Source organism: Momordica charantia, assembly GCF_013281855.1.
Source record: "Momordica charantia cultivar OHB3-1 chromosome 10 unlocalized genomic scaffold, Mcharantia_2.0 BLBB01000010.1, whole genome shotgun sequence".
In the NCBI taxonomy this organism is placed as follows: Eukaryota; Viridiplantae; Streptophyta; class Magnoliopsida; order Cucurbitales; family Cucurbitaceae; genus Momordica; species Momordica charantia.
The window spans coordinates 8,751,170-8,812,117 of record NW_028275158.1 but is presented as its reverse complement, the minus strand read 5'-3'; the positions used below and the strand labels follow the sequence as shown (position 1 = coordinate 8,812,117).

At 33.5% G+C, this 60,948-nt stretch overlaps 3 protein-coding genes across 3 annotated transcripts; all 3 read right to left on the bottom strand.

The window, feature by feature from the left end:
- Positions 1-16,566: 16,566 nt before the first annotated feature.
- Positions 16,567-17,116, bottom strand: LOC148208493 (uncharacterized). Its single transcript, XM_088118777.1, has 2 exons — positions 16,647-17,116; positions 16,567-16,594 (listed from the first exon to the last, which is right to left on the bottom strand). The coding sequence occupies exons 1-2, from the start codon at positions 17,114-17,116 to the stop codon at positions 16,567-16,569; spliced, it is 498 nt and encodes a 165-aa protein (XP_087974903.1).
- Positions 17,117-21,692: 4,576 nt separating this feature from the next.
- LOC148208492 (uncharacterized) lies at positions 21,693-22,727 on the bottom strand. Its single transcript, XM_088118980.1, has one exon. It carries the CDS (start codon positions 22,264-22,266, stop codon positions 21,898-21,900), a length of 369 nt encoding a protein of 122 aa, XP_087975106.1. The 5' UTR covers positions 22,267-22,727; the 3' UTR covers positions 21,693-21,897.
- A 1,097-nt stretch (positions 22,728-23,824) lies between these two features.
- On the bottom strand, positions 23,825-29,360 carry LOC111012795 (organic cation/carnitine transporter 4). Its single transcript, XM_088119041.1, has 2 exons — positions 28,852-29,360; positions 23,825-25,144 (listed from the first exon to the last, which is right to left on the bottom strand). The coding sequence occupies exons 1-2, from the start codon at positions 29,243-29,245 to the stop codon at positions 23,985-23,987; spliced, it is 1,554 nt and encodes a 517-aa protein (XP_087975167.1). The 5' UTR covers positions 29,246-29,360; the 3' UTR covers positions 23,825-23,984.
- Between the last annotated feature and the right edge of the window lie 31,588 nt (positions 29,361-60,948).

Sequence of the window (60,948 nt, the reverse complement as noted above, 5' to 3'; positions counted from 1 at the left end):
TATGAAAAGAGATTGAAAAGCAAAGTTGAAAAGGGGATAGAAACACCAAGTGGAATTGAAATGGATAGAATAGTTTTATTAAAAAAAAATGAAATAAAAAGTAATAAATATCACATAAAGAAGAAAAAGGAAGCATGAGGTTTTGGAAATCAATTGGGAAATTGATGTATTTGGTTAAAAGTCCCATCATTCACAAGTTTCCCTTTCTTTGGTTCAAGTTGGGCTCCAATTGACATTTTGCCTTTTAAAAGGGTTTGATTTCTACAATCTTTCTTCAACTTTTGGCCTATAAATTTATTTATTATCAATTTTTTATGTGGAATTATTTTAATATTTCTAATCAGGAAAAGTGTTGGTCCAATAATCACTGGTTTATTACTTTTGTAATGATTAATGTATTATGTTAAATTCGGCCTAAATTTTTTTCTTGAAGTTGGATATATTGCCATAGTTGAGACACAATAGGGTTGATTTAATCAAGTTCAGAAACAATTTTAAATGTAAAAACACTGTTTGGAAAAATAATTGGTAGTACAAGTTTCGAAAAAAGAAAAAGAAAATAGAAATAGACTGCTAGCATATGTCTTAGTCTTTAATATTTAATGTTATGCAATGGGAATCGGTAGTCCACTCGGCCGCGAGGGGCTCGGTCCCGACCCGATGCTCGGTCTCGACCCGGTGCTCGGCCCACGGCCCTCCAGCGATCCTCCGTCTTCGATCCACGATTTCGCCCAGGCCCTCCAACGGAATTAGGGTTAGCTACGGAAAGTTCTGGAACAACCTCACAGCTATAAGTAGCGATCCAGCCTTAGAGGTAAGGGCATCTAGAAAAAGTTGACTACATTTACGTTATTCTCTTGCTAACTTAAGCATCGGAGCCCGTGTGACTAGAGTCATATTGGTTTAGCTCGATTTGGTTTTGCAGGTACTAGTCCCGGATCAACAAGTTTGGTGGGTGCGAGGAGGAGAACTGGAGGACCGAAATCCACGCATCAACAATTGGCGCCGTCTGTGGGGACGATTTAAAGCATCCAGTTGAGCAACATGACACCAGAAAGGAGTCCACGACGCTCTGATGATAACTGCTCTGCCAAGAGGAGGCTGAACTTGGACGACCCCTAGGTTGGAGGACCCGAGGATGGGACCATCCAGCCAAACCTAGAACGTTAGGAGGGGTTGCCCGAGGCGCATGCACTAACGACCCCTGAGCCACTCCAAAAGCAGTTCACGGTCTTGGAAGACAGGGTAGAGGGCATGCTTCAACGCATGACCCAAGTCCTTCGACAATTCGAGCGACAAGAGTCCGACGAGGTGCCCCTTGTCAGAGACCCTAGAAAGGGGAAGGGCCCAGCGCAAAGCGAGACCGAGGAGTCAACGAACAGTGCAGGGAGCAAGTTGCGGATAGGTGGAAATACCAGGCGACGAACCCGGATTTTCGACTCCCAAAAGATGAAAAAGCAACATAAATCCCCGGCACCAAATGGGGGCAAGAGCGACCATGAAGACAGAAGCTCTGAGCCGATAAGTCTCGACAAAGGCAAACCGGCAGATCGGCCAGAGTCCTCGGAGAAGCGACATAACCAAAAGAAGAAGGGATTCGACCTCGAAGAACTACTGGATCAAGCCGACTCACCATTCACGGAGGAGATCATGAGAGAGAAGGTCCCTCCATAAAATTCAAGCTACCCACGGTGAAACAATTCGACGGTGTCGGAGCATTCGTGACGCAGTTTGTAAGGGGACGGTGTCGGAGCCGGCCCGTGGCCTATCTTTTAACCATTAAACAGAGGACGACAGAGAGTCTGCACGACTATGTAACTCGGTTCAACAAGGAGAAGCTGCAGGTAGAAGGCCTTACAGACGCTGTATCTCTGCTGGCCTTCATATTCGGCGTCAGGGATGAACATTTGTCATTTTCGTTCGGAAAGAGAACACCGAGTACCTTCTCGGAGGCACTGAGCCGAGCTCAAAGGTACATGAGCGCTGGTGAGTTCTTTTACTCAAAAAGGGAGTCAAACGGAAAGCGAACTGACCAAAAGAGGGAGAGGTCGGGAGATAAACCGCAGGGGTCGAGATGGGAGAAGAGGGATCGGAGTTGCCAGAAAGATCCACCCCAAAAATTTGAAAAGTATACCTCGACCACCGTTCCACTCGAGCAAGTGCTGATGGAGATCAAAAACCAAAGGTTGCTTAAGTGGCCGGAAAGGATGAACGCCTCGTCAACTAAGCGAAGTAAAGGCCGATATTGCCTTTTCCACTGGGATCATGGCCATGCAACTCAGGATTGTTTTGATCTTAAGGAAGAGGTGGAAGGACTAATCCTAAGGGGCTACCTTAAAGAGTATGTAGAGGAACCTAAAGCGACACAAAACGGCGAAAGCGACAAGTCTCCCGCTCGAGAGATTCGAACTATAATGGGAGGCCCCATAGAAAGAGAATCTGGGAGAAAAAGAAAACCAGATGTGCGAGAAGCTAGGGCGAGTCGCGAGCAAAATGAGGTCTACCACGTGTATACTACAAACCGACCGGTGACGATTGAGTTTTCAGAGGACGAGGCGACTCACCTCCTTCACCCTCATAACGATGCACTGGTTATCACTTTGAAGATAGCAAATGTGAGAGTACATCGAATCTTGGTGGATGGGGGCAGCTCGGCGGATATCATCTCCTGAACAGCCTATAAAGCTATAGATCTAGGAGAAAAGGTGCTTAAGAGCAGTCCAGCACCACTAGTAGGATTTGGAGGGGAACGGGTCATTTCATTCCCGAAGGGAGGATAAAGTTGCCTGTAACGTTCGGAAGTGGGCCGAAGAGCGTCACCAAGATGGTAGACTTTTTGGTTGTTAACTACACATCCTCCTACAACGCAATATTGGGAAGACCGACAATGCATATGCTCAAAGAAATACCATCCACATATCACCAATCCATGAAGTTCCCAACACCGGGTGGGGTAGGAGAGATTAAAGGAGAATAACGAGTGTCGTGGGAATGCTACTATACCTCAATGAGGGACAACGACAGGACTTCTACTAAGGGGGCTGTTGACTTTTCCTTTCTTCCTTCAAATGTGGTTGTTTTTTGTTTCTCTACTTTTAGCAAGATTTCTAATTATTATTTCTTTTGTTCAATAAAGTATCCATTTGTTTGGTTCTCTGTCAACTATATCTCTTAAATCCAAAACGAGATACCGAGCGACTTTGATAAAACACTTCGCCTCGTCTACAAGCGTACTCTAAAAAGATATCGACAATACACTTGAAAGTAGGGGCAATAGGTACCGACTATGGCTACTCAGCGACGTAAGCTTGGTGAATCCAACTCTACACGGCGACGGTAAAACCAGCTATAGCCAAGCAGGCCGAGTAGGGCTCGGGACCGACCACTGCTCGGGTCCGACCGCTGTCAGCGTCGACCAAGTGCGAACGGGCACAAATCTACACTAATCGGTGGTTTTATGAGATAACCTATTTTTGTCAATAGGTCTTATTTTCGACTGAGCACGGCTCGGGTCCGACCACCACTCGACGCCGATCACGTGCGACGAAGCATGAATCTACTTTAATCGACACGTTTAGAAAGAACAATTAAACAATCTCAACACGGCCAAACCAGAAGCGCGTCGATTGACCTAGCACGGTTAAAACATGAGATGGAGTAAAAGGCAAAAACAACAGCGGGTGTAAAACCATTGGCTATGACCAACGGGTTAAAAACCTACGGAAATGAAAGCAACAAAACTCCATCAGAGTTAGAGCCGTAAGCCAGTAAGTGACTAGTAAGAGGGTTAATTGATGATTCCAAAGAAAAGAAATACAAGCAACGTAGTGACAAAGCACATAAAAGTCAACTGTAAAAAGACTCGCTCAAGCTACCCTATTACTCGTCGTCGTCGTCATCCATGTCGTCAAGAGCGTCACGCTCGGCCCCTCCCGACCCGATGCTCGGCCCACGGCCTTCCAGCGATCCTCCGTCTTCAATCCACGATTTCGCCCAGGCCCTCCAACGGAATTAGGGTTAGCTACGGAAAGTTCTTGAACAACCTCATGGCTATAAGTAGCGATCCAGCCTTAGAGGTAAGGGCATCTAGAAAAAGTTGACTACATTTACGTTATTCTCTTGCTAACTTAAGCATCGGAGCCCGTGTGACTAGAGTCACACCGGTTTAGCTCGATTTGGTTTTGCAGGTACTAGTCCCGGATCAACAAGTTTGGTGGGTGCGAGGAGGAGAACCGGAGGACCAAAATCCACGCATCAACATTTAACATCTTTCTTCAATTTACTCTTTATTGTTATGTTTTAATAGAGAACTTATGTGACGCAATAGTTATGAGTTTGGTATAGCTTTTCTTTCTTTCTTGAAGTTAAGATATATATTGTCATGGTTGAGACACAAGAGGGTTGATTTAATCAAGTTTGAAAACAATTTTAAATGAAAAACATTGTTTGGAAAAATAATTTTTAGTACAAGATTTAAAAAAAAAAACAGAAAATGGAAATAAATTGTTAACATATGTTTTAGTCGCTAATATTTGAGATCTTTTTTTGATTTACTCTTTTTCTTTTTCTTTTTTCACTAAAAAGATACTGCATTAAAAAAAAAAGAAAAATAGACCACTAAGGGATACATCTGGGGACCATGCACCACTATTACAAATCCACGAAGGCAAACAATGGCCATAAAGGATGGAGAAACGATCAGAAATGGCAAACTTGGCCAATAAAAACATATTGTTTGTTCAAAAAACTAGGAATATAAACAATTTTTAGCCCACTGAACACCTTCAAAATCAAAACATCCTCAACCCCATTAAATGGTATCAGAGGAGACTTCCCAATGAATGGAGACATCTTGTCAATTATGACACCCTTATTCAAAATAAGAAGGAAAATAATTGTCTCCAAAGTCGCCTTATTCTCCACCATGAGAGGTAAGGAATGATTAGTAAAATTCTATATATAAAGCACCTTGGTCACAGATTTCAATACAATTAAAATTGATATCCTCCCCAGATTCTAAAACAGCGTTCTACCCGATAGTCGTTGTAACTACACCATCGCCCACCTTCTGCTCCGACACCCTTGCCCCTAGGCCACGAAAGTTCTTTGAACCAAGATACAACAAAGATTTAGAGTCATCCCAAGAAATTGTGGTCGGTGTCCTCTCCAATTATGTGCCTTATAACTCTTAAAAATTTCCAGATGCCAAAGCCACGAACCATACATAACAATGTTGTCTATGATTTGCCACAACAACACTATCAACATCCAACAGGGAGACCCCCAACACCCGACCAACATCTGCCATCACAGAAACCAATATAGAAAAAGGATCCTCTTCGAAAATCACATCCATCATAGCAAGGGAGGTCCCTGTTATATTTCGATCCACGACACTTACTTGTTGAAAATGACCATGAAAGAACCGAAACAAAGCATAGTAATACACCCTCTGAAAAAACTCAATCACACACACCCTTCGTGGGGTGGAGAAGGAAAGGAGGGGAGTAGGACACCCCTCCCCATTTTAGCTCAAACAATAATCAGTCCCCTCTTGATTGCACATTGTTTCGATTTACTATTTATTGTAAAAGATTTTAATTATATGTTTCAACATTTTAGGTATACACTTTATTGTTAAATTTAATTGATGGAAACTTACCTGACATAATACTCCTGGTGAGTTTGATATAACTTTTTTATTTTTATTTTTATTTTTAACTTTTTTATTTTTATTTTTAGCACTCTTTTTAATAATATTTTTCCAAATGTTTAAATTATAAAAGTGTCAATCACTTTAAATATACTTTTGGGTAATCATCTTTCATATGTTTTTTCAAAAACGAGTTTTTAAACCATCTCATTTTTAAAATATTTTTTATTTATTAACAAAATATTGTAGATTTAAAAAAAAACTAATTATTTAAAAATCACTAAGAAAATATTTTACACACTCTAAATTAATATTTTGGAATTCCAAAATGGTAGAAAATATGTTTTTATTAAAAACAATATATTTATTAAAAAAATCATTTCAAACACTTTATCAATGAGTTGACAAATTTTTGGAAAAATAAGTAGCCGACCAAGAGAGAAAAAGATCGAGTTTTTTTTTTCTTTTTTTATCAACTTCTTTATTAGAAATTTGAAGTATGATGTAGAAAATTCTCTCTCTCCGAGATGACCTCAGGATGCGTTTGGTTGGTGATCTGAAAACATGAATCTGGAAACCATCGATTCAATGAAAACAAAGGTTGTATTCTATGAATCTAGTATTTTCAAGAATGTGTTTGGTAGCAGATTCAAAAATTGAATTTTGATTTAAGGATTTATTGAAACTGTGTTTGGTATTGTATTCACTATTTTCAAATATGTGTTTGATAGCAGATTCAGAAATTGAATATGGTAATGTACTCAAAAAATAAAATACGTCACACGATAATCTTTTGGTTGGATTTGACCAATTTTTGGAAAAATAAGTAGCCGACTAAGAGAGAAAAAGATCGAGGTTTTTTTTTTTATCAACTTCTTAATTAGAAATTTGAAGTATGAGGTAGAAAATTCTCTCTCTCCTAGATGACCTTAGGATGCGTTTGGTTGGTGATCTGAATACATGAATTTGGAAACGGGCGATTCAATGAAAACAAGGGTTCTATTCTATGAATCCAGTGTTTTCAAGAATGTGTGTTTGATAGCAAATTCAGAAATTGAATCTCGATTTAAGGATTTATTGAAACTATGTTTGGTATTGTATTCACTATTTTCAAATATGTGTTTGATAGCAGATTCAAAAATTGAATATGGATATAAGTTATTGAAATGGTATTTGGTAATATACTCAAAAAATAAAATAGGTCACACGATAATCATTTGGTTGCATTTGAAAATTTATTGATAAATATATATCGAATTGTAATAATTTATTCAATTAAATAATTAAAATTATTATTAAAAAATTATAATTTATACAAATAAAATGAATGCATAACCCCTACATGTCGGAAGAAAAAAAAGCATAATATAACATTGTACATTCAATGGAGTTTTTACCACAACAATAATAACTATAGTCATAATGTAGTCTTCTACATAAAATTGATATAATAGATTAAATATGACATAAAATTTTAAAGTCTGTTCTATATAAACTAATAGAAAGGAGAAAAATATTAATACATACTACATGAAAATCTTAATCTCTTATGTGTTACAATAATCCAACACATGGTACCCAATGTCATCCCTCACGCCATTCATTATTTGACTTATATAAGCTTGACTTAAGTTTATATCAAGAAATTCTTGTGTCCTATCCAAACTTTTTTCTTCAGGCACTTATAAATCAGAAACCTCATACTCCTCAAATAAAGTATCTCTTGTTAATCAATTTTAAGATGGGCAATCGAGCCTTTAGTACATCAAAGCAATGTTCAATCACATTACGTAATGAGGAGTATCTATGATGAAAAAATTCTTGTGGCCTCGTGGACGTCTTCATCTTCCTCTATAATCTCTTAAATGATATCTCTAACTACGATATGGAGCTAAGAAATCAGGCATGTTTGTATATCAGAATCTACTAATATTTTCCTGTCCATTTGAAATAAATTTATTATTATATGATATTAAAAGAAAAAAATTGATATGCAGTATATTAAAAAAAAAAAAAAGAGTTCTAAGCTTCAAGAGGCATAGGAAAAGTATTTCCTTCCTTACCAATAGCATCGAACAATACTCTAGAGTCATTGGCAGTACCTTCCCAACCAGTGTAGATGGACGTGAAGAGCATCTTGAATGAACATGCACGCATAATATTTTGAATCACAATAAATCTTATCCAACAGAAATTAAAAAAAATAATAATAACATTAGCATTAACTGTTGTAGTATGCACAAACTACAGCTATGCATTGGGAAAACTAGCAAGGCCAGTTATCCAATGCGATGTGATGTGATTTTTTTTAATAAATGATTACAGCAATATTTTTTTACTGTCTCACATCATACTCGTACTTTCCTTAACCCTATCTCCCATTTTCTTTTCTTTCCTTCTTTTTCTCTCTATCTCTTCCACTTCCCCCTCTTTTATCTTCTCCCCTTTGTTATATTTTCTCTCTGTTTTTTTCTTTTATTTTGTTTATTTAAATAAAGTTTCATCTTTTTCTTCTTCTCCATTTTCTCTTTTCCTTTCTTCTTCTGTTTCTGTTCTCTTTTTTTTTTCCTCTTTTTTCTTCTCCTCCTCTTCCTCTTCACCAAACCGATCAAAATCGACCAACTGTTGGTGTACTTGGTCGGTTGGAGTCGTGAAACTTTCTAAAATCGATCGTAGTCGTGGAACTTTCTAAAATCGATCAAAGTCGTGGAACCTTCTAGACCCGACCAAAATTGATCGAAGTTGTGAAACCTTCTAAAACCGACGAGCTACATAGGACAAAAGAAAACTGAACTTGTCGGTGGTTGGCGACAGTTTGAGTCTAAAAATCGGCTCCGACCAACCGATGATCACACTTGTTGGGAGAAAATACCCTGACATTATACGTACAACAAAATCGCAAACAATCCTAATCGTTTAACTAAGAACACTTTTCCCCCTTCAACAGTTGTTCAATGAATCCCAAGTCTAAATAATGCAATAGAGGAATAGAGAAAGCACAGTAAACGACATAAAAATTTATACTCGTTCACTCAACTGGCTACGTTCAGTCTTCCGTGATGTGTGGATTCTACTATGATTGGAATAATATAATGGACCTCATAAATGCTCTACAAATCTTTTACTAGATACCACAACAATTACTACCTAACTTCTAAACACTACACAATAAATACTTTGGAGTACAAGATGAAAAAACTCGCAAGAATCACGAAAATGGATTGCATTTCACCGACGCCCTCCACAATGCCAAGATCTCGTTTTCTACTTGCACTATGCTGAAAACACACACGATGCCGCCACACTTTCCTTATACCACACGCACAAAAATTGAGGCAGCGATGGAACTAAATAATATGCTAAAGATGAGTGTCAGGTCTTAGGCCCATCTAACCTCTAGACCCATTAGCTTGCACATTTTAATTTCTACTTGGCTCCTTAATTTCCTGGTGAATGCCTTTCCTTGGATCGAAATATCCTGAACATGAATGAAGTAGAAATTTTAAAGGGATCGAATTTCCTGGGAAGAATTATTTTCAGTTTACTATTTTTATTGTTTTAAATAAATTTTTGGAAAGAAATTTCTCATTGAAAGTTTAATTCCCAATTATAAACCTCCATATACATCGTCAAATCCTTCCTTATTTAATCATATATAAATGTATAGTGGAACAGAAGACAGGACATGGCCTGTGGAGACAGGGATGAAGACGGGAACAAGGGGCGTATTCCCAGTTGGAGGCGATGAAAGAAAGTAGGAGAAGGATTTAGAATGGAGACACAAGTTTAGAGAGGAACTTCTAATATTGCATTGGGGCACTTTTCTTAATTTAAGTTTTTGGTTTTTCTTGATTACATACAAGAAGAGATAACACCTCTATTTATAGCTCTTTGAGAGAACTCTATGGAGAATTCTAGAGAGTGAGGGGATCTCTAGATACGTACATATCAACCTATTCTTATCCAAAGGAATTCTAGAGTATTTTATTTACATATTTATTTACAAACTTCTAGATAAATCTATAGATGTCTATTTTGTGTGGATAATTCTAGAAGCTTCTAGCATATTTGAAAATTACACATTACTATTTTTCAACACCCCCTCTTAATTTGTAATTTTCAAAAACTTCTCGAACTTCTCAATCGTAACAGCTTTGGTGAATATATCTGCAGATTGATCATTGGTGTTGATGAACTTCAAAAATATTTCTTCTTTGTTTACCAAATCTCTGATATAGTGATGAGGTAACTCAATATGCTTGGACAGAGCATGAAAGACAGGATTTTTTGTCATTGCAACTGCTGACATATTATCGCACAAGATTTTTGTCAGCATCACCTACTCCATTTGAATATCTTTGAGGATTCTCCTTAACCAAACGGCTTCACAAGCGTCTTCAGTTGCGACTGTATATTCTGCTTCAGCGGAAGACAAAGCTACAGTCTGTTACCTTTTCGAACTCCAAGATATTGCATTAGATCCTAAACAAAACAAATATCCTAAAGTGCTCTTTCGATCATCAAGAGAACCTGCCCAATCACTGTTAGTGTAGCCAACGAGCTTGCAACCTTTCTCCCTAACATACTTGAGCCCATGACTTTTGGTACCATGTAAATATCTTAAAATTCTTTTTGCAGAAGCATAATGAGATTTGCTTGGATCATTTATGTACCTTGAAATAATGCTGACAAAATGCATAATATCTGACATGATATTAGTAAGATAGATTAATGAACCAACCAGACTTCGAAAAGTCTGTGGATCTGCTTTACCAGATTTATCTTCATAACATAACTTCTCATTGGGTGCCATGAGAGTCACAGCAGGCTTGCAATTGCTCATACGAAATTTCTTGAGTAAACCATCAATATATTTTTCTTGAGAATGAAAAATCTCACCTTGATGCTGCTCCCTTCTTCACATAGAGAGATGGTTCGCTGGGGCTTTTTTGAAATCCATTATGGCAGAAGTATCCGTCAATTTTTTTGTTCCATGCACGAGGTGCTTGCTTTAATCCGTACAAGGCCTTTTCGAGTTGATAAACTGTCTCCTCCTTTCCATGAATAATATATCCTTGAGGTCGCTCTACGTATACTTCTTCTTCCAACTCGCCATTTAAGAAAGCAAATTTGACATCCAGTTGAAACACATTCAATTGTAATTGAGCTGGTAAAGCAAGAACAATTCTTATTGTCTCCATGCAAGCTACTGGTGCAAAAGTCTCGTTAAAGTCGACACTAGGCTGTTGGGAATAGCCTTTTGCCACTAGACGAGCTTTGTGCTTCTGAATGGAACCATCTTCTTTAAATTTGGTCTTAAAGACCCATTTTAAGCCAACCGGTTCTTTTCCTGGTGGCAAGTCTTGAAGCTCCCATGTCTTATTTCTTTCGATGCTAGCCATTTCTTCATCCATAGCTTTGATCCAAACTTCTTCTTTTGCTGCCTCATCAAAATTTTGTGGCTCACAAGCAAACATTGCAAAGAATGCATAAATATCTTGCAAAGAATGCATTCTTCTTGGGGGAGATTTCGAGCTTTGTTGATTTGAAGTAGCTTCAACTGACGATCTCGTAGGAGTTGAAGGAGAACTTCTTGGTGAGCTCAAATTCTGAGAGTCTTGTTGGCTATCAGGCTTTTGAATATCTTCGTACTGTTGGGAAGGTTGAGAACCATTATTCTCAAAATACCATGTGGCCATTTCATCAAATATTACGTCTCTTGATATCAACAATTTCTTCGTCTCTGGATCTAGCAATCGATATCCCTTTGATTCATCACTATAGCCGATGAATAAGTATTTAGCTCCTTTTTTATCGAACTTTTCTCTTTCCCAGGAAGGAATTAGAGAATAAGCTGGGCAGCCAAAAACTTTGAAGTGATGAAGGACACCGATTGAGGATATAGACAGCTGTATTGACAGCTTTTGCCCACAAATTATTTGGAAGTCCTTTAGCTTTCAACATTCTCCATGCCATTTCCACAATGGTTTGATTCTTTCTTTCAGCAACGCATTTTGTTGTGGACTGTGTTGAATTGTTAATTGTCTCATTATATCATTCTCCTTCCAATAATCCATGAATGGCTTATAGATGAACTCGCCTCCTCGATCTGTTCTCAAAGTTTTGATCTTTTTGCCACTTTGGTTTTCTACAAGTGCTTTAAATTGAAAAAAACCAGCAAAAACCTCTGATTTTTCATTAAGGAAATAAATCTAGGTTATTATGAGATGTTGTTCTATGTTAAAATCAACGATGGAGAAAAAGTTCAGGAGCTTTGTAAGCATGCTGCAACTAATGATGGAGTGGACAAATACAATTTACAAGGTACGGCCTACAATTTTCAGATGAATAAATTTATCTGCTGCAACTTTTGTATTCTTGCATTGAAATAAACAATTGGGAATTGTAAAATCGTCAACAAATCAAATGAAATATCTTTTGTTAGTGAGAGTTGTAGTTCTTGGAGGACCACATATATGTACATGCACCAATTCTAGTGGAGATTTAGCGCTCCACGAAGTTTTAGGGAAAGGAAGTCTATGGATTTTCCCATAAATGAGACATTCACATACCTTTCCATTATCTTCAATTTTAGGGAGGTCAATCACCATATTTTTTTGTTTTAGTGTAAGAAGACCTTTGCAATAAAGATGACCATACCTCAAATGCCATAAGTAGAAAATATCTGGACTTTCGCTCTTGAGAGAAAAGAGCTCTTCCAGCGACATTATTAGGATGGCTCTGATACCAAATTTGTTAGAGGCAATGAAAAAAGTAGGAGAAGGATTTAGAATGGAGAGACAAGTTTGGAGAAAAACTTCTAATATTGTGCTTGGGAACTTTTCTTAATTTAAGTTCTTGGTTTTTCTTGATTACATACAAGAAGAGATAACACCTTCATGTGTTTGAGAGAACTCTATGGAGAATTCTAGAGAGTTAGGGGGATCTAGATACACATTAATCTATTCTTATCCAAAAGAATTCTCTAGAATTCCTTGGAACATATGAAAAAAGCTAGATGATTCTAGAGTATTTTATTTACATATTTATTTACAAACTTCTAGATAAATCTGTAGTATTTTGTGTGGATAACTCTACAAGCTTATAGCATGTTTGAAAATTACAAATTACTATTTTTCCCCCTCCCGTCCCTATTTGAATGACAGGGGATAAAATGTCTCACATCCTACCATGATTCAGGAAGGTGAGGGGAACGACAAGGAGCTAGTGGTATAAGGTGGTGTCGATGGACGTTTTGGAGGAGAATTTTCCGTGGTCAGATCGATGGACTACAACTACACCATACAAAGGCGTCCTGCATTTTCTCACTCTCAAACAACAAACTAGGATAACCAGATATTTCTTAAAACTAGTGTTTTACCACGTGAAATGCACGTGTATTTCTTTTAATTATTTAAAGAGAATAATCTGAATGAAATATTATTAAGTAAAATTAATTTTTTTAAATTAAGATTAATTTTATTATAGTATAATTATATTTAGTTGTTAAATAATTTTATTTTATATATTATTTTTTTAATATTTAACTTTGATGTAATTAACATCCATTTTATTTTAAATTATATAAAATTTTAAATAGCTTAGGGTTGTTTTGTGAGAGTGAGATTCAAGTTTTTTAACCAATGTCATAACCTAACTTTTTAATTTATATTTATATATAAATATATTAAGTAGTTTTCATATAATGAATTAACACTTCTTATACTAACACGCCTGGTATTAATGTACTACTTTTAATTTAAATATGAACCTGAAAATAATATTTCCAAGAGGATTATTTATTTAGAAATAGAGTCTAGTTTTTTTCCTTATCTTACTGTTGATGCGTGGATTTCGGTCCTCCGGTTCTCCTCCTCGCACCCACCAAACTTGTTGATTCGGGACTAGTACCTGCAAAACCAAATCGAGCTAAACTGATGTGACTCTAGTCACACGGGCTCCGATGCTTAAGTTAGCAAGAGAATAAGGTAAATGTAGTCAACTTTTAGATCCCCTACCTCTAAGGCTGGATCGTTACTTATAGCGTGAAGTTGTTCCAGAACTTTCCATAGCTAACCCTAATTCACCGTTGCAAGGCCTGGGCGAAATCGTCGATCGAAGATGGGGGATCATTGGCTGGGTCGTGGGTCGAGCACGGCTCGGGATCGAGCCCCGGGTTGGGACCGAGCCCCTCGTGGCCCAGTGGGCTTTCCTCCGGTCGTAACCTGTAGCTCAACTATCGATTCCCGTTGTATAACAGTTGCAGGAGATTCATGGGCTGGGCCGTGGGTCGAGCAGGGGTCGGGACCGAGAAGTGGTCGGGACCAAGAAGGGGTCGGGACCGAGCCCTCTCGGCCCGGTTAGTTCTCCACCAGTCGCTTTCCTCGTTCTTTGCCCCGGCATTAGGTCGTTCTTTGGGCCGGCCCGTTACGTCACGGTCTGGTCTCCCCCAATCAATGATCTCAGACTTCAACTCCTTGTCCCGTTTCAGGTCGTTTTTGTTCTCCATAACAATGGCCTCCACTCTCAAAACAGAAGACGAATAATTGTGTAAAGATCTTTGTTTTGAGAGTACTTGTCGCTTGTCGTTACCACAAGATCATTGTATATCAGTGGCTAAAAATGAGAAGGTTGCTAACGCACAGGGCTTCTACCAAAAGCTTTTGATCTAATTTTGGATTTTAGTGCTTGGTTCCTGCCACTGGTTTTGTGCCTTGAACTTGTTGATACTATTCATGAATTGGAAGTTTTTTCCAATTTTCGTTGACCATAATCAAGTCTCCTGAGCCTGGTTTTATTCTCATATGTGTTTAAACCATTTACTTTTGGCGTTGGGATCTAACTTTAACAGAACTAATGTCGATACCTTTGGGTTTCTAACCTATTTGGCTTTTGCCCATGTTTTATACCTCAGGGTTTACTCTCGAGTTTCTAACCCACTTGGCTTTTGCCAATGGCTTTTATACCCTGAGTTTAGTCGGTACCCTTAGGTTTCTAACATATTTGGCTTCTGCCGGTTTTTTACCCCAAGTTAAATCAACACCCTCGAGTTTTTAACCTATTTTGGCTTTTGCCATATGATTTTCTACTCGTGGGTTTCGTTGATCGGTTAGGCTTGCCTGTTTTCTGTTTTAACCTTGCTGAGCCTGTACGCATGCCTTTTTCAGCACCTCGGGATTCTTTTCCCTGGTTTCACTGATTGGCTTTTAGCTTATCGACCTGCTTCTAGGTCCGTCCCAATTTTGAGTTTCTTGATTGGTTGTAGATATGTAGATATTCAAGTCGTAAATATGTAGATATGCATATGAACATAAAAACTCAAGTATCACGTCGAATGTCGAATACTTAATTAGTAGGAAGATCGTCCTGTCGAAGATTTAGTTACAATAAGCTTAGTTGGTCCAAATAATAGAGAAAAAATGTCCAGAGATATGTCGAACTAGTGGTAGTATCTTTTGAGGTGTCAGGCGTGCCACGGGTGTAGTAAGGCCTTCCCCCGTTGGTCTTCTAAAGCATAAGTGCATATTCACACCACTTTAGTGACTTTGTATGGGCCCTCCCATGTTGGCCCGAACGCACCGCTAGTTGAATCTTTAGTATTGGGCATAATCTTTCTTAACACCAGATCACCTTCTTTAAAGTCACGTTTCTTGACCTTCGAGTTGTAGTATCGAGCTATTCGATTTTTGTATTCAGTCGTTCGTAGCCATGCTGTTTATCGATGTTCTTCTAATAGGTCAAGGTTGAGCTTTACGGATTCGTTGTTGTCAAGTAGAGTGAACTGCTCTACCCTTGGGGAGGGGAGTCCAATTTCGTCTGGCACTACCGCTTCAGATCTAAATGATAATGAAAATGGCGTTTCTCCTGTCGAAGTACAAGGTGTTGTTCTGTATGCCCATAATGCGTTGGGAAGTTTCTCTGCCCACAACCCTTTGAGCTTTTCTAATCTGGTCTTCAGAGTTCTTTTGTGATTTTGTTGACTGCTTCAACCTGCGCATTAGCCTGCGGATGTGCTAGCGAGGAACAGATGTGCTTAATGCCCAACTCCCTGCAAAATTCTAGAAAGGCAACATTGTCGAACTGCTTCCCATTATCACTGATAATGGTGTAGGGTATTCCGAAGCGGCAAATTATGTTCTTCCAGATGAAAGTCGGTGACCTTTTTCTCAATAATTGTCGCTAGGGCTTTGACTTCAGCCCATTTAGTAAAATAGTCGACTGTCACTACTGCAAATTTGTTCTGGCCCTTTCCTAGTGGGAGAGGCCCTATAAGGTCTATTCCCCACCGAGCAAAGGGCCAAGGACTCATTATGCTTGTTAGAGGCTCTGGCGGTTGTCTAGATACTGTTGCAAACCGTTGGCATTTGTCGCATTTTTTGGTGAATTGCTTCGTGTCATTCAGCATGGTCGGCCAGTAGTACCCTTATTGAACTATTTTGTGACTTAGGGATCGTGCTCCAGCATGGCTCCCACAAACACCCTCATGTACCTCTCTCATGACGTAGTCGGCTTCATCGGGCGTTAGACATTTTAAAAGCGGCAACGAGTAGCCTCTTTTGTACAGATTGTCGTCTTTAAGCACATATCTGGCCGCTCGTCGTTGTAGCTACTGGGCCTCTATCTTTTCAGTAGGCAGGATCTCGTCTCTCAAATATTTAATCAAAGGGCTCTTCCAGTTTTCTTCTGGTTGCCTTTGATCGTCGATATCCATGGCCTACTAAGCTTCTATGCTTGGCCCAGGTAGAATCTCGACCGGTACAATTCTGCCTAGGTCGGTTTCATAAGCTGCAGCTAGTCGAGCTGACGCATCGACGTTGACGTTTTGAGCACGTGGAATTTGTCGAATCTCATATTTTGAGAACTGGTCGAGCTGGTTTCTTAGCTGTGAAAGGTATCTCGCCATTCGCGGTTCTCTAGCCTGGAACTCCTCTTTCACCTGACCTACAATCAGTTGTGAATCACTAAGTATCAGTATGTTCCTGCCCCAACGTACCTGGCCACTTTTAGTCCTGCTAGTAGAGCTTCATACTCGGCTTCGTTGTTGGATGCATGAAAGCTGAATCGCACCGCATATTCGAATCTTTCTTTATCCGGAGAGATTAGTAGGAGTCCTGTCCCGCATCCTCGAAAATTTGAGGACCCATCTACGTAGAGCGTCCAGAGTTGCTCTTTCTCAACCACTTGTGTGTCGATACTATATACTTGAGGTTGTATGAAGTCTGCCACAGCTTGCCCTTTCATGACAGTTCTTGGCTTATAGTGAATGTCGTATTCGCTGAGCTCTACAGCCCACTTTACCAGTCGTCCAGAAGTGTCTGGCTTTTGCAAGATCTGTCGTAAGTGAAAGTTGGTGAGGACAATTATTTTGTGAGCTTGGAAATACGGGCGTAGTCTCCGAGCTGAAGTGACCAGTGCCAATGCCAGCTTCTCCATTTGTGGGTATCTAAGCTCTGCATCTACCATTGTTTTGCTTGTGTAGTAGATTGGAGACTGTCGTCCATCTTCTTCCTTTAGTAACGCGGAACTCACTGCAGTGTTGGATATAGCTAAGTATAAGTAGAGTTCATCACCTACGATCGGCTTTGAGAGGAGTGGAGCTGCCCCCAGGTATTGTTTTAGCTCCTTTGCCGTTTGGCTTCTTTACCAGCACTACGTTGGATATCCACTGGGGATAATGTACTTCCCGAATGAAGCCTGTTTTCAGTAGCTCATTCACCTGTTCAGCTACAATCTCGTTCCTTTCTTGGTTGAATGCGCGACGCTTCTGTTTCACTGGCTTACAGCTCTCGTCGACGTTGAGTCGATGTACCATAACTCCTCGATCGATTCCCGTCATGTCCTCCGGTGACCATGCGAACACATCGACGTTGCTTCTGAGGAAGTTTATAAGGCTTTCTCTTTCCTCATTCCCCAACTTGGTTCCGATGTTGACTCGTCGTTCTTCGGCTGTCAGAGGGACAGATTCTACCTCTTCAGCCGGTTCTCCCCTATCAAGGGTGGTCGAATTAAGTCGATGACCAAGGCTCGGCCTTGCCTCTCCCGAGAGGTCTGTCGCTTTATTCAGGCCCGTCACTGGTTCTCCCCTATCAAGGGTGGTCAGATTAAGTCGATAACCAGGGCTCGGCCTTACCTTTCCCGAGAGGTCTGTCACTTTATTCAGGCCCGACGCTGGTTCTCCCCCGTCAAGGGTGGTCGGATTAAGTTGACGATCAGGGCTCGGTCTTGCCTCATCTAAATGACCGGCCGCTTCTTTCAGGCTCTTCTTTTCGAAGCACCGATGGCTCTCATCAGGATTCATGTCGCTTTCGGACCAAGTCGACGATCAGGGCTCCGTCCTACCTCGCCTGAATGGTCGGCCGCTGCACTCCACATGCTCTAGATCGAAATTTTACCTCAGATCGGGATTTCGCTTCGACGAAGCTCGCTTTATTGTATCGTCCCCACAGACGGCGCCAATTGTTGATGCGTGGATTTCGGTCCTCTGGTTCTCCTCCTTGCACCCACCAAACTTGTTGATTCGGGACTAGTACCTGCAAAACCAAATCGAGCTAAACCGGTGTGACTCTAGTTACACGGGCTCCGATGCTTAAGTTAGCAAGAGAATAAGGTAAATGTAGTCAACTTTTAGATCCCCTACCTCTATGGCTGGATCGTTACTTATAGCGTGAAGTTGTTCTAGAACTTTCCATAGCCAACCCTAATTCACCGTTGCAGGGCCTGGACGAAATCGTCGATCGAAGATGGGGGATCGTTGGCTGGGCCGTGGGCCGAGCACGGCTCGGGATCGAGCCCCGGGTCGGGACCGAGCACCGGGTTGGGACCGAGCCCCAGGTCGGGACCGAGCACCGGGTCGAGACCGAGCCCCTCGTGGCCCAGTGGGCTTCCCTCCGATCGTAACTTGTAGCTCAACTATCGATTCCCGTTGTATAACAGTTGCGGGAGATTCATGGGCTGGGCCGTGGGTCGAGCAGGGGTCGGGACCGAGAAGTGGTCGGGACCAAGAAGGGGTCGGGACCAAGAAGGGGTCGGGACCGAGTCCTCTCGGCCCGGTTAGTTATCCACCAGTCGCTTTCCTCGTTCTTTGCCCCGGCATTAGGTCGTTCTTTGGGCCGACCCGTTACGTCACGGTCCGGTCTCCCCCAATCAATGATCTCAGACTTCAACTCCTTGTCCCGTTTCGGGTCGTTTTTGTTCTCCATAACACTTACCATGCAGGTTTTTTTTAATGGAAATAACTCAGTTTTCAAATTAATTTGGGTGAAATGTTATTAAATATAATTATGTACTTTATTTTATTTATATAGTAATTGTAGTACATTTTTAGTTGGTCAACTGTTTTTATTTTATATAATACTTTTTTTAATATTCATATTATTATTTCGTTTTTTCGAATCTCACTAATTTTAATATATATAATAAATTTGTTATTTACTTTGCATATAATTTATTTTGTAAAGACATAATTTTAAATTGATGCAATATAAATAAAAAATAAAGATTGTTATTTATTTATTAATGATATTTGACAACGGTTCTTTTATTTAAAATTGACATACAACAGTTCTTCTGGGTTAGAAGCTAGAATTTCCATCTCATCAAATGGTTGATGTACTAAAAAACATTTGATAGAGAATAATTTGATAATAAAAATAATGAGTCACATTTTATAGAAAATATACTACTAATTAATAATTATGCTGAATAATGTCAATTAAATAAATGGATTTACAAAGTCAAAACTTGCTTATATAGTACCATGTTTTTGGTCAATTTCAATGATATCTTTCATTATTTGCATTAGTTATTGGGATACATAAAAGAAAGAAAAACTATATGTTGTGATTTTTGCCCTAAATGATACTTTTGTGAAATTCATGATAAATATTCTAATATGATTAAATTTATGAGTAGAAGTAAATTTAATTTTTGAATATTTTACTTAATTTATTGACTTACTATTTAACATAATTTATATATCGTGAAAAGAGAATTTAATTTAGTTTTAGGACAAATTCATTGATTTTATTTCCCTATGAAGGAGTATTTATCTAACATGGGGTGGGTATATATATATATATATATTTTTTTAAACTAAAGAATTAAGAAAATATACTACTTAAATATTCTAAAAAAAAAAAGAAAAAAAGATACAGATTAAAAATAAATAAAGAACTACTACATTCAATGATATATTAAACAAAATATTTTTGTAAATTTAATGTTACATGTGTGCAAAATCTTAATTATTCTTACTTTCTCGAAAATCTACTTTCTCATTTTCTCATTTTCACCATTTCTAACGTCATTGTTAAGAAACAAGTTGCATTGTTTGATCTTTTGCCGCATACTATAATTTTAAAGGATGGAGATCAATTTGACATAAATTGCCATCTCTACTTCTTATTGAATCTAACCAATATGCCCATGCTAGATAAATACTTCTTACACTAAATGGAAAATAAAAACAAAACAGAGAGTGCCAAACTTAATTTGGGGAAGTCAAAACGAGAAGAAAAGGGATTAAAACATAAAATAATTACAAATTAAATACACCAGGGAGGATTTGAGCACAATTGTCATATTTTTCTTTCCCATCAATATTTGGGAAATTTAATGACAACTCTTTGGGGAAGGAAACAGCTTACATATGAAAGGAAAGAAGGATTTTGCCATCTTATAGAAGATAGTCCAGTCATTGTACACCTCCATGCCTTTCATCCCCCTCTTATTGGTGTATCCTCACACATACACTGGTACGTTTAATCCTTTACTAACCTTCCTCTCTTCCTCTCCTCATTTCCATTATGAACTCAGAATCAGTTTTCGAAGGATTGGAGAATTTGAATTTCATTAACAACTTTAAATGGTTTTCTGTTACATTTTAGTAATCAAATGTAACATAATAATAATTTCTACCTTTTTGTAACAAACTTTTTAACTAAAAACATTGGCAAGTGATTTCATAATCATGATGACATAAATACATTGACAAGAAATACATGAACAAGTAATTTCATTATTATGATTCTGATAAATGAAACGGTTCTAACAAATTGTTGTGAAATAATATTGTTATAAAATAATTAATTAATAATTTTAATTGTATTCGATTGTGGATTATTAAAAAATGACATTTATGTAATTTAGATATTTTGATCTAAAAATGTTTTTCAAAAATCGCTCTATAGTAGAGATAAGTAAAAATAAATACAAAAATTATACTCTGTATTTATAAAAATGATAAATGTCATCAAAGTAATTATATATACAAGTTTGTAATTTATACTATTTTAATTTCAATTTTAATTTTAAACATAATGCTATATATGACCAACCATACATTTATATTTATATTCTTTTCGCATCATGAGAATGTTCTAAAAAGAGAAATAAAAAACAAAGTTAGTTGAAAAATACTTGGATTTCTTAAAAAAATTAAAAACGATAAACGAGAATGTTACCCTACGAGACCTTGAATTCCTTTTAATTCCTTTTATTCTATGTTCCCTTTAATTCTATGTTTTACCAAGGTGGAAGTTAAGATCAAAACTGTATTGAACAATTTGTGAACAATGCATGAAAGATAAGATTGAAACTGTTGGGAGCATTGATAAACCTTTGCTGAAATTCAATCTAAATCTTCAAAACTATCCATAGAAGAAATTTGTTCTCATATGAGACTAAATACAGGAAAGAGTATATTGTTCTCTTTTCTTTCCCATCAGAATTGCGTTGAGCGCTATGTGGAAGATAAGATTGAAACTATTGGAAGCATTAATAAACCATCACTAAGATTCTCACTAAAATTCCCTCTAAATCTCGCAAAACTATCCCGAGATGCTCTCCTGAAACACTAAATACCATAAAAGCATATTAAATACCATAAAAGAATATTGTTCTCTTTTCTTTCTAATTGCTTCAATTTTCTTGGGTATGATACCCAAGTGACACCTACAAAAAACAAAAATTAAATTTGAATATATATACACACACTATTCATATATCTCAATACATTTACTTACACCCAACTAACAATTCATTTATCTAAAAATTGATGTATGTGTCTAAGGAATGGAACTACAACAGTCAACACTAAGGTATAATTACATCTAAAGTCTCAAGATTCGATGTTTGAATTCAGCAATGGTAAGAAAAAGCATATAATAAAGTAACCCAAAAAAAAAAAAAAGATCTACCAGATATATTAGGAAAGTCTATGATTTATTTACTTTTGTTCCGATGCTTCAGCTACAGGGCCGGTAACCAGGCCCTCGGTCTAAGTCGTCGTTAGGGAGGCGGCTCTTTCCGAGGGCTTCTTCATCAGAGACGCTCCCGCCTCCACCCTCCGCCGCCGCCTCCGTTTCCTTCAGCTTCTCATCCGCCACCCGCTCGAACTCCTCCGCCGTCGACGGCGCTCTCTCACTTCCCTTTTCGCCGCCGTCCTCCTCCTCCTCCTTATCTTTACTTGCTTTGCCATTACAACAGTGCTGCAGGAACAGAGATGGGAAACCACCGGCGGCAGAGCTATAAACAATCGCTGGAAATGGATTATTTGCGTTGGCCTTCGTCTTGGAGATGATGGAAGCACATGCGAACATATGGCGGCTACCCATCTTCTCCTTCAACTCTAAATTTGTTCACAGTAATGAGTTTTGCAGAGAGGTGATAAAGATGCATGGTGGGTAATAGTAAGTGCGTACGTGTCTTTGTAACATTTCACAGCCTCCCACGTGGGCCTTCCTTTATTTGCCATTTCATCTCACAAGTTTTGATTTCTTTCAGATATTCAGAGCTTTATACTCCCGACCGCATTCATACTAGTATGTTGGGTTGATTAAATTAAAAGTTTGATCACACAAAAATGTAATACTTGCATCCTACGAACCAATCTTATGTTAAATGTTTGATTTTATCCCAAAAAAAAACATAAATAAATAAATAAAAGATTAAATGTTTAATAACTAAAAGAAAGAAATATAAAAATTGAGATTTTTTTTGAAAAATTAATGAGTCTGTTAATTTTTTTAAATAGTAAAGACTAAATTGAAAATTTGAGGTCAAACTAATCGGTATAATCTTCCACCAATAGGTTATGAATTTGATGTCCTTCAAGATGTATTAAACACTTTAATTAATGAGTCTATTTAAAATATATAAGAAACATAATAGAACTTGAAATGATAAGAGTTATTGCGATTATATTTAATGTCAATAGAAAGCAATTTTAAAAAGAAACTTTTAATATCAAAGAGTGGTTATTATTTCATATTTGTAAATATTTTGTAGATATATTTAATTTATTTTTGAAAATTATAATTATAATATATTCAAGTGATAACAAACAACTTGTGTACATATATCAAGTCTCGAACAGTACTCAAAAAATAAAAAATAAAAAGTCTCGAACCAAATTATTTAAAATAATAATACTAATAATAATATTTAATCTTTTTTTCTTTTTTCAAAAATATAATATACTGAAGTCATAACAAACAATTATTTTACCACTTTGATTTAGGCGGGATTCGAATACCATGAGTTTAAACACTTTTTATTAAAATACTTTTAATAATAAAGCTTTTAATTAAGACAAATATGCTATTTTTTCTTTTTTCCTAATAGAGACATTTTTAACATTTTCTATCCATCAGTTTTTCAACAACCATCTCTCTAAATAATTTCGTAAGAAAACAGTTTTCTATCAACATGTTTCTTTTAAAAATTTTTGTTTTAAGCTTTTATGTACGATCAAACATGTTAATAATAATTTGAATCCTCTAAAATAACAAAACAAGCTATACTAAACACACTACAATAACAAAGACTTCAACCTATCTTTTGGTTTAGGTACTTTTTTTTAAGTGATAATCTATCAGTCTTTTTTTTTTCTTTTTATAATCATCTTTCAAATATTTCTTAATTTTAAATTATACATATATTTTTTTTGTTGCTTTTTAATTTTCCTAATTTAAAATTATTGTCCAGAAGTCGTTCCACGTTATGTCATTTTTTTCTCTTCTATTATTTCATTCAGTGTCTTATTGTCTTCTAATTTCCAGTAGCTTTTGCAGTTTTGTGTCCAATAGTTATTTTTGTAAATTTGGAATTTGAAGGTATACTAAACACACTATAACTACTTTTTGTTTATAAGTATTCTTAAAGCAACCCGACTTCCAAAACTTTTTTTTTTCTTATTTATAAGCAAATCTTTCAGACACCATGGAGTATCAACAAAATTGTTTTTCAAACACCTGAAAAACAAGAAGCATATAAAACCCACAAAGATTCCCCAATTCCGAAAACTCTCACAATTTCAATTCCAAAGTTCTGATCAGACACTCAATAAGCAATCCCGTTGCTCCCCATCTTCCAAGCCGCCCATCGTATCGTACAACGGCTTATTCAGCGTCTCCGGCAAGTAAAATGCCAGCGCCCCGCCCACAATCCCGCACCCGGCGAACACCGCGAACGGCAGCCCGCCGCCGAGCACTACCACGAACGGCGCCAATATCGCCCCCATCTGCGACGCCTGCGTCGCGCTCCCCAGCGCCGCGTTCCTCACCACCGTCGGAAACAGCTCCGCCGTGTAGATATACAGCAGATTGTAAGTCCCCGCCATCCCAAATATCCCCAACACCCCACACCCCATCCTCACTATTTTCCAATTCCCGGCCCCCTTCATCAGACTTCCGGCGAGGCAGAACCCGCCGCTGAACCACATCGTCCCGATCGCCAGCGGCTTCCGGCCGCAGAGGTCCAGCAGCACCGCTGTGAACAGAAACGCCGGCATCTCCGCCACCGCGTTCACCGCCACGGTCAGGTAGATGTTGGTGTCGAGATTCACCACGTTCAGGCTCAACCCGTAGTACACGACGGCGCACATGAAATTGATCGCCACGGCCAGAATCAGCCGAATTCGCGTGATGGGTGAGCGGATTACGTCGATTAAAGAGCCGGATTGGGCGGTTTCCTCGATTTGGGTGCTCTGTTTTGAGATGTCGTCGTCGAGGGCGAGAATGGCGGCGTCGGGGAGGTGGCGGCCGTTGGATTTGGCGATGGCGGACATCAAATTGGTGGCATGGGTGACTCTGCCGCGGACGAGGAACCATCTGGGGGACTCGGAGATGAAGGGGAGGACGAGGAAGAGGAAGAGGAAGGAGGGAACAGAGGAGGCGATGTAGAGATGGCGCCATGATTTGAAGGCGTAGGCTATGGCGGAGAGGAGGGCGATGCCGGCGGAGAAGAAGTAGAAGGTGGACATTCCGGCGATGCCGCGCTTGGTGGGGCCGATGGGCTCGGTGGCGAGGACGAAGGCGCAGAGGCCGACGCCGCCGGTGCTGAATCCGGTGAGGAAGCGGAGGAGTGTGTAGATCCAGTAGTTGGGGGAAAATGCTGTGGAGATTCCGAATATGGCGTTCAGAATGCAGACCACTGTGAGGGACCCTTTTCTTCCTAGTTTTGAATCCGAGAGATGACCGAAAATTCCAGCACCTGCAGAATTAAATCAACGCCATTTTTTCTCTCAGTTTTCCTTTGATTTTCTCTCTGTCCAAACACCGTCTACATGGAAGAGATTAATTCAACTCCTCCACTGTCATTGTCAGAAGATTATGTTTGCTTATCTTCACTACTCTTATTTTGAGAAAAATATAGTTTGTTTTTAATTTATAAGGGTTTATTTGGTCTATCAAATTCTAAAATGAACACTTTTACGTTTTGTGAAATAATTCCAAAGAGTTTGGATGGTTAGTTGACTAACTTGATGTGACTATTAGTTGACTAACTTGACGTGTGATCGTCGATTGACAATATATTATTTAAATAATATTTTATAGTAATTGGATTATCTTCCTCCCCTGCTTCCTCTCTCCTTCCTATCTTCTTCCTCCTCCCTTACTTTGGGACTTTGCAATCAACCATGAACCACCTTTTCGCTGCCAACCACCTTTACGTTGCTGTTCACTGCCGCCAGCCTCCTCGTTGCTGCTCGTCGTCCCTCAATCTAGAATATTCATCCAGAATTGAACTGGAGGAGGGACAGCGGGTGAGCGATGAGGATGAGGCTAATGGTAGACAACAGACGACGACAACAGCAAAGTTCAGTGGAGAAAGGGAGGAGAGGAAGAAGATAGTAAGGAGAAGAGGAAAGAAGATAATTCAATCACTATAAAAAAAAAAATTTAATTTAAATAATATAGGTTGGGTAGCACACAAAATAATTTAAGAGTCAAAGCTAGAACCATTTAAAATCCTTTCACAAACTGTTCATTTTAGACTAAATAGACACTCATCGTACCAAAAATATGTTTTGCCCAAATTTTAATCATAATCAGTATTGATTATCTAGGTAGGATTCTTAAACTTAGTGGTGTCACTTACTCCATGAGACCTATCTGGAATGGGGTGGAGATTTTCTTATTTTGTGCAAGGTCATATTTATATATAGCCAAATTAAAACTACAATTTCAGTGCAGCCTAATAATTTCGTGGGGAAGGAGTAGACATCTCTATTCCCTCCCTCACTGGTGACACCCATAATTGAACTAAAAAACATATCTATATAGTTTGATATCACTGTCATGTTGGACCAAATTATTATAAAGAAAAGAAAAAGAAAAAAGAAAAAAGAATCATAGTGACGTGGACCACAAATCCACGTGTTAAGACAGCTCCTAAAGCATGAAATCAGACGCATCTGCCAAGCTTCCATCTTTTTGCAGTTCAGTCCATGTACTTTTCAGAATATTTTACTCACCCCCCAAAATAAAAAAATTCACAAAAATCCAACACCTTTTTTACCCTCTGGCGCTTATTCTCTTTTCGATTTGGAATATACTTAACAATTCTCTTACACCATTTTGATATGTTATTAAGGCTTCAAATCCTAAAAGCGGGTTTCCGAACCTTTCTGTTTCTAATTTGACTATGAAATTTCATAGCTTGATAATCATTTATGTTTGAAACATTTTTAAAATTATATAGAAATTTTAAAAACAATAAAAACAAAAGTATTTTGTTTCTTGTTCCAACGTAAATAAAAATCTTATTTTAGCATTATAAGAATATATTTTTATTTATTAAGAAAGAGGAAATAGAAATAAAAAAAAAAGAGAATATTATCAAACGGGTCTAAATATTCTAAACACATACATTTTAAAACCAGAGATTTAATAAAATAAAATAAAATAAAAAACAAATTTCATTTTTCAATATTTAGGAAATATATTTAGTAGTATATTTGAAAATGGTTAGAATTGAACTACTAGTTACCAATTAAATATTTACTTCAACTTACCTAAAATATATATGTTATAAATTTTGTATAATGATTGTTTTACAATATTATATAATCTATAATATATTAAGTTTATATTTTAAAATAAAATAAGGGTTTATAACTTGAAATAATATATTTATAAAAAAAAATTATGAAAAAGTAAAAATAAATAATGTTGTTTTAAAAAAAATAAACCTGGTGGAGATTCAATATCGAAAAACACAGAGAAAACCTAAAGTACATGCTAAAACAATGCTGACCCTTTTTTTTTTTTTTTTAATTTGATTTCATTTGTGTAGTTTCTTTAAACTTTGCAAATCTTAAAGATGACATGTTATCTAGTTATAGAATAAGTATAAACATGTTCTTTTATTAAGCAATTTGATTAAATGTGATAACTTAGGTAAAAGTAATCCAAAAAAAAAGGAGAAAAAAAAAACAGTGAGTTTTCAAGAGAGTAGAAAGCAATTTAAGAATAATTTGTGAAATTTAACAGAGAATTAAACTTAATACTTCTAAAACTATAGAAACACAGTGTTGAAACCAAAATCAAATAATAGAGAATAAATTAATAATATAAAAAAGATTGAAAGTAGAAGACAGTCAAGTTTATCTTTCCCATTTAAAAAACTTTATAAATAAGAAAATTTTGGACGCTAATTCGACAGACATTTTGGACCATTGGAACAACTTTAGTCTTCTCTGTTTCAGATAACTTTGGAAAGTATGTTTCAAAATTTTTCTTATTTTGTTTTTTTTTTTTTTTTTTTGCAAGTTGCAAAGTTTCAGAAGAAGAAAGTCACAAGTTTTCTACTCATATAAAACCAAAAGTAAATTAATTAAATTTTGAAACACATTTATAAATGGGAATACAAAATTAGGTTTGCTTGCTAAACCTACATATTTTCATTAATCTAAAAATTTCAATTAAAACAAATGAACAATAATATTTAGAAAGAAAGAAAAAAAACAAAAACAAAAACAAATTTCCGGCTGTATATGGTTTTAATTTTACTTCTGGTGAGTTCTCTTTTTATCCCATTTAAGATGAGGGTGTGCTCACATAGGTTTTTGTCCTTATATTAATTTCACCACATATTTAAAGGGAATACACAGATTTTGTTTTTTTGTTTTTTTTTTTTTTTAAGTACAAACACAGAGATAGTTATTACATAAAAGAAAATATTAAATTTTAGATTATGTAAAAAAGAAATTCAATTTTGTGAATTAACATAGGGTTAAATCATAAATTTAGTCCTGAAGACCACGTGAAATATGTGTTTAATAAATACTAAATAAAATCTTGATCAATAAATTAGTAACTAACAAATTATTAAAAAATTTTAAAACTTAGTTTGATAATGTCTTAGTTTCTTGTTTTTTATTTACAAAAAATAATTACATTTAGTAACTATTTTTGAAATTTGATTGGTTGGAAAATTAAGGATCCATTTCGAGAAATGATAAAACAATATTTTTATTTATGTTTTAGAATAAATTTAAAATATAAAAGAAATTAATTTTAATGTCATTTTAAAAAATAGAAAATAAGAAGTTAAAAAAGAATGATATATTTGTTAATAAAATTGGAACAATAAACAAGGAAAGAAACAAACGACCCCTAATATCTCCAAAACTTTTATACATACAAAGGTTTATCTATAAAGAGTTGTCAAATAATTCACTCCATATCACCGATTATGTTACGAAGCCCAAGTGATAATTAAAAATTTTTGAGGAATAAAACGACAAAAAATTCAGTTCCAATTTCGAAAGTTGTGTGTCCAGATTCAAATTACGAAAATAAAAGTATTTTCCTCTGTCCCAATATTATTTTCCTAATCAGAATTAACCAACATTTTGGAAAAAAAAAAAAAAAAAGTAAAAATTTAGAGAGAGAGGAGGGAGAAAGAAAACTGACCAATCATACAGCCCGCAAAAAACAAGGCCTGCACCAATCCAACCTTATACTTATCACCACAAATCAATCCCCACTCGGACACCGTGGACGCCCCCGCCGCGTCGCTCCACCGCCACGTGTCCGGGCCGAGCCCGCAAAACCCGGTGGGCGCAGAATCGCAGCCCGACCCGGGGACGCAGGCCCAGTCGGGTTCCCGGTCGGCGAAGATCATGACCATGGTGTGGAAGGCCTCGAGCGCCCAGGCCAGACTCGTCAGAACGAAGTGCCGCAGCTGCCACCGCCCGAACTCGCCGCAGTACTTCTGCAGCATCTCGTCCACCGTCATCCTCTCCGTCTCCGGCCCCTTTCCGGCCAGCAGCGGCGCTCGCATATCGTCGGGATCTGCAGCCGACATGTCGGACACAACCCCCGAGACTCCCCGGATTTCTCCCTTTGTCTTTTTCTTTTTCTCTTTTTTTGAGAGCGATGAAACTGAGATTGTGTCGACTCCGCATGGAGATTTATTTTATCTATTTATATATAGATCTTCCGGGGGATTCTCCAGCGACGTGATGCTATGGACTGGAGACGTGGCTGAGATCTGGCCGTTGATCTCTTTCTCTTTTGAGACAACGGCCCCACCATCGCCACCCATGAGAATCTCGCTTCTTCAATTTGTTTCCCTGTTAATAAAATGAGTTGTTTGAAATCTAATCAGAGAGTTTGAAAATTTTCAGACTCGTGCTGTTTTATAATATTATCAGTTGTTTTGTTAGATACATTGTTTGCATGATTATCATCATTTATTTATTATAAAAAAAAAATTGAAGTTCTCCGTGAACTTTTTCTATTTTATTTTATCTTGGTATTTAACTTTTTAAAAGGGTTATTTTAATATTTCAAACTTTTTAAAAATAGATTTAAATACAATTTTGGTCACATGTTTTGATTTATGTGCTTTTAAAATGTTAAATTTGATTGGTGTATTATTATTTTAAAATGGATTGTTTTATCTATTTTTATTATCTTAATTCTCTATCTCATTTTATTAATCATGACACTAAACTTAATAATTTTTTGTCTAAAAAAGAAAAAACTTAATAAATTTTTAGAAATGTACCAATACTTTTATATTAAATTTTTTACCCTGTATGGATCTGAGTTATCCTAAAATTTTGTAAATATGGATCAAATGGTCAACATATCAAAATGAACCAGTTGAGAGTAAATTAATCAAAATAATATACTTAAAAATAATTAGGATTACAAATGTTTTATGGTAATTAATTAGCAACTAAAACATCAAAGCGAACATAGTCCAGAGGTAATTGACATATATTTCCAAATAAGAGATTGTGAGATGGATCCGCGCTCCCACATGTTGTACTAAAAAAAATAGCAACTAAAGACAAATCTTTTTAAGCGTGGAGATTATATTGTATATTTTTACATTTTGGGCATTTCAAGATAAAATTTATAAATTATTGATATTCAAAACTTTTTAAATAATAATGTATAAGAATTTTATATTAAATTCAAATAACAATTTAAAAACTAAATAAATAAATTTTTATTTATTTACAAGAATGATAAAATTATGATTTTTTTTTCTCAAAGAAAAGAATGAGATAAAAGCAAAAGAAAAAGAAGTAGATAAAGGGGAAAAACAGAAATTAACAAATTAAAGGAAGAAACCCTATCTATGTATCTAGCTGTATGATGTCAAAAAAAAGAAAAAAAAATCTAGCTGTATATCTCCAATATTGGGTTGGAGATATCTGGCCGTCAATTTCAATAAATAGAAGATGGAAATCGAATTTGAGTAAAATTGATCCTTCCCATCTCTCTATATTCTCTCACATTATCAGATGAACTTCATCATCTTTTCTCTTCCAACGTTCAAAAAATTATTCTAGGTTCATCTAGGAAATAATTAGTAATTCTGAATCGCTTATAGATTATAATTAAGTGGCTCGGAAACATCTTAGGCCTATATTTGGATGTTTTTTCTTTTTTTTCGGAGATACTACGTTTAGCGTGTTCGATTTAATTTTAATTTTAATTATAATTTTAATTTACATTTTGGAGAGGTCCACATATCCTTTGGACGAGCTTATTCGTCAAGGAGCAAATGAGCCTGCAATCAGAAAACTCGACTTCTGTGCGGTGTCTCGTCTAATACACTTCGACACTTAAGTCAGAAATCAGAGTAAAGAAAATATAAGTAAATGTTGGATTTAAATGTGTGAAAGAACGTGTAATTTAAAGAAACTTATTCACATATAAGTTGTGAATATGTTTGTGGTTAATTCTTTTAATTTTGGAGTTATTTATTTAAATGCAAAAGTTGTTTCTTTATTTTCTTAATGTGTAACTTTATACATGTTAAAGTTACCTATGTAACATATGCAAAAAGATTACATATGAGTTTAATTTTGTGTAATAAGTTACATGTTTGGACAACTATATATAGTTGTGGTTTTGTTCATTTTGAGATATCCAAGCATACCTCAATTGAGTATTCTCCTCCTCTCACAAGAATTCTCTCTTCTTTTTGAGTTCTTGTTCTTGTTTATATTGAGAGCAAGTGTCAAGAGTTCTGCCAAATCCGAGTAGTTCGAAGTTGCAATTCTACCGGAGTTAGTCGTTGTATCCTACTGAGACGATCGTTGTAGTCTGCTAGCAACTTGTGCAGGGCGAATAATTGTCTTCAGGTCAGCGCTATTGAAGCGTGCCTCGACTATTTTGATCAAGTTTTGGTGTTTATCATGTTGTCAAGATCTATAATTGTTTGTAGCCAGTTACGTTGTAAATTGTTGCTATTATTATCCAGTTTACATATACAACGTATATTTACCCAACAGTAAAACCTTTAGGGGTGTTTGGTTCCCCGTTTTCAAAATGGGGAGTAGGATTTGTTAAGATAAACTCACATTTGCTTCACAGTTTTATAAACCCGGGTTTGCTATAGTAAATACTATTCCACTCTTCACATTGCTAGAGTACTTATCTCTACTCCCAAAGTTTTTTTAGTGTATATTTTGTCTTATTCTCCATTATAAAATGCCTAATTTTTTTTAATTAAATCTATTAAATAAATGAAGAAATTAATTAATTATAAATAAGTAAATCAATTTAATTAAAATTACATGTATTAAATAATTAATTCATATATTGACAAATTTTTCTCTAGTGTTTTTGTTTTCCAAATGATTCAAGAAAAACCTAATTTATTTTGTTATTGATATCTATTTTTAATTTTTTTGTTCATTTTATTTTTACCATTTTTATTTACTTTTTGTTATCACCGTCACATTTGTAAAAGACGTTATAATTTTGTATAATTACTTATTTTAATTTTATATATTCTTTTTAACTTATGAAGTTAATAGTTTTTAAACAAGTATTATTTGAAAGGTATCCACTTTCTAATAAAATGTAATTGTCAAATAAAAATAAGTGAAATTTAACAGTAATGTTGATGAGAATTAAGTAATCAATTTTTTTTAGAATAACCAAATAATCAAATTTACTTAAGATAGTAAATAGTGAAAAATTAAATAAATTGTTGATAACATTTTCTCTACGGTAAAATTTATGTCGAATGAATTTGTATACTATTGTTTAGACTTTGATAAATACATGAAAAATATTTTTATAGATAATTGAATATTTATTTAAAAAATTAATCATTGGATGGACAAATGTATTAAAAATATTTATATATCCTTAAAATAGTATTTCCTAATTTTATAAGAAAATTGACTTTTGTAAAATAATTTAAATGTAATTTAAATTATTTTAATTTAAATAATTAGTTTATAAATTATATTTTTTTTAAAAGAAAATTAAAACTCAATCAACCGAACGTAAGTTTAATAAAGCAAGTTTAACAAAATACAAAACACATACTTTACAAATCTAGACTTAACACTAATCAAACACAAACTTAACAAATCCAGACTTAATTATAAGTAGTGGCAGATCCAGAACTTTTGTTAAGGGAGGGCTTGAAGAAAAAAATGTACTTTAGACAATTAACCTTCAAATTGTTGACTTGTTTAAAATTCAAATTAAAAATTATATAAAATAAAAACAATCGAGTATTGGAAAATTTGATTATTTACAAAGAAGAAAAAATATATATCGATACAATAATTTATTAGAAAAATATCTACCATGATATTGTATAAATTGAAAATAAAAATAAGTTTTAAAATTATCGGTAATAATTAAACTAAAAAGACAATAAATACATACACATAAATCGAAAATAATTTCTTTTAGGTTAAAAAATCAGGATGGTAATTTTTAGAAAATTATTATTGGAATATCTCACTAATAGTGCAGTAGAGGGATTTGTTGGGAGGGGGCCAGACCCACGTTGGATCCGCCCCCGTTAATAGGCACTAATCAAACACAGACTTAACAAACTCATACTTAATAAATCATGCAAAAAAGCGAATTAAACACCCCTTAGGGTTTGGTTTTTCACTTACTTGGCCAAGGTGTGAGTCCTTCCCTTTCATGTGCGTGGGTGGCCGACCAAGGAAGGATCATAGTTGAGGTGGCAAGGGCACGCCTTGCTCTACAAGGCCCTGATAGTAGGGTATGCCCTCGACAATCAGTGGGTGGCACCTCCACTTGCGACCTGCAGTCTGCGAGCACTAGGTCGCAGTGCTTGGCGTCCTTGTCATACAGTAGAGGTGCGACGCACTCACCTGCCCGTGTAATGTACGGTGTATAATCGTCTGTGGTCCCACGTCTCGTTGCCATTCCCGTAGTCCGACACATATCCGAGCTACAAGGCCCTGATAGTAGGGTATGCCCTCGACAATCAGTGGGTGGCACCTCCACTTGCGACCTGCAGTTTGCGAGCACTAGGTCGCAGTGCTTGGCGTCCTTGTCATACAGTAGAGGTGCGACGCACTCACCTGCCCGCGTAATGTACGGTGTATAATCGTCTGTGGTCCCACGTCTCGTTGCCATTCCCGTAGTCCGACACATATCCTGCTTGGATTTACCCTCAACAAATGTTATATTCTTGATTTTTGTTTATAACCATGTTACATAGTTCATAGTGCAACGTCCATTATTTTTTATAATGGTTATATATAGTATAAGGATATTTTTTTAAATATCACTAATTTTAAAACTTATTTTAAAAATATTTTAACTTTCAAACTTATTAAGAAAAAGATGTCTCAATCAATTTCGCCTATCGTGAGATCTAACTATACCTATGCACCAACCACACTAATTTAAAAGAAAGAAAAGAGAAAAAATCTTATGTCATGTTTTCAAAAGACAACCTACCCTTGAACTCAAAGGATTAAACCCGAACGCTCCTTGGGACCCGGACGATTCCACACCAACTTTAAACAAAATATTCAATTTGATAGGGTGGCTATAGATATTCAACTTTTTAACTATGACTATTGCAATTTTTTCATTTTTAGCAAATATAATGTTATATTGCAATTTTCTTTTTCTTTTTAAGTAAGTTTCAATATTAATAAAGGCTACTTATTAATTTAACTCCTTTCTTAAAATAAAATTATAATTACAATTAAAAAAAACTATTTAATAGCAAAATACTATAACTAATGTAATAAGTCATTGTATTGTGAATTTTTTCCGTATGATATATTGCAATATTTTCCCTTTTCAACAAATATATAAATAATCACTCTTTTCCCATAAAATAAAATAATTTACAATAAAAACATATAGTTTTTAAAACACAAAACTATATCAATAATAGTTTTTATAGTTTGAATTAAATAAATATTACTTATTACTCTAAAAAAAATTACTTATTGAAATCTCTTCTCTCCTAAAAAATCTATTAGTGTAATTTTTTTCTCTTTAAACAAATTAAAATAAAAAAAATATTTTTTTCAATAATAAGTATTTTATTTTAGGAGAAAAGATCAGATAATTTATTTTTATAGTAATTATTTTGTTAAGGAGAGAATATAAATTTAATAAGGAAAAAAAATTGAAATACAATATTCTATTGGCTAGAAAAGAAAAAAATATGAGAGTGTTGGGAATTAAGTATTTTATTCCAAATTGTTACAGGCCATCTATTGAAGAGATGATATATAGGAGTCTTTTTTCTTTTTCAGCAACGTGTGGCTGGCCACGTGGGCAGGTGATAGTCTCTTCACTATACAGATTGGAACATTAGAACTCCGTAAGTCTGAAAGTTACACTATTTTAAAAAATACGTTTTAAAATCAGTAACATTTAAAAAAAAAAGTCCAAAAATTGAGAATTTAAATATATGTGAACTGGACATAACTCAAAACTCAATTAGTTAATGAATATGTCCGTTATAGGTTCAAATCTCCGTAAAATTTGAATATTTTTAAATTAACTACAAGAATCTCTTTTTAATTAAGATTAATGATGTCTAAAATTAAATAATTAACTTAGAAGATTTAGTACAAAAATTAATTAAAATATATATTCAATGTTTCCTAAAGAAAAACAAAAACAAAAGCAAAATATATAAGAAATACTAAAAATTTGAATTTGAAGAGAATTCAAATTGGGCTTGGCCTTCGTCTAAACCATCCGATTCTCAATTACAAAGAAACTAAAATTTTCTCCCAAATTTTCCTTCCTTGTTGCTCTTCCCTATTGATTAGAATCCTATGCCAATATCATTAGCTTCTAATATTTTTGGGTTAGCTATATCAATGTAAGTGGCTCGGCTATAGGAATTTCTTTCGGTTAGCTATCAACGTGTGTTTGATAATTGAGGTATGTTTTCAATGTTTTTAAAAGTTCGTTTGTGTGAACTCGTGCATGTGTACCATCATGAATATATGTTTTATAAAAAAATAATGTGAATTACTATCTCTTATCATCATTACAACAAAATAGGTCTTTAATGACGAGCGTGACCGTTATTCAAGGGAAATGATGTCGGACATCATTTCGAGTGTTATTGTAAGATTTTATGTCAGCAATTAAATATTTGTCATTAAATATCCGTCATTAAATGTTCGTTTTCAATAATAGGCAATGTCTCTCATCGTTCGGTTAATAATTTAATAAAATAAAAATTGTTGGTTAACTATTGTGCAAAGACTATTGAGATTTGTGCTGAGAAAAGCCAAAAGATTGTTGGTTGCTCACGGTCCATGATCTTTCCTCCAACCTATGCACAAATCTCAATAGTCTTTACACAACAGTTAAATAATCAAATTCAAGATTTATAGCTAATTCACACCCCAGAAATTCCATTGACCGACATTAAAATCTAGAGACAATATCGGTCATTGACAGAAATTGTAATTTTAACTTTTAGTCTTATGTAATTTTTGAGTTTTTTTTTGTCCGTCATGATTTCTATTTGTGATTCTTTTAGTCCATAATTAATGTCAAATTTGTTGTAGTGTACCTTAATGTACATGAAATAATGACTGTTGTTGGTGGGTGTGAGACCATGCACTATAGGCTAGGTACAAACTATCAATTGATGGGGTTTCGAGTTTCGGAAAAAGGCCACCAAGTGCAAATGAAGTTGGCAACCATGTTTGTGTATATCTTATCAAAAGAGGGTGCTTTATTGTGTGGGGCTTGGAGAATGATCTGCTGATTGGGTACCAAACTATCATCAAATTATTGGAATTTGGGTGTTGCATGAAACCTATCGAGCATCCCAGGAAGTTAATTTTCAACAAATTTGGCTAAGTTATGAACTTTTGGGTCCTACATATTTTATGACATCATGAATTATACTAATGTATGTGCATGCATCATGGACTCGGTTAGTGGAGTTACTTATCGAATATTTTTAATACTCACCACTCTCATTTACTTTTTTTTCTAGAAAGAGAAAAGACGTACAAAGTGAGTGACAAAAGGGTCTACTGGCTGTGTACGTTTTGCTTCTAAATTAGTCTTCATTTTTTTAATTATTCAAATGTTTATTTAAAGTTATTTATTATTTATGTAAATTTTCAATGGGATCTCAAATAAAAATGTTTAATTATTTCATAAAATTATATTATGAAAGCTTATTAGGTTCTATAACATTTTCTCATGGGCTTAAAATGTAATTAGCATGCATACAGTGATAGTGCACACTATGAGCTATATTTGCATGAGATTTGCATTGCAATTATTTATTAGTTTTCGTTTTTTATTGATAGATTTACACATATAAGACATGTTTTGCAGAAATGAATAATCTAGAGGAAACAAGATAAATGGATCAAATTGAGAGAAAATAAAAGCCCAAGTGAAAAGGAAAACCTCACAGCACTTAATTGAGCCCAAAAATTCGAGGAGACAACATCACAGCGCTGCCATAGAGGCACACTGCAGGACTACAAAGTTGTTCTTTCGCTTTTTTTTAATAGCATAGTGCCATGACTTTGTTTATAGCGCCATGACACTGTCGAGACATTTTTATAAGAATAAGGTTTTTTAGCCACCCAAAAGGGGGGAAATTTAGAGGGTTTTTTTTGGTAGTTTGCCTCTCTGGCAAATTTAGAGGGCAAGGAGACCATTGGATCTGAAAAAAGATTTTAAAGGCTCGGGATCATGGAGGTCGCTTTGGAAACGGACAATTGACATGTCAACTTAGTTTCTTTTCCTTTCCCTTGATTATATGGTTTTGTTATGGAACTTTCATTGGGATTTTGTTGTTTTACATTGAATATGAGTAGGTAAACCTCTGGTCTCAGGGATTGACGTGGCCATTAAACTTTGTAGATTGATTGTTTAAATCTCTTGATTGAATGATTATGAATGTTCTTATTTATGTTTCTTTATGCTTAATGCCTTTAATTTACTGGGCATAGATTGATCGATATTAGACTTGAATCATCTTATGCTTAAGGAGGGGTGGTTTAGAGTTAGAACTAGGATGCATAATTATAAGGATTTTAAGATCTAGAGATTTAGAAGTTCTTTAGAGATCACAAAAATACTTTATTCATTAAATCCTTTACTTGTTATTGAAACTAGATAGTTGGTTTCTTAATTAGTAATGTAGACACCGTATTTGGTCCGGCTTATTTTATTTTTTTGTTATTATTATTATTTAAAAAAGTTTGATTTTAATTAAAAATAACATCATTTTACTTAGTTTTAACATAAAATTTAAATTAACTTAAACTAAAAAAATGTTAGATTTTGATTTTATTAATAAGAAAATAAAAAACGGTTTTGTTTAGATTTTGTTTATTATTAAAATAAAAATTGATTTGTTTTTAAGTAAATAATTCTATTTCAAAAAGATTTTGTTTTAATTAGAAAGAGATTTTGTTTTCACTAAAACTAATTTGTTAAAATTAGTTTTTATTTCCTCCTTTCCCTCGTCAAACCCAAGGTACGTGTCCCCTCCCCTTCTTCTTCTCCCTCCTTTTTTCTATCTTCTTTTGACTCTTCTTCTTTTACTGTTATTTTTTTTATGTATTTAAGAGACAGTGCTAGGGGAGAGTGGGGGGACTCATCATCGTATCTTCTTCTCTCCATATCTCTTATCCCACCATCACCACTTTTCTCCTTCATACCCACGACATCCGACGATGCAAGGAAACAGCACGAACAGCAGCAACAACCTTCTTCTTCACAGCTTCTTCCAAGCCCGCTGGCACTCCGACGATCTCCTTCCCGCTAGTGACGTAAGTATCAAATACGTTGTAAAGATTTTTTTTTCTAAATAAGGAAAAATTGACTTTGAAAATCATGCTTATGCTTTTGATTTGAAACAGATTCTTTTGTTTCTATCAAAAGATTTTTGAAAATAAAATAAGGACTTTGATATTTTAAAATTTGTTTTAAAATAAAAGGTTTTCTTTTTCTAATAAAGGAAGAGTTTTTTTTAAATCAAATAAATAATAACTTAATTTTATTTTAATAAAATATTTTACTTTAAAATTTTGGTTAAAATACGTGAGTTTTATAAAATAAATCTTGTTTAAAAAAATTTGGATTTTTTTTTAAAATTTGGATTCAAAGTTTAAATTTGGATTCTTTTTATTTAAAATGATTTTTTTTTGACAAGATTTATATTTTTTGTGTTACCTTTGTTTTATTTTTTAATTAAAAGTTTTTACTGCTGCAGGATTTGAAAGGAGGAGATAAAAGCAGAGTATTTTTAGAATAAAATATTATTTAAAATTCTTTTAATGGTTTGGTGGTTATGGTTTTGAAAAAATCTTAACAAAAAATCAGTTTTTTAGCAAATAAATTTGGTTAATGTAAATTTGACTTTGTTTTTAAATAATTTTTTTTTTCTTTTAAATAATTTTGTTAATTTCGAAATAAATAAAAAAATATATTTTTTTTTGTTGTTTTAATTTAACAAAATTCGTAGTTTTTTTTTAGTTTAAAAAAATAAATTAAAACTTTTGCTTGTGTAAAAGAATATAATGTTTACATCTTAAGATGTTGGCATAGTGGTTAGATGTTTGTCTTTTTAATGTACATAACCCAAGTTCGAGTCTTTTGAATGCTTCATTTTATGGATGTATTTTAAAAAATAGTATAGCTTATATCTCAAAGTGGTGGCACATTGGTGTGATGTTTTAGTGTTAACACTCATGTCGTAAGTTCAAGTCTTAATTTTCCCTAAAATTAAAATTATGTTTTTATTTATTATTTTTTGCTAAATAATTATTTCAAAAACTCCAATGACGGGAATTAGAACCTTTCAATATTCTCGAGGTGTCAAATTTTTTCTAATGGCCTTCGTGCCACTTGTACCTATTAATTCATATCTTATAACAAAATGTGAATTAATATAATATGAGACATTTAAAATAAAATAAAAACATTTCTTTTTTTTCGGACCAAATAACATAATAGGATAATTTTTGACAAAATGTGGTACCGCTTTCGAACGGGTGTTGTAGGGTGCTAACACCTTCTCTACGCTCAGTCGACTCCCGAACCAACAATCTGTTTTCGCAGACCTTGTCTTTATTTTTAGATGACCAATCACACCTCGTAGATGATTGATGGCGACTCCAAACCTTTATCTCGAAAGAGACCCTTCAGGGGATGACGTCGGCCGCTCCGCGTCGCGATGACGTTGCGACAAGTAAGGAGAATTAACTTGCAGGAGATAAGTAGTTGAGATTTGAGAGTTCTTGGCCTATAAAATTAATAGTTCAATCAATTTTAAGTCGTTAAGTAACTTGTTTATAGATTGGTTTAGAGGTTGATATCGGTATTGACTTACCACTTTTATTAAAACTTGACTCGTATACTTGCGTTAAGTAATTTTTGTTGCATCTAGTAACATCCTTAGGCATTCTAAGTCCAAAAAGTCAAATCGTTATACATAGAGTCATAAATATATGTGAATGATTGATAAGCCTTGATTAAAGACTAAAAAGAATAGGTTTGTATGCTTAGTAGTTGATGGTTATTTGGGATGAAAAATGTAGGTTCATGCATGTAATTTAGGGAAAATGTGCATATTTTGTAATTGGGGATTTTGGAATTCAATTATAGGTAAATGAAGGCTAATTTGTGTAAATATGTTTATTTTATAAGGAAAAGTGAAGATTGATGATCACAATGCGTCAGACACATTGCATGTCCAGAATTTCCAGCTTACTAAAGGAATGCAAAGCTTCACAATGCTTCAACCACATTTGATGCCTAGTTGATCAAAACGTGAATAACCACTTTTGACCAAGTAATTGGTCCAAGGTTTGGTCTTCTCTCCTAAGATCTCTACAACAGCAAGTAGTTACCATCTTTCCATGGAATTCTCCACATTTTGTCACATCCCAAGCCTATATAATGAGCTTCCATGGATCACTTCAAGGCATCTCATTTTTTTCTTGCTTTTGTTCTTCCTTTCTACTTTATTATCAACTTTAGTTTTTAAGTTTTGTTCTTCAATTAATTTTTCTGCAATTACTCTTGTTTATTTTATTGCAATTCAATTTGTTCCATTTTGTACTTTCTTTCCAACTTCAATTAAAATGCATCATTTTGTTATCTTCTCTTGTGTTTTCATTTCTTTCACTTTCATAAGTAGCTAAATTGTTTCTTCAACCTTCCTACGAATGGTTTAGTTCATCTATGTTAAATTACATCTATCAGTGAGCACGACATATTACGCTTTCTTTGCTTATCTTGATTGATACAGTTTATCCAGTTGATTTTCTTGTTGGCCACTTGTTTAAATCACTTTAGTTTGAATTTAATTATGAGAATGTTAGAGTCAAATGGATCTCATCAAGGTAAAACGGGAAGTTACTTAGAAATAAGAACTAAAACAAGATCCTAGACATAGACTCTCTTACCCGTTAAACGTAAGTTGGGATTTGATTTATTTAAGATTCTAGAGTTGCATAGACATATGTAAACACTAGCCTAAGCTTCTAAACAAACCAAAAGCGTACGAAATAGGAGTTGAACCAGTTTGCATAAATCGAGCATAATTATGGGCACATTTGGTAGGTGTAATTCATCTCTTTAGAACTAAATCTTAGTAGGGGGTTAGCTTTTTAATCCTTGTGTTTTTAATTCGTGTTCCCAACAAATTCACCAACTTTTATCCCGACTCGATTGTTCATTTAAACAATTTACAAAATTCATTTTTAAAAGAAAACTAGTCTCTGTGGAGAAGAACTTAGAATATTTCCATAGTATTACTTGTGACAGTGTACACTTGCACTTACCTTCTAGCTATTAAGCAGAGGCACAACAACGATAACAAACATGTTCTCATGGAAAAGATAGTGAGATCTCAAGGCTTTGATGGATGTGATCTTGCAATAGTATATGATTACCTGTAGTAGAAATTGTTTACTGCAAATGTACGGGTCAAAAGTTTAAACATAGTTGATAAATGAATATCGATATCGTCCTCTAGATTGAGTTTCTAACTCACTCAAATAACATAGATATAATTGTTCAATTTTATTTAGAGAACTAAAATCAAATGGGAGAATAAAATCAAAGCAAATAACATAAAATAAGTAAAGATAAAATCAACAGGAAGAAAGATTCTAGGGAATTGATTCACCTATTGACTTTATGAACCAACTACTTAATTACTCAAGATTGAACGAATTACTAATTTTATAGGCAAGAACTCTCAAATCTCAACTACCTCTCCCGAACACGAGCTAATTACCAATTAAGAAACCAATATCTCTATCTAGTTTCAATAACAAGTAAAGACTTTAATGAATAAGTCTTTTAGCGATCTCTAAAGGAATTCTAAATTCCCGATTTTAAAACCCCTTTAGTTATGCATCACGGTTCTCTAAACCATCTCTCCCGAACGTAAGATTGCAAGTTTAATATCAATCAATCTATGACCAGTAGATTAAAGGCATTAAGCATGGAGAAACATAAATAGAATATTCAAATGCATTTAATCAAGATAATCAAATAATCAATCTATTAAGTTCTATGACTACATCAATCCCTAAGATGAGAGATTTAGCTACTCATGTTCAATGTAAAACAATAAAATCCTAATGAGAATTCCATAACGAAGCTAGAAGAATTAAGGGAAAGGAAAAGAAACTAAATCCAACATCTCAATCGTCTGTCCCCGAAGCGACCTTGATAAGCCTTGATTAAAGGCTAAAAAGTATATGTTGGTATGCTTATTCGAGGAGTATTGAGGATGAAAAGTGTATATGATTATGCATATAACTTAACGAAAATGTGCATATTTTGTGATTAAAGACTTGGACACTTAGATTTAGGTGAATAGTTAATTGGTGTAAATATATTTGTTTTGTAGGAAAAATGGAAGATGGGTGATCAGAATTTGCTAGGTGCATTACAACTCCCAAACTCCCAGTGTTAAAATACGCCAGTCACATCCCTTGTCTAGATTATGAAACTGTGCTTGACAACTTATTTTGACCAATAAATTAGTTCAAAATCTAGTTTAACATCCTAAGATCTCTACAACAAAATTGGTTCCAATTACCATGAATTTCTCAACAAGTTGCATTCGCGAAGCCTATAAATTGAAGCTTCCAGGGTCATCTCAACACACTTCCTTTTCCTTTTCTAAATTTTTATCAACTTTTTGTTTTGTTTTCCCGCATCAAATCTTTGTTTAGTTCTTTAATTATTTTTGTAATTGTTCTTTGTTTATTTTAATGCAATTTGATTTATTCTAATTTTGTAATTCTTTCCAATTTTAATCAAAATGCATTTTTTGGTTATTTTCTCTTGTGATTTCATTTCCTTTAATTTCATGAGTAGCTAATTACTTATTCAACCCTCATAAGTGAGCACATCGTATTACTATCATTTTGCTTATCTTCATTGATTTAATTTATCCAGTTGATCTTCTTGTTGGTCACTTGTTTAAATCACAATAGTTTGAATTTAATTAGGAAAAGGTTAGATTCAAATGGATTTCATCAAGATAAAACAAGGAGTTACTTAGAAATACGAACTAAAACAAATCTTAGACATAGGCCAAATCTTAGACATAGGCTTTCTTACAAGCATGAATTTGGTAGGTGTAATTCATCTTTTTAGAACAAAAGAGTAGTAGGGGGTTGATTTTTTAAATTCAGTTTTCCTTCTATTTTTAAATCGTGTTCCCAACAACTTCACCTATTTTTATTCCAGATTCATTACTTGTGACAGTTTGCACTTGCACTCTACCTTCTAGCTATTAAGCAGAGGCGCATCCACGATGTCATCCACGATGTCAAGCCTTTAAATCGGCTAAAAAGGCAACTGCCCAAAAACCCCTCTAAAACTCCTCCTCCTCGGTGACTAAACAAAACCCATTCTTATAAAAAAAAATGTCACGGGAGCATTGAGACACTATAAATAGGGTTGAGACGCTACACAACTTTGATACGCTATACACAACGTCTCAATGCTACGATTTCAAGGACGCTTTAAGTTCATAGCATTGAGACGCTACAAATCTTGTTGTTATTCCTCCTTAGTCACTTTGACTCCAATTTTTCTCTTTGATCCAATTATGTCTTGCTTCCTCCCTATACTTTATTCCTGCAAAATATATATATTATATGCATAAATCTGTCATGAAGGAATGAAAACCAACAAATAATTTCAATATAAATCTCATAAAATATAGCTCACATAGTGTGCTACAGTACCACGCTACCAAAACCATCTAGCATAAACAATGAGTGATTTTGATGCACAGATTTGGCTTGCACAAGCAAAGCGACTTATCCCTTGATGGGGTGTGCTGCAAAATAGAGGTGAGTGTTTTGATGTTTTCGTTTAATGGTGAGTAATGTAGCTTAGAAGGAATTTGAACCTACCAGAGACAAGATTTTATACCGTTTCAGAGGTAGTCATAGATAAACGAATTTGGTAGGGGGCTGAGATTCTGGCCTACCCTTCCATTTTAGGGTGGGCAAGACTGGCGTGCGGTGGCACTAACTGCACTTGGTCATCCTGTCGTTCGTTCGCTGAGGGCAGAAACACTAATGACGTACAAAGGCTGGCAAAGTCGAGTTCATTTACTCATCCTCGGTAGACCTGGTGGCACCAGATCTATCGAGCCATTGGATGTCCAACACGTGACAAACCAGGTTTTTTCCTCGTAACACAAGTGACAATTATTTATTTATTTACTTTTATCAAAGCTCAGGTTCGCGAGTGAGATGTGAAATTATATGAGGTACATCTTTGGGTGCGACTTTGCACATTATTGATTACGTTTACCATCGTTGGCGGTTGGATAAAACTCAATATTTTCAATTTCAAGAGTTTTAAATTAAAAAATTAACCTAACTAATTTTATTTTGAATTCTAAAAAAAACGTATATGATAATATGCATTTAAAAAAAGTCAAGGATGCACATGACCCTATTTCTCCTGCTTACTTTTCATCTGTACTTAAGATCTGTGCAAATGTTTGCTTTTCTCATTAAAATAAAAGCTTAAGCTTGTAGGCACAAAGAGATAGATGCTTTGAAAATAAAAGAAAGGTTTAAAGTAGCTTGCTTGGTTGTAGGCTCCTTTTAGACATAGGAAAGTGAAGTGTGCCGAAGTTTACGATCAAAAGTAGATTTTAAAAAACTAAATAATAGTGAATATAGTTTAATTTAGTAGTTAAAATAATAGTAATTTATTTATGTTCTAAAAAATATTAAAAAAAAGTAGTGTTGTGAGTAAAGAAGAAAATTAGTAGGACCCGTTTGGTAACGTTTTCGTTTCTTGTTTCTCATTTCTTATTTTCTTAAGAAATCTAAACACTTTGCAACTAAGTTTATTGTTTCTCTTTTTTTTTGGAACATTCCCAAAATTGTATATAAATTTTTTAAACAACCAAAATAAGTTTTTTCTTTCTTATTTTCATTCCCAATTTGCTCCAAAACATAAGTAAAAAGATCGTTTTATCATACTTGAATTCATGGATGTTAGGACCATGCAATTTATTTTTCTTAGTTCAAAATGAAGAAATAGAAACAAGAAACAAGAACGTTACCAAAAGAGTTCTAAATGTTCCTATAATGACTAGTCATTAGAAAGAGATACAAGCTCACATTGGGTTAAACAAAAATCTAAGCAACATAAACATGTGCCACAAATACAACATGACATGATATGGTGACATGTCAATTTCTAAAAGAATAGCATACGATGGACACATTAATATTTTTTAATAATATAAAAACAAATTTAATATCTAAATATAAATATTAAAAAGATAGAATCTATTAAAAAATAGTGTCTTTGATTTCTAGACTAAAAGTTTTGAAAGTTTTTAAAAAATGGAAAAGCACTTCTCTTTCTAGAGGTGTTGTCAAGAAATCTCAAATTAAAGATTGTTAAAGATTGTTGATGTAGTGCTTTATGGGCGAGGATCTAGATCTACTTGCCAAGTCAGTCCTCGTTGTGTAGCATGAACTCTGTACTCACAAAGCTAACCTATGCATCCATATTATTCTTGTATAATTTACACTCTCATACTTAAATCAGTACCCAAGTATACCAAATTAAGAAAAGTTAAAGTATTTTATATCACAAGGGATATACTAATGATGATACCATAGACAAGATGGTATTATCCCATCATGGCAGCCACTTTATAACCAGGCTTTTTCAGACTTTCCAATGTGACATTGATAGGAATGCACAGTAGTCAACCAAAGACTTTCATCTTAAGATTCTTTAAAGTTGGTTTGGTTGCTCACTGATAATGAAGTAGTATTTATTTCAGTATTTTCGAATATGTATTGAGTAGCAGATTTGTAAATTGAATTTCACCTTAAAAAATTGTCAACTAACAATAGTTACCAACTAAATATTTAGTTTAATCTAAAATAATATTTTAATTTATTAACATAATTGTTAACTAAGACTAGTTACCAAGTAAATATTTAGTTTAATCTAAAATAATATTAATTAATTTATTAACATTTTTGTTACAAATTTTGTATAATTATTATTTTACAATGTTGTATAATTTATAATATCTTATATTTTACATGTTTCAATTTAAAAAAAATGAAATGAGTTTATAACATGAAATAATATATTTGTAAAAGTTTTTATCTTTTTTTTAATATAATTCTGAATTTTAAAGTTTTAAATTCAAAATTTGAAAACACTCAAAACATAAAAATATTGTTTTCATCATTTTCACAGTTTAGATCACAGAATCTGGAAACATTTTCAAAAAACAAATCTGTCAAAAGCTGCCAAACATATAATACTTGAATCCATTTGATTCAGTGTATCTGAAAACAAGAAACATAATTCGGATTGTCAACCAAATAGACCATAAGTTTGGTAGAATCTCAATAATCTTTTCTTCATGACAAGTTAAATCTTTATAAAGTCTTCCTTGGCTCGAACAAAGATCAAAGTTTGTAGAACATCTTCGAAAGAAATAGTTGAACTATGATTTGAAAAGAATTTTAGGGAAAAATTACATAAAAATTTCTCTTTATTACTTGGACCGTATTCAAAATTTATTTACATACGCGAACAAATAAAAATTTTGAAGGTGTAAATTTCGCAATTGTGGTTGTTGAGGCAAAATTTAGGGAGTTGGTCGGACCAGAGATCGGGGTTAACCAATCATATAATTGGAGTTGATCGATCGCCAAGTAATCAAGGAGAGGTTGAGCATAGCTAGGAGAATCCGTGATCCAAGGGGTTGTGTGAACAGGGGAGGGACGAAATATTATTGTTTGAAAGATTGAGGGAGTTGATAGTCTATACGAGATCTTGGCTCGGGAAGTTGAAAGCAAAGACGACATGCATAGAGAGAAGGTGAATGGATGTCGACATGGTACTGGCTTTAACACTTCAATGTTCAAGTCAATAGATGAGCTTAAGAAGAGAGAAGTAAAAGGTAGCTTAAGAGGATAGTGTACTCTGAAAGGTCAGGAACCCTTTCTATTTATAAGATTTGGCCATGAAGATGAATAATCAGTCTCGTAGTTTTAGGGATGGTTGCTCAACATGTTGTGAGCCTGAAACCATACTTAGCCGCGCAAAGTTGAGATTGCATATGCACACAAGATTGCGGCTGCACAGGCGCAAGGTTGCAGCTCGTGCTGCACAGATGCATGGGTGCGCAAGCTGCATCTGCACATCACAGAGGCGCGCAATGCTGCAGCCCCATAGACGTAAGGCCATGGCTGCGGCCATGCAATGATGCGACCACATAGGCTCATGAGCACCTAGGGGCCAGCTCGCGCGCTATGGCCTCGCATTGGCTCTTCATGAGGGTTCGTGCTCTTACTGTGCAAAGGCTGTACACATTGGCCGCCCAATTGTTTGATTGCATGATTTTTGGGTGGTCTTTTCAGATTTTTCTCCGACCCAAGCTCGAAATGGGTCTTATTTGGGCTCGTGCTTGCTTGGTAAATTCTTCCTCAACAGTGGCCCCCGCTTTCGAGTTGGGTAAATCAAACTGTCATTTACATGAGGTGAAGAGTATTCCAACTTCAAAAGTAGCATTTCTGGCTAGATCAAATGGTACTTATCTATCATTGAGCTTGATCCTTCGAGAATGGAGCTTACGGTCCATGCGCTACTGTTGCAAGCTCACACAATCACGTTAAACCAAGTGGAAACACTATATTGTCGATTGTAGCACAACAAATGTCGAAATCCACAGGGACTAAGCAATTACTATGAAATATGCTTAAGAATACCGATCAGACCAAACTAATAATAACAAATTATATTTAACTCAAAAATAGGAGAAATAAACAACATATTAACAATTAGCATAGACACGATGTAATCATTGTGAACCAAAGATGCTAGGACAGAGAAAGCTCAAGCAAAAAGAAGAGTACATATAATGAGATGGACACGAGAGAGGTTACAACGCTGCAGTAGCTTGCTCAACGATGACACTCTAGCAAATCGAAATAGCTTATGCTTAAAGAAACATAATTCCCTTCCGAGATACCCAACCATGAATAATCACAACTCCGGTTTCTAAATAATCAAGCATTTAAACAGTTTAACAAGCACAGTTAGGTGAATCTCATATCTAAGCATTCACACCTTACTAGAAAAGAGTAGACTAACTACAAGTAGAGTCAAATATGCATCCATACACCATTACAAGTCATACAAGAGCAAACAATCCAAAAATGATGGCCAATAATTTCAAAGAGATGAAAGAATAAAAGCAACTCTACTTATCAACATACATTTGAGCTAAAAGGTTACTGTTCACAAGTTACAGCAACCCCCTTGCTCAAAAATGGGGTTTAGGGTTCATAGGTAAAAGGAAATATACAATGGGTAAGAGAAAGGAACAATCCGTTTTGGTGAAAACTATAGAAATACATTTAAAAAAAAAAAAAAAACATCCGGCTTTCTTTAAAAACTAGTTGTTTTCAAGCTTCCTTTAAAAAATGGAATATTCCCATCCTCCGTCATTTTGACCCTTTTTAGACAGCGTTCCTTCTTGGGATCCATCTTGTTGGCTAGCTTTATCTGAGCTTTTATATCGGCCCTCAAGTTTAGGGCAACAAGCAGAAATACTGCATTGCCCATCTACTGCTCTGCTTGTAAATTTCCATATTCTGAAAAAATATCCCAAAAACAGAAGAGATAAGCTATAACTTCTCCACAGTTAATAAAACAAGGAATTCATATATGACTTTTCTATTTCTCATTTAATTCCTCATTTTAGTGAGCTTTTATGGCTAGAACTCTCTCATTTACACTCAATTTACCCCACTATAATGTCATAATAACTCTCCTTATCACACCCGAAAACTTAAGATCTTGCTTGTCCCCAAGCAAGACTACATCTAACAACTCGAAAATGGAAGTTCTGTCGTACTGAGAACCACATCTTGCCTAAAGCTTTACTTTATGTGTTCACTTGTAATGGAAATGCATTATACAATTCATTCTATCTGCCTCTGTCATGCCAACAAAAAAAAAGTAACTTGGATCTTGTTCTAACTCTAGTAAATGTTGTTTCCGTACACTCTAGCATCCTATTACTTTTCTTTTCAAAAACTTGATTCACCTAGAGACTTATTTCACGAACTTCCTTTCGCCTGCATAAAACCACAAGTTCTTTTATCACTGGATTGACTTCTCAACTATGGGCTACTAGTCCTTCCTAATCCTACCGTCTCTCTTTAATATTGTAATTTTTTTTGTTGAATTATAAGATTAAAAAGATTCATAGTTGTAAAATACTGAGCTGAAAAATGGTTAAAATCGAAGCGAATCTACACAACTAAGGACGAAAGATGTAACACTCTAACACATCCTCAAATATACAGCGAAGAAAATATAAATGGTGATGCATTTCCCTTATTTTTTTCTTCTAAAGTAGCAAATCTATCCTCTAATTGCTCTTGCTCTAGGGTGAGTGGTTTTTTTCTGTCTCGAGCAGGTTGACTCGTCTCTTCAAGAAGGGGCATTTCCACGGGCTGTCGGTTCACCCTCTTTCTTGGATGGCAGCTGTTATTTGAGCCATCTGTTTCCTTGAATCGATGTAGATTGCTCATGTCAGTATTCATGTTGAGTGACTTTTTATGTGATAATCTGGTTGAATCAAACTCTAGTCTTCTCGACAGACGACGCCAAATATTGATGCATGAATTTGGTTGAGAATATTTGTCAAGAGATCGTACCAAATGGATCAACCTAAACCTGCAAAACAAATAGAAGTAAAACACTGGCGTGGTGCTAACCACATATGCTTCGATGCTTAAGTTAGAATTAAAGGTAGTATGAAACTACCATAAAGTAAAGTTTTTGCAACGTACCTTTAATGTGAAGCCCCGACTCCTATTTATAGGAGTTGGATCCAATTCTTTTAGAATATCTTAAGAATATATCCTTTTTCTCTTGGATATCTTTCTTGATTGAATAACTGGTCTTGAGATAACCCAAAAACTAATGGGCTTGTGGGACGTTTAAAGACTTATATCATGTCCCGGATAACATAGGGGAAACAGGCCAGCCCATTGCTCTCTGAGGTATTGACTTGCAAATCTATATAAAGAAAAAACGAAAAAAAGTGAAATACTAAAAACATAGATTATAGATAATTAATAGGGGCAACGGTAGGAATGGCCAAATTTAATAACACGTTTTAAAAAATAATCAAACCTATGAGATATTGCAATAATGACTAAATTGTTTTTTTTTTAAATACTGATAAAATGTTTAGACAAATATACCCTTGTAACCAATTAGGTATATATGCATAAATGTAGGGATCTAAGATTTTTATGAATTGAAAAAACAATCAACCTTAATTTTTACGGAATCAACCGTATCTAATAAAATGTAAATGAAATTAAAATATTTATTTTAAATCTAATTTAAAATTACTAATTATTATTTTAAATCTAATTTTAAATTACTCATTAGAATCTGAAAGTAGATTTTAAAAGAAATTGATAAAAGTGTGTTGGTGTAGATTTTAAAATTTACCCATGTCCTAATATAAGATTTAAAAATAAGAGAGTAAATACAAAATTGATAAACTTTGGTGTAGATTTTTTAATTTACCCCTACCTAATATAAGATTTAAAAATAAGATGGTAAATATAAGTAATATCTTTATTGATTTTTTTTTAAGAAATTAGGGTTTCTTAAATAAACAAAACCTTTTGACAGCTTCAGCCGCCGCCTCCTCCAGCCTGCAGAAGAAGACACTGCCATTGTTTCAGCCGGCGCCATCCGTCACTGCTTCAATCGTCGCCGCCGCTCCCATCCACGCAAAACGCGCCGCAGCATCCTTCCTTACTCTCATCCATCAGTCGCTGAACGACTGCTCAGGCGAGTTCGTTTCCCATCAGTCGGAGCTTCGCCAGACGCCACCGTCGAGTCATCGGTGGTTCACCCAACTCGCAACAGCTGCCCAACTCGCCCAACTGGACGCTCACGCCGCCGCCCCATCCACGCCGACGCACGAACCACTGTCTCATCCATTAGTCGTCGAATCGCTGCTCAGACGCTCCTGTCCCCCATCCGCCGGAGCTTCGTCAGCCGCCGCTCGAAACCGCATTACAGACTAATACTGCTGCCACGCCATCCATACAGCCGCCACACCGTCAATACCTCCCTGCCGCTTTAACAAGATTCGTTCGTCAATACCCCGACTGTTTGAGGAAGGTCTTTGTTCTGATTAAGGTTGATTGTTTGATGAAGGTTTTTGCAGCTTCATTTAAAAAGAAATTTTTTGTCTTCCTAAATTTCAGGTGTATTTTTAAAAATATATAAATGTGGGACCTACCGTGTTGTTAATAACCATATTTGAGGAGTATATGTGTTTAACTCCAACAAACTTACTATATTTAAGTAAATTAAAATCTAAATAATATCTATAGATATGGTTAGAGTTAGAGGAGGAATAACTCGACGATCGAGTGAACGATTGAAGGCTGTTGGAATAACAGGGGTCGAAGAGAAACGTGCACAATCAGCTTAAAAAGTGAAGAAGAGGTATATATAAATCTATTTACATATGGGTTGTTTGTTTTGTTAAAAATCCTCAAGTTTAATCTATTTTGTTTTATTTTTATACATACAGATTGAATCATCAAGTCCCCAAAGAAAGACTCCAATGAATACTGTAGAATGTGATGTTGTCCAAGGAAAGAAAAGTAAGAAATTGAAGGATACCAACAAAAAAGGGGTGGAGGAGACTTGGTCGGAGGTAAAACAAAACAGATTAAAATTGACCCTATAAAGAATTTGGGTTATAAGGAATCCACCAAGAAGATAAGAACTCAGTGGATGTTGGTGTATATTTAAAAATTAGATTCTAATTATACTCTTATGCTTTAGGGAAAAGGAAAATATCTCAAGATAGTTGAGAAAGAGTGCGTTGTTAGTGAGGTAATTATTAGGATATACATGTACTAGCTTTTGTAGTCCAGTAGTCAATAGATGTATTGACTTTTTGAATTTGGTTGATAAATTGATATATATATTTGTTTACTTCATGTTTTGTTAATTGTTGAATTATTTGGAGATATATGTACTAGTTTATAAAATTATGATAATTTAGTTCTAAGACCGTAAATAGATGTATTCACTTACGTATCTGGTTGTTTCTTAAATTGATATATACATCTATTAACTTTTACGTTTTGTTAATTGTTGAATTATTAGTACATATATATATATTTACTCCGTCATCTATTAACTCATACATATTTTGATGATTGAGTTGCATGATTATATGTACGTGTATCAACTGGTATATGCATTTACTGACTTTCTAATTTAAATAATTCTGAAATCTGATGAAGAAAATGAAAGGCTGAATAATGAATCTAGTCATGAAGATAAGGTAAATAACTCAACTTCTAAAGAAATTTCAGAGACAGAATCTGATGAGGATGCGCACCCAAAGAAAGATACAAATTTAGGAGGAAATGGAGAACATAAAAATTTAATACTAATTGCATGATTCCTCTAGGCACTTTAATACCAACTGTTTTTTGTTGGATTTTACTGTTTTGAACTGAAAACTACCCTTTAAGGCTACAGAGTAAACTGCCTTATTCAATTCTTCCTTGCTTAGAAAAGCACAATCTTTTTTCGGAACAAAGTTGGACGGGAAACCATGAATTTGACTAGGATTCATTAGTATGAGTTCCTTGCATTTATGGTGGGATGCTGATGTCTCACCTCCATTCATGGGGTCAATGGGAGTATTTACAACAATGCTATCTAGTGTAGACTGCACTTGTGTAGAACTCTCATAGCTAGGGTAGATGTTGACATTTACATTCGTCCGAAATAGCTTCTCACTTCCATCCATGGAGTCAATACGGGTATCCACAGTATCAACAACAATGCAGTACTCTGTTCCCAGCTAATTCGACAACACAGTTAAAAATCATGTGACATCTCCATCCTCAGCTAGTCTTATAATAAGAGACTTGTAACTATTATTCTTGACCAACGATATACATGAAACTTTTTGCCCGTCTGTTAAATGAATATTCTTCCTAATGCCTTCGATACGTTGCGACAAGATTACTACATTCACCATTGTTTGAAGGAAAGAATGAGCTAAAGGAAGAAGATAGAGTAGAATGACAAGAAGATGAGATGGGGACAGTAGAATGACAGAAGGATGAGATGAAGACAGTGGAACACTGATAACGTTTAAGTTAAATGAAATTACTAATAAAATAATTAAAATAATTAAGAAAAATCCCTTGAAGGTAGGAAACCAAATTTTGAATTGAACAGCAAGTTTGTTAGGGTCGTTAAATACATGTAAATTCCATGTAAAATATAGGGAGGGCATTGTGGGGGAAAAAGTTTTAAAATGTAAAAATTCAAATATACCCTTTAGCCATTTTTGCAAAATTATAAACTAATGAACATTTTGTTAAGTGGGTGGCCAAATTTAGCCACTGACCTAAATTTCCCTAATTAATATAATATGTCATATAGTGCCTCAATACAACTGAGACTAGTAAATGGTAGAACATAGATGCAAGAATACAAGAAAAAAAAAATTGAAGTTAAAAACAAAATTTAAACAAAAGAAGGCAACAGTGTTAAACTGCAGCAATATTAATTAAAAGAAATTTCTATGTATTTTTTAGGGTAATGGCAGAATTTATTTATTTTAAAAAAAGTCACCAGCTCTCCAAAATTTCAAATATAGCAAAACATTTGAATTTTTATTTTCGTTTTTTTTATTTATTTCGATTTTACCCCTATGATATATAATATAAATCCAATGTATATCTGTATTCGATATATATCAAATGTATATCTATATCTGATATACATCTAATCTAAATATACATCCGATGTGCCTTGATATACTTTCGATATACATCAGATGTACCCATGATATACATTATTAGATGTATGTATTATACCTCTAATATATATAATTGATGTACCTCTAATTTATGATATATTAAATATATTTGCAACTGATATATTGAATATAAGGTATATCAAATGTTTAATTTTTAATGGTATATCAACGGTTGTAAATTTTAGTTTACCATTGCAATTTGTTGATTGATATACTAATATTATTAAAAATATTGATTACTATATCACTACTGTTTATTGATAATTTACATATTAATTCTCTTTTTAAAAACCTAAAAACTGAAAACCAAAAACAAGAAACGAAATGGTTATCAAACTGGCATTCGTTTCTTGTTTTTGGCTTTTTAAAACATGGTTGTTTGGTAACCAATTCAATTTTCTAGTTTTGGTTTTTCAAAAACAATTTTGAAATTCTATGTAAATTGAAAAAAAAAATTATATCTGTTTTCAAAATCTAATTTTTCTTCTAATCCTCGATTTTTTCGCTCTTTCTCATATTGATATCTAACAAAATTCTTTCTCACTCTAAAATTTTTTTCATCATAAATTTCTCTCTACAAAATTTATTTTTCTCTCATTAAAATTTTTATCTTTTAGATATTTATTATTTTTTTTTCTTCAAAATTTTCATCTTGATGTATCTTTACTTTTTTCTAACAGATCATCCTCATTTCTCTATCTAAAAAGTTAATATTTTCTCGATCTTTTTCTCTCTCTACAATTTTGTTTTTAAAACTTTTCAATTTCTTTTTAATCTATTTTTCTCTAAAAATTATATATTATTTTCTCGTTCAATTATCTTTCACTATAACTTTTATTTATTTATTTTCTCTAAAAAATATATTTCGAATATTGTTTTTATCTTTAAATTTTTTCTCACTATAATTTTTCTTTTTTTTCTAATTTCTTTTTTTCTTTAAGGGTAATTGTAGTGGGTAGCAAAAATATTTTATATTTCAAAAAATGTCACCAGCCTTTTAAAATTTCAAATATAGCAAAATATTTGCATTTTTATTATTCCAATTTTACCCTTATGATATCTGATATACATCTGATGTATATCTATATCTGATATACATCTGATGTAAATTTGTATATGATATACATCAAATCTATATTTAATGTACATCCGATGTAATTCTGATATACTTCCGATATACATTCAATGTACCTCTAATATACAGTATCATATGTACCATGATATATATACATTATTAGATACCACTGATATATATCAAATGTACGTATTATACATATAATATATATATCTGATGTACTTTTAATTTATGATATACTAAATATAAGGTATATCAAATATTTAATTCTTAGTGGTATATCAGTTGTTTAAATTCTAGTTCATCATTTCAATTTGTTGATTAATATACTAATATTATCAATTTTGTTGATTAATATACTAATATTATCAATAATGTTGATTACTATATCACTACTATTTATTCAATATTAATATTAATTAGATACTAAATATAAGGGATATGAACTGTTTAAATTTATAAAGTATATCAAAATTTTAACTTATCTTTTTGGACGTGCATGACCCACATAAATCTTTTATATAATAACTTTGTATTTCAAAAATAAGAAATAAAAAAATATAATAACGCACATAATCGTAGTTATATTAGTAGATATAATGGTTATATCAGAGGTATATAAGTGGTAAATTTGAACCATATTAAGTATATATCAATGTTATATCAGTGGTAAATCATATAATCATATAAGAAGTTATATCAGTAGATACCATAATTATATCAGTGGTATATCATTTTTATATCAATAGTAAATTAGAGACATATCAAATATATATCACATATATATGTATTGTATCAGCGTGGTAAATCAATGGTTATCATACGTATATAAGTGGTAAGACATGTTAGAAGTTGAGTAGATATCATGGTTATATCAATGGTTATCATACGTATATAAGTGGTAAGACATGTTAGAAGTTGAGTAGATATCATGGTTATACCAAAAGTAAATAAATTGTATATCATTATTATATCAGTGGTATATCAGAGATATATATCAGTGGTCAGATATATTACATATATATATATCAGATATATTAAATGGTAAATTTGTAATTGACCTCCGTTTTTTCTGAAAAAATGCTATATTTGAAAAAGGTAAATGTGGTTGCTATTTTGGTTATTTTACTAAAATTTTTTACCATATTTGCAAGTGCCCCTCTCTTTAATGTATCTTTTCCTCTCAACTTTAACTTTTTTCTTTAAAATTTATCTCATTTTGTCTTTAAATTTTCTTTCACTAATTTTCCTTTTCTCTCCAAAATTTATCTTTAAAAGTTTATTTTCATCCGTCTAAACTTGCATTTCATGTCTCTACATTAAGGATGATAGAAATTCCCTAGGGTCGGGTCCCTGCTCGAAGAATAAGAAATTCATGTCTCAAACCCGTCCCGATTCTATTTTTTTATTAACATATTTACTAAATTGTGAATAAATTATTAAATATAATTAATAATTCTAAAAATAATTCATATATATTTATCACTTTTTATAAAATTCTAAAAATAATTAAAATTAATTACAAAACCTGTAATTTTTCCGGCGAATATCCCCGTCCCAAAATAACGATTATTTAACATGGTTCTGGATTTTTGAATCAGAGAACGAGGTGGAGATGGTGAACTAAAAATTTTCACGAGCACAATAATGGAGGAGCACATCTTCAATCTCGCCCCCAAATTATTGTCATCTCTACCCTAATCTTGTCTCTAATATATATTTCCAATTTTCTAACTTTTTAAAAACAGAAAACCAATATTTAGTTTTTTGTTTTTTAAACAGATATCAATTTTTTTTTAAAAAATAGAAAACTAAAAACCAAAAACTAAAACTAGAAATGGTTATCAAAATAATTGAAATTGAAAAAAATGTCAAAAACATTTTACATATTGGAATTTGGAAAGATGGATATTTCCGAGTTTGTTAAATTTTATTACGTTGTGTCTTACATATTTACTCTTATTTAAAAAATTTATAAATTTATTTTTTAATTTATGTATAATCTTATATTGTTTAATATTTTTCTACACAAAATTTGGTCGCATAGTCTCATCCTTTATAATTTGGTTTTGAAATATTTGTTTCTGAATTTGAAATGAAAGTCCGTAAATAAAAATTCCTAAATTGAAGTTTAAAATTTAGATTTTGTATTGTTCAAAATTAATAATTTTTTTTTCACAAAGGATGTCATTGAAATACCAGATTTATCCATATTTAGAATCTATAATAGATTAAAAAGTGAGGGGTAGAAAAATATTTTTTTTAACATTTTTGTCCCTTCTTAAATTTTTAATTTACAAAGTATGTCATTAGCAATTTATTATAAATATTAATTAATAATTGAATGTATGAGATCTAAAAGGTTGGAATCAAAATTTTTTTTCTACCACATAAAAAAATATTATTTAATTATAATTCATAAAAAAATTTCAAACATTTTCTTTGATACCTCAAATTTCGAAGGATTTAAAAAATATAACAGATTTCAAATGAATTATGATTTTGAATCATTTGAAATCTTATCGGAATTCAAATCATGTTTTCATGTAAAATAAAATTTCTAAATGAAAATGATCGGGTTTTGCAATATTTCATAAAATTTTTTAATTTCTAATTAATAAATCTAAATTAAAAGCTTAAATGAGTAATTTTTTTCCTTTCTACACAACACCAAGCAAAGAAAATTTAATTTAATTCATTTCAAATCATTCTCATTCCAAACAAGAGAAAAAATTTAAAATCATTTTTCTGAATTTAAAATTATAGAATTTAAAATAATTTCTTGAACTTTCTTGACACCAAATAGAGTTAAAAGCTCACTTTTTTTATTTATTTTTAATCTCTCAAAACATTCCTCTCAATGACTCTGTGACATCTCAAGATATTTGTGGTACATTCAAGCTACAAGGGATGTTTAACGACTCTGTTTAGACTTAAACTAGGGATATTATTTACATGCAAACTTCCAACATTTTAAATACTTAAAAATTATAGAGAAAAAAAAAACTCAAACCCTAATTTTATCAAATGGGATCCCATAAGAAATATTAACAAATCCAAAAACTTCTTATTAAAATAAAATAATAATTAAATAAATAAAAACATTATATCGAAATCTTCAAAATAAAACAATTAAAACATGAAACAATATGAAATGTAGAGAAATAATGGTGAATTGAACCACATGGCGCACCCAACAAATAGTCCCGTCACTCAACTTGTTGCCATTACCTAAGAACAAAGTTTTGGACAAATCCTCAGTTATTTAAAAAGTACACATCAGCCTCCACATCAGCACCACCTGTCCATGGATGCTCAAATTGCATCAGCATTGCTGCCAAGTAAGTGTACCAGCTGATATGCAACAAAACTCAGCAGTGTTACTGTCAAAAGCCAAAAGAACCGTTGAGAGGACTGCACATTAGCTGCTGAATATTACCAAGTTTGGTTGCTGAATATTGCAATTATATTGGAGATCCTTGACCTGTGGAATTTAAATCTTTTATTAATGTTAAGACCTTTCTTTTCTGGTCAATTAATTCATCCCTGGTAATTTTGTATCAACTTCTTGACCAGTATAAATAGGTTTCCTGAGAGATATTCTACTTTTCAAGTTTGACAACCAGTCAAGTCTCAACTCCACGCACAAGACATAAAATTACTTTGTTACCAATTTGTTGATGGCTGCTTAGGAAAGTTTCATATATAGGACTCTACCAAGTTAGAGGTAGATCCAACATGAGTATTTTAAACATTTACGTAACCTAACAAAGTATATCTTCATCATCGTGGCACGCCTACCTCATGCCCCTCGACAACCCATGTTTAACTCTTTATATCACGAGTCTCATGCTATTTTTAATATAAGTTTTTTTTAATAATATTTCAATTCTTAAAGAAGAAAAAAAAATCATAAATTTGTGATTCTAGGTTATTTTTAATAGAAAAATTGGAAAAAATCTCTTCCTAATATATATATATATATATAAGGTAGTCCAATACTCAAACCATAATTTTATAAAAAGTAATTTTCTTTTTCAACACTTTTAAATGGTGCAATCATCCTTCTATTTTAAATTAAAAAAAAATTCAATTTATATATACATTAATCATTTATTTGGTCAAATTGTTATCATCAATTTAAGATTTTTTTTTCAATTTATAAATTATTGTACTGATATCCTTTTTTCTTCTCTATAACTCATCAAATTTTTTAGATTTGATTATTCTTATTTTATATAATATTAAATTTGAGTCTACAAAACTCTTATTTTTTTTATATATATTTTAGGTTTTATAAAAAAAACTCTTTTTTTTATCTAAAGTAAATAATTTATACTTCTATATCTTATACATTTACGGCTGTTTGGTTCCCCATTTGAAAAACGGGGAGTGAGATTTGTTAATACAAACTCACGTTTGTTTCACAGTTTTATAAACCCGAGTTTGCTACATTAAATATTTTTCCACCCAGAGTTTTGCTACAGTAAATACTATTTCACTCCCCAGGTTGTTAGAGTACTTTATCCCTATTGATCCTCAAGTTGCTACAGTGTATATTTTGTCTTTATCTCTCTTCTAAAATGCATTAGTTTTTTTTAATTAAATATATTAAATAAATGAAAAAATTAATTAATTATAAAAATTATAAATAAGTAAATCAATTTAATTAAAATTACATATAATAAATAATTAATTCATATATGACACATTTTTCTCTAGTTTTTTTTTTCCAAATGATCCAAAAAAAATATATTTTTTTCTTTTGTTCTTGGTATCTATTTCTAGCTGTTTTTTTTTTCATTTTATATAGTTCATTTTGTTTTTCATTTTATATAGTTCATTTTTGTTTCTACCATTTTATTTACTTTTTGTTATCACTGTCACATTTGTAAAAGACAATAAGATTAAATATAATTATTTATTTTAATTTTATATCAAGTTAATAGTTTTTAAGCAAGTATTATTTAAAAGGTTTTCACTTTGTAATAAAATGCAATTTTGAAATAAAAATAAGTGAAATTTAATAAAAATGTTGATGATAATTAAGTAATCAATTTTTTTAAAATAATTAAGTAATCAAATTTACTTAAGATGGTAAATAGTGAAAAATTAAATAAACCGTTTGATAACATTTTCTCTACTGTAAAATTTATGTTGAATGAATTTGTATACTCTTGTTTAGACTTTGATAAATACTTGAAAAGTATTTTCATAGATAATTGAATATTTACTTTAAAAATTAATCATTGGAAAAAATTGGATGAACAAATCTATTAAAAATCTTTTATATATCGTTAAAATAGTAGTTCCTAATTTCATAAGAAAATTGACTTTTGTAATTTAAATGTAATTTAAATTATTTTAATGAAATAACTAGTTTATAAATTATATTATTTTTAAGAAAATTAAAATCCAACCAAACGAATACAAGTTTAATAAAGGCAGTTTAACAAAATACAAAACACACAAGTCCTAGACTTAACACCAACCAAATACACTACAAACACAAGTTTAATAAATCGAGACTTAATAAACCATTGGTAAAACAGTGAATCAAACACCCTCTGTTGTAGGTCATATTTTAAAAAACATATAATTTAAATCTATCTCCAAAATATCTATAACTATGAAAAATAATTATTTTTCTAAATTTTATTTTCTTTCTTCAAACTTAAATAGAAAATTTAATAATACTTCTACTCAACAAACTTGTTAAATTAGGAGTCTAATCCATAAGCATTTAGAGTTGTGTCTAATAGGTATTCAAACCTTCAATTTTAAATCTAAT

Excerpts from the sequence above, each read along its gene's own strand:
- LOC148208493 (XM_088118777.1), bottom strand. The coding sequence starts at position 17,116 with ATGGTAGATGCAGAGCTTAGATACCCACAAATGGAGAAGCTGGCATTG. Across the intron at positions 16,595-16,646 it reads GCAGGACTAAAAGTGGCCAG|GTCAGGTGAAAGAGGAGTTC; the intron begins GTACGTTGGGGC and ends AACTGATTGTAG.
- LOC111012795 (XM_088119041.1), bottom strand. The coding sequence starts at position 29,245 with ATGTCGGCTGCAGATCCCGACGATATGCGAGCGCCGCTGCTGGCCGGA. Across the intron at positions 25,145-28,851 it reads TTTTGCGGGCTGTATGATTG|GTGCTGGAATTTTCGGTCAT; the intron begins GTCAGTTTTCTT and ends TTAATTCTGCAG.
- LOC148208492 (XM_088118980.1), bottom strand. The coding sequence starts at position 22,266 with ATGGGTAGCCGCCATATGTTCGCATGTGCTTCCATCATCTCCAAGACG.